Raw genomic sequence first — 60,948 nt, forward strand, 5'->3', positions numbered from 1 at the left:
TCAATCTGATCCAGTTCCTCTTTCATTGCCTTCATCCAGTTTTGATCATTACAAGCTTCTTCTACTATCTTTGGCTCAGTTTCAGATAGTAAACACAATAAGAATTGTTCTTGTGTTTCTTTCCTTCTTGTGATAACACCCTTGCTTTTGTCTCTGATTATCTATTCTTCTAAGTGATTCTTCTAGACATACCTTGGAGTCTTAGATGTAGATGTCAAAGCATCTTGATCATTCTTTGTTTCATTCCTTTCTTCTTTCTTTTCCTTTTCTCCAAACTCATCTGATTCATATCCCGTTGCTATTTCTGAATCCTTTGAAGTACTCTCTTCAAGTTTTACGCTTGCACTTTCAATAATTTTATTCAACCTTTTTGTTGTAACATCTATATGTTTTTCTCTTTGTTGAATAACCCAAGAATATGCCTTCATTTGCTCTACTGTCAAAAATTCCAAGATTATCCTCATCTCTCTGGATATAGCACTTGCTTCCAAATACTTTGAAATATTTCAATGTCGGAGTTTTGTCAACCAAAGTTCATAAGATGTCTTACCATACTTCCTCCGATACAAAATTTTGTTAAGAGTGTATGTTGTTGTGTGAATTGCTTCTTTGCAGTAAACTTCTCGTAACTCTGCTCCTTTTATCATGGTTCTAGTTGCCTCTTGTATATTTCAGTCTTTCAACTACACCATTCTATTGTAGTGTCCGGGGGGCAGATAACTGTCTTTTGATGCCATGTTACTCATAGAAGTCATTGAACTCATTCAAGATAAATTATCCTCCTTTATCAAACCTTCAACACTTGATTTTCTTTTCAACCTCATTCTCTAATTTTGCCTTGAATATCTTGAACTTCTCTAATGCTCCAGATTTCTCTCGGAAATGCAACCCAAGTCATTCTAGAATAATCATCTATCAGTAACATGAAATACCTCTCACCTTCCAGGCTCCTTGTCCAAGTCGGACCACAACGATCTTTGTGAACCAAATCCAGTAATTCGGTGGACAAGTACTCCTTTCCTCTGAATGTGCTTCTAGTCTGCTTTTCAAGTTGATATTCCCTACAGATGTTGTTCTCCAGTTTAGTCAATCCGAGCAAATCTCTTACTGCACTCCTTGAACTAATCTGCACCAAGTTGTCAAAATTGATATGACATATCCTCTGATGCCATAGCCAGTTATCATTGAGTTGTGATATCAGGAAATGTTTTGTAGCTCCTTCCAATTGGTACATATTTCCATTTGTCCTTCCAGTCGCAATGACCATTCCAGACTCCTTCCGGATTTCACATCCATTGTCCTGAAAAACAACATTTTATCCATTTTCGCACATCTATCCAACACTTAAGAGATTATGATGCAAACCCTTCACATAATAAACATTGTCAGTGTTATGTTTTCCATTAAAAGTAGTTGACCCAATACCAACAATTTGTGCTATCTGATCATCTCCAAACCTAACTAAACCTCCATCATATTTTTCAAGTTTTATGAACTTATTTTTATCATCGGTCATATGATTTGAACATCCACTGTCAATCAACCATTCACTCTTATCTCTTCTAACATGAAATGCATTAGCAACACTATTAGAGATATCAAACTTAGGAACATCCTTTTCTACCATAAACAAGCAATCATCATCCTCATAGTCTAATTCATGATCTGAGATGCCAGAATCATCTTTAACATAATAAGCTTTCTTATTGAATTTCCCTTGTTTTCCTTAAACTTTTGTCTAGCTCCCTTTTCTGAACATCTAGTTGCAATATGACCAATCTTTCCACATCTAAAACATTTAAAGGGCAACATACCTTTGTACTTGTTGATGCCTTTCTTCAATTTTCTTACAAAGTTTGCTTCCACCTCATCTAGGCTTTCTTCATCATATAGATTGTCTTCAGATGCCTTGAATGAGATATTTGACTTGTCTTTGTCCTTTCCAGACTTTCTTACTTCGAATGCAGTCAGGGTACCGAAAAGCTGCTATCTAGTGAACTTCTTTGGATCATAAGTTTCTTCAATCACAAAGATCTTATCATTGGAGCTTACTGGTAATGTCATTAGGATTTTTTCAATCACATCTTCATCACTCAAGGTACCTCCGAGTTTTCAAATTCCATTCATTGCAGTGTCAACGTTCTCAAAATAGCTTACAATGTCTTCTCCTTCCATTTTCAGGTTTTTGTATCTTCTCTTAGCCGTTAACCTCTTTGTCAACTTGATTCTCTCATTTCCTTCATAAATGTCTTTTAGCTTCTACCAAACCTCATAAGCAGTATTCAAAGAGATAACCTTAATCAATTTAGTTTTTGATAATGCACTAAAAATAACATACCTTGCTTTTTCATTTTCTTCATAGGCTTGAATCTCATTCGGGGTGTTAAGACCATTCGTTGGTAGAACATACTTAGTATCCACAACCTTCCAAGTGTTGTAATCTAGAGAAACCAAATAACCTCTCATCTTCACTTCCCAGAAGCTATAATCTGATCCTTCAAAGATAGGAATGGATAATTTGTGTGCCATCAGACCAAGATCTACCTTAAGCAGTTAAGCTCTATATCAAGGAACCAAAGATCTAGACCAATTGTTGAATATCCAGACAACTTAGAGAGGGGGGTGAATCAGTTGACAATAAAATTTTCTTTTAACCTTAATTCATAGTTTCACAATAATAAACAGAATTAACAAAATATGAAAGCACACACACGAAACAAACTAGACACAAGAAACACCAGAAACCCAAGGGAAAAACCACGGAGAATGCTAATTTTCAATATATAAACACCAATTAAGGTGATTTTTTACAAAGAATGGCTCATTGCAAGTGGGCTCACTGTCCTGAAAGGCTCCCTGCTAGAGAAGCAATAAAGATAAAGAGAATCCACTACAAAAACACAGTCTGAACTTCCTGAACTACTTCTAGTAATAATCCGCAACACTATCTCCACACAATGACTGGATTCCTTCAATATTGCATGTCTTCAACACAAAAAGCCACATGTAATCTCATCAAACCATACCCCTACATATATTGTCTCCAAGAAACATGATTTTCTATGTCGGTTAGGACAAAGATCTAAAATAGGTCTCCACTAATCATTCCGGTGGTGGGAGGGAATGAGAAGTAGACCATATTACATTGTTCCTCATCAAACATATCATCATGTTACATACATTACCAAAGTTGGACCCAAATACACATCTGCACGCTATGTTACACAACTTCAATATCTGGTTCAAAACCTCGAGCTCTGGACCAGTTTGGACCTAAATATAGCACTGAATAACATTTTCCGAAACACCAAAATCATCTGGTAAAATAAGGAATTTACCTCTAAATGCACAACATGCCTTAATCAAACACTTCTACTCAACATATCACATCCAAACTTAATCTAGACCATAGGATTTGACATCAATGACAACACATAATGTAATGTTAACTGAATAACCAATTGTCGTTTCATTGTTGTCACAAACCTCAAATCAATAGCATGTTGTTTAAATCTATTGAGTTAATTGGGAGAGGCACAAATTTGAAACATATCTTACAAACCATGAACTGAACTTGTGCAATTTGAACAACATAATGTGTAGTTCAACGTGCAACTTCATAATTAGTTTGAATTCTTATCACAACCTACAAATACATAAAATGAGGAATACACTTTAATTGGAGTGCACATACCTCTGTTACTTGAAGATAAAGGTTGTGAGATATAATCCTTCCTTTAAGATAGCATTAGATATACCCCAAAACACATTTTACAAACCACGAACTAAATTGGTGCAATTTGAACAACACAATGTTTAGTTGAACTCGCAACTTCATACATATAATGGAAGAAAAATCACAACTCTACAACAACATAAAATTAGGATTACACTTTTGTTGAAATTCACATACCTTTGTTACATAAAGAGAAAAGTTGTGAAATCCAATCATTTGTTTGAGATAACCTAAAATGAGAAAAAAAAACACATCTATGAACCATGAATTAGACATGTGTAGGTTGAACAATTGAATATGTTGTTAGGATTGATGATAGTCCCAAATATACTAAGAGTGGGGGTGAATCAGTATCTAACCGGTTAACAAAATTTCTGACCTTATTAAGTATTTTGCATTCCAAAACAATGTACCGGTAAACAAGAATTAATGTAGTAAATATAAATAGTAAAGACAACATAGAAAGCACACCATAACACAATATGTTTAACGAGGAAACCCAGTGTGGGAAAAACCTCGATGGGATTTGTGACCCACAATATTCACTCACTCGCTAATGAATGGATATTACTTACAAGAGAGGCCTGCACATGTAGGAATGCCAACTGCCTAGAGGTCACTGCTCAAATACAAAAAGGAAGTCTCACTGACTTACAAAATGGATTATGAGAATCCAATATAATGTACTACTACAAAACAGCATTTGCTATGCCAAATTCAGTACCAGTGTAAGCTCATGCAATAACCATAAACCCTTCTACAAAATCTGCCTTAATATTCGCTCTACATATCCATCATATCTATCCTCTATCATGTATATCAAAATGATCTACAAGATCTCATGCTTATATATGAGTCTTATTACAATATGTCATGTTGGCTTACAAAAGATATTACAATTAAATACAAAATACAATAATCAAAATCCTGTTGGCTGAGATGTCGGTAAACATTATTGTTGTTGCCGATGAAGTGCCTGTCGGTGCTGGTGCCGGAAGATATCCACAAGGTTGTCGGTAAGTTTCCATCAATGACAACACCTTCAATCACCTTCAATTCTCATTTGAGTGTGCAATGCCAACATATGTAGTTCAACTAGGAACTTTACACATAAAGTCAATTTCTAACTTTCAAAATAAAATATAATTATTTGTACAGAAGCATTAAACAACACAAAACTTAGAAGAAAAATTGTTTGGGATGATCATATATATATATATATATATATATATATATATATATATATATTATGTGAAGAGAATGGTTGTGAAATCCACTAATATCTTAGGGATAACCCCAAATGACCAATTATACCATTCCATTGTTGTCACCAACTTGAAATCAATAACACGTTTAAATCTTGTTGAAAATATATTGAATCAGTATTTGAGTAAACTAGGAGAGGCATAAATTTGAAACATATTTTATGAAACATGAACTAAACTTATGCAACTTGAACTAGAACTTCATATATATAGTGAAATCTTATCATAACATTACAAGAACATAAAATGAAGCATGCACTATTTTGGGGTGCACATACCTTTGTTACCTTGAAAGAGAGGTTGTGAAATCCAATCAATCCTTTGAGATAACATCAAATGTGCATAAAAACACATCATATGAACCATGAACTAAACTTATAAAAGTTGAAAAACACAATGTGTAGTTAAACTTGAAGGGAGTTGATTTGGCCATTTTTTTCAAGAGATGAACCTATTTAGAAAACTACTACAACCTCAGTTAAGGATCTCATAGAAGACTATTAAACCATGTCACAAATGTCGAGGTGAGATGTTGAACACATTCCAATAATCTTCCCCTCAATGATATCGAAGAGGATTCAAACACATAACCCTGCTCTGATACCACTTGAAGGGAGTTGAGATGGTCCTTTAGCCCGAAAGATGCACCTATTTAGGAAATCACTAACACCCTAGTTAATGATTTCATAGGAGGATGTTAAACCATGTCACAAATCCCAAGGGGAGACATTGGACACATTCTAACAAAACTTGTAACTTCATATATACAATAAAATCATATTGCAACCCTACAACAACATAAAATTAGGACAACCATTCCTTTGAAATAACCTAAAATGAGCATAAAAACACATTTGACTAACCATGAACTAAATTTGTATAGTTTGAGAAACACAATGCATAGTTCAACCTACAACTTTATATATGTAATGAAGGCAAAATGACAACCCTACAACAACATCAAATTAGGAATAGACTTTTGTTGGGTTGCAAATATCTATGTTATCACGAACTAAACTTGTGCAGATTGAACAACACAATTTGTAGTTCAATCAAGAATTTTATATATAAATTCAAATCCTAACATGCAAAATGAAATATAATTATTTGTACACAATCATGAACAACACAAAAATGGGAAGAGACATTGATTATGGTGAATATATCTCTATTACGTAAAGAAAAAGGTTGTGAAATCCACTATACCTTAGGGATAACCTTGAATAGCCAATTATGTCATTATATTCCTATCAACAACTTCAAATTAAACATTTTGAATCAATATTTAAATCAACTAAAATAGACACAAATTTGAAACAGATTTTACAAACCATGAACTAAATTTGTGCGAGTTAAACAACACAATGCATAGTTCAACCTACAACTTCATATATAAAATGAAAACAAAATCACAATCCTACAACATAAAATCATAAACACACTTTTGTTGGAGTGCACATACCTGTATCACCTAAAGTGAAAGGTTCTGAAATCCAACAATTCCTTTGAAATAATGTCAAATGTGCATAAAAATGCATCTTACAACCATGAACTAAGCTTGTATAGACTTAAAAACGCAATGTGTAGTTCAACCTGTAGCTTCATGTATACAATGAAATCATGTCACAAGTCTACAATAGCATAAAATAAATAAATAAACTTTTGTCGAGGTGCACATACCTTTGTTACATAAATATAAAGGTTCTAAAATTCAACTATTCTCTTAAGATAACCTCAAATGAAAAAAAGAAAAAAAAAACACATCTTATAGATCATGAACTAAACTTATGCAAGTTGAACAACATAATGTGTAGTTCAACCTACAATTTCATATATACAATGAAAAAAAATCAAAACCCTTCAACATAAAATCAAGACTACACTTTTGTTGAGGTTCACATACTTTGCTACATGAAAAGAAATGCAAAATTTAACCATTCATTTGAAATAGCCTCAAATGAGCAAAAAAAAAAAAACACATCTTATAAACTATCAACTAAACTTTTATAAGTTCAATAACATAATATGCAGTTCAACCAAGAACTTTATATATAGAAGAGGCATAAGTTTGAAACACATTTTACAATCTATGAACTAAACTTCTACTGGCTGAAAAACATAATGTGTCATTCAAGCTACACTTTAATTTAAAACTCATAATGTTATGTTAATTGCGAAGTGGCTTCTTAATTCAACCAAAATTATTTTAAAACTCAGAATGCTCTGTTATTTGGTAAGTGACCTATTAATTGAACCAAATTATTTTAGAAATTAGAACCCTTTTTTACTTGGGAAGCAACCTTTAATTGAACCAAATTTATTTTAAGTGTCCTAGTAATTGAACCAAATTTATTTTAACACCCTGAACAACAATGAGAAAAAAAAAACATGTGGAACTTGTTCACCGTGTTACTCACCCATCAACTAAATATCATTTGTTTATTGTAGCCTCAGTTGCAACTCATTGCTCGACTTTTGTTGACTCCACCCTTCCATTTGAAAAACAAAATTGAAAATATGACAAAAAAAATGAGAAAATAAAAAATTATGCTAGAGAAAGTGAAGTGTTGAAATTCCCAATGAAGTTGACTAATTGATGTGAAATTCACCATTTTCTAAGCACCATTTGCATGAAAAGAGCAAATGATTGTTGTTAAACCCAACGAGATTGGTAGGTCTCATCGTTCCTTTTTTTATGGTGTTGGTGTGTCCCATTGTTCATTTTTGAATGGTGATTTGTATATTATGATGTCTTAGACATGTCGTTTTATAGGGAGAATAGCTGCCTCCAACCTATAGTGTAGTAAATTGCAACTAGTCTAATTTACACCTCATATTTGTGCTCCTGCTTTAGTGTGTCCTATCTTCATCCTCTTTCTAGATCCAATTTGACCCTTTTTTATGTAGTACAAGGGTTAGACTCACAATAACACCCTCAACACATAGGGTTTCTACCTTACAAGATTCAACACAACCCTTTTAGGCATATTGGCTAAACTCCATCATTGGTCCCTACAAAACTTGAACCCTTGTGTCAACTTGGGATTGGGCATTTCATTGGGCCTTGGACATCAACTTGGATAGAATGAACATACTATTTAAGGACTGGGATATTGCAGTACAACCAAATTTGTGGTCTCCAAGTTTCTACCTACACTTCTTTTTTGAAACAAAACAGTCCTTACAAGTAGGACTGTCTATGTGATGGACTAAGAGCACCATTTTATGTTCTTATCACCTAAACTCCTTTAGGCCAGGTTAGGGGGGAACCCTACAAAAGTCTTGCACACTTCCTATGGCCTCACAACCAAGAGTGTCTTCTAATATGTCATTGTTTGCAGCATGTCTAAGTCTGATTTTATGACTGTGACATACTAGATGTTTGGGACAGTCACCTTAACTTGGATTAATTTCTCTTCTTAAAAATTTCAAACACTTCTAAGGCTTGTTTGGGGCCCTCCTCTCTCCTTTCTCTAACACCATACATTCACCAACCACTTACTCAACCTTGCAAGTCAAATTATCCATGTCACTGGCTAATTTGTGACAGTCGGTCCTTTAAGACAATCGACTCTATATGATGTAATTCCTTTTGGTAAATCTCCCAAACCCTTCAATAGGGCGTGCAAGGTCCCCACACATCACTTTCAACACCTTACTCAAGATAAATCACCCTTTTATGTGTCTTATGTAATACTTTTCTCTTATTGTTGTCTTAGAGGTCTGATACATGATGATATCAAACTGCCTTCATGCCCAAACACGTTCCATCTTCAATTTGGAGTCCTGCAATCAACAAGAAATGAAAGGAAACATCAAAATACACCTTCCCATCCTTTGGGATGATTTCTCACCAATGGGAAGAAGAAATATACATTTATTCTTTGTGATTGGACACCCTTACTAGGTTTTATAACAATTTTTAAAAAATGATTATATCTCAATCAAAACTCAATGAATTTTGATGAAATAAAAGGTGAAATAAAGTAGAATCATTGATCTTTCATTCCCAATGGACTTCAAATTCCAATATGAAATATTTCAATGAAAACAAAAGTGAAAGACAATTTGCAATGTTTTGTATGCACAAAAATCTCCAATTTCATTAGTAAAAACTTCCCAAATTCAACAAGCAACCCTTAGATGGTGTGCCAAAGGCCTATTTATGCCCATCCAAGTGAGTTTCAACCTCCAACCACCCAAAACCAACTTCCCAACCATATTTTTAAAAAGTTGTTACAAAGTTGAAAAAGTTGTCATAGCAACAATGACAACATTTTACAACTTTTACATTTTATGCCATAAAAACCCCATATTTTCCCAATTAGGTTCAAATATATCATAATGGCCTCAAATGGCTTTATTTACATGAAAAAACACAAAACAAATTTAAAAAACTCAAATTTTGACCCTTTTGGCCAAACCTAGGTCCCTAGGGTGTTCCTGCACCACTTTTCTCCAACTTTGATGTCATGAACAACATTTGGTGAGTCCCATCTTGGAGATCACTCTCCCATTTCTCTTTGTATTGGTCCTCTTTGTTGGAGCACCAAGGCACCCCAAAACGCCTTGGTCCCCCTTAAACAAGCCCCAATTTGAAATGGGACAAGCCCTTTATCTCTCTAATGGATTCTGATCCCCGAAGCTACACATGACTGTTGGAGGTTGACCTAATTTGTAAATTACCTAGGGAACCTTATATAAAGACATCCTATCAAAATCCTTTGGTCATCAAGATCATACCTAAATTATTTATGCATCCGTGAAGCATTCATCATCAAGCATCTTTAGAGATTCAAGGTTGCATTTCATCCTTCAAGCATTGTGGAGCAAATTTACATCAATTTTCATGCAAGAATGTGTGTGTGATTAGGGTTTTTGATGTTCATGTGTTTATCATGCCATTATATTCAACATTTGTGATTGCATTCAAAGAGCATTGCATCATCATCAATAATTGTAGATCTGAGGTATATCTCCTTATCATTTATTTCAATATTTGCATTATTTTATTCAAGGTTAATTCCTAAATTGGGGTTTGACTTAGGCAAACCCCTATCCACAATATATCTCCATTTTTTGTGTGCAGGGAACAAAATTAGGAGTTGTATTAAAAAATATGACAATGTCAATAGTGACAAACAAGTTTAGCTTTCGAAGAAGAAAAATTTAGAGGACCAGGGCAGATCTGTACCACCTGGTTTCGAAAAATCAGGCCGAACTTCTAGAACAGGTTCCAAATCTATTATTTTGCCTAAATTCCAATATGTGGCTTTGTGGGACATCTATAGCGTTTCGTATTCATCAATTTATTTCAATTATCCCTCATTTTGCCCTAACTTCACAATTTCAAATTAAAAAAGAGGCAAACAAACCAATGAATCTAATCAAAATTTCAGCCCTTTCCTTATTTGGATTGTGGCTAGATCAAATGAATTCACCCTTCTTTCAATGTATGGTTAATTTGACTATTTAATGGTTTCATTATCTTAATTGATGAAACCTTAATTCCAAATTACACCAATTACACAACCAATACTTCATATAAGTTACATGTTAATGATGATGAGTGGGAGGTTGGCAAAGTATCATGGTTTGATGGCTACAAGTCGAGATTTCGGTAAGATCGCACGTAGGAATATGAATTCATTGCATTCCTTCGAATCCGACAAGATTGTGGTAATATGTCTGCACGAGGTATGAGTAACGTGGAAGTAGATTGTGGTTTTCCAGACTCCTAGTGGTTTGGAGGACAGTTTGATGTCTCCACAAAACAAGGGCTTCGGAAGCTCACAGATTGAACCTTATCAGGTTGAATGGATATGCAATTTGCAAATAAGTTTTTAAACCACAACAGATAAACTTCACAAAACACAAAATAGCAAGCTATCCAATATTTATAACATTCTATTGAGAACAAAATTCCTACTGATTGCCCAAATATTCTATTCAAATTCAACAAAACCAATCCTTTGTTCCTTTTTACCAACGCACAAGTTCAGTTCACAACGTCTCTTCCCTGTCTGATTACACAACATGCCTCTGTAATCTTGTTTCTAACATTACTCAACCTCCTTTCCGACTTCGCATTGGCTCCTCATTTTTCCACTCGAGTATGTCGCACCCTTATCTCCTCATTTCAAACGCATTGCCCAAAGTCTTATTTTTGCATGCCTTTTTAAATTTGCTTTCACCCCTGGTTATATCCATATGCTCCTTATCCACGCTTCCTTTTCTTGGCTATTTCAATCGATGCCTGTGGTTTTTTTGTCTTTTTGTTAACCTGCAATGAAATTTCTATCATTTCATTCCCTCTTTCGATGCCTATTCAGTTGGAATGGAAATTGAGAAGTCTTATCATCTCATCAACGCCTTTCTTTCACCATTTCATATGGTTTCTCAACGTCTGAAAATTAAATTTGTTTGGAAGTTTCTAAAGTCCCTTCCATTATGTGTTGATGGATATCCTTACGCCTGCCAATGACATATCTATTTTGTGCATACTCTGTTTTAAAGCTCCCATTTTTGGCACGGACACGAAGGATGTTGGCGGGGTTGTGGAATTTGGTTCTACACCTGCCTTATCAACAAATCCAATTTGCGCACCGGCTGCAAATGGTTTCTCAACTTCTGAAAATTAAATTTGTTTGGAAGTTTCTGAAGTCCCTTCCATTATGTGTTGATGGATATCCTTACGCCTGCCAATGATATATCTATTTTGTGCATACTCTGTTTTAAAGCTCCCATTTTTGGCACGGACACGAAGGATGTTGGCGGGGTTGTGGAATTTGGTTCTACACCTGCCTTATCAACAAATCCAATTTGCGCACCGGCTGCAATCATTGCATTCCATGAGTGGATATGCCTTGTGCTTCCACATTCTGACATTAATCCCATTTGAAACACGTTTTAATGGTTCTAAAAATTCATTTTTTTGCATATCCGATGGAATTCCACATTTGACATACAAATCTGCCAGGAGAGTTGCAACTGAAAACGAAATTTTGGAAAGCTGAGGGAGAGATGCTAAAATCAAAACAAACCAAAATTTAGAAGAACAATCTAGAAACATGTTTTTGGTTGGCGCTGATTGCAGATACACCTGGGTGCTCCTGCACCACTGTATTTTTTACCTCCTTGAGCAATGGGAAAGGTAAAAGGAGGAATATGGGCAAGCAAGGGAAGGCCAACGTAGGTGGTAGGAGAAGACATGATTGACAACTTCACAGAATATCTTGAGAAAGAGATTTTGAATCCAAACTTGTGCTACTGACTGGAGAGTATTTGAACACTGGCCAAGAGCATGGACAAGAAGTTGTGTAGGTACTCGGGGCATTGTCAAAACTTTTGTTGGACCCTTAGCTAGTCTATAGGGAGGAGGAATGTATTTGACGCGGCACAATCCTTGAGATGTGTCTTGACGCTTTCCAAGACAGAAAGAACATACCTGTTACACAATGATATTGAAGGGGTGGAGAATCAAACAAAGGTTTTTTAATAACTACCACATATAGCACTATCACAACCTACATCCGGAGTGGAGGACATTGCTAAGAGCCTAATGATTAATTTCTCGACCAAGGCAAAGAATTGATATTCATGAATGTTGTAAAGGGAAGGAATGTAAAATGTAATTGTGTCTAAGGTCTCAAGGGAGCCTGATAATTTGCCCTTTGACCCCTACTTCTAAGTTTTTTTTGGAGGCTTTAGCAAAGGGTAGGCCAATGTAATTTACCCCTCTTCTGCATGAAATACTTTTTGATTCAAAGATTAGCTGATTGAAGGCATAGCAAATAGTTGTTTGAAATTTTCCCTTTTTGGGTTTGTCAAATCATCTAAAGATATTATCAATACAACTAGAGATAACATATAAGCTTACTTGTTAATTTTATTTTATTTTAGTATAGGCAATTTCGTTTAATGTTTTTGTTGCTCGAACTAGAAAATGTTTTTGAGCGACAATTGGAGATTTGATCAATTTTGGGGGGGTTGAATGATAGGTGTATGCGATGACTGGCATTCTCAGTTGTTAAAGCTTTCGTGATGGCTTGATTCACGGTAATATTTTGTATTGGATAATTTAAAGAGATATGGACTTTCATTGAGAAATCTGGTGAACCCAATAGTTACCCGAATCTGAACTTCAATGCTATTTTTTTCCGGCCTCTAAGTGCCTAACCCAAGTATATTAGGAAAATATACATATAATACAAATTAATTAGTATATAATATAATTAGGTCCCTGTTTTATAGCAAGGATTTAAAGATTTAGCTGTCTTCCAAGACTGGGGTCTTGCAACATCCAATCATGATTTTGATTCAAGGTTGAGAGAGACTTATCATGGCCATGCTCGAAGGTACAGGGAGACTCTAAATTAGTTGTTATGCCATAAACTAGAAAAAATAACAGAATTTGAAGTTTAATAGAATATCTCTGCAAATAACTTTCTCCAACTAGTTCAATTCAATCTGTTTCGAGTGTTCACAAAGAAATAAGAACAAAGTGAGGATTCAAATGTTTATTATGAAATAAAACAACTTTAAGAGGTTGGAAAACATAAACTTCACAACCAAAGAGACAAAGCATCTTCAATTTCTTCTATTTGCAAATGTTCTTTTTCACCATTTTTAAATTGCTTGAAATAGTGCCATATAAAGACTTCTATAAATCAAACTCATGAATGATATTCTGGATATTATGGCTTGTATTCTTCAAATCATCTCTCTGGAGAACATTCTTTTTAAAGAGAGTCCAAGGCAAACAAGATATGATATTTCCATTTAGATTTGGAATCATATCTTCTTGAGAAGCGCTTTGAGATGAGGTTGCAGATTATTTGCTGTGGTAGCCATCTGAACAACATAACTTAATTCATTGCCAATCAACTCAAAGACTCGTGTGATTTCCTTCACCTACAACAAATCCTCAAATGTTAGTTTTTACGTAGATAAAAATACTCTTCCAATACAAAATTGATAATTATCTTATAAATAAATCTAAAAAATGACAGCAAGAATCATAAATCCAATGTAATGAAATGCACAAAGAATGGATCCCCTAATTGAGTCCACTCATCCAGTTTGCTATCAATGAAATTATCTGGAAATCTGATGTCTTTCCATGCTTCCAGTGGTAGGGAAAGGAGAAAGTGCCCCGAAGAAATAATGACTAGCATTGAATGCTACAGAGTCAATGTCCCTCTATACACGTAAAACCCCATGCAGGCATGCATCCCAGGTTATTTAGGTCCCGTTGTATCCATGTCCAATACCATACCAACATCCATGTCCATGCAAATCAAATTAAAGTTTCACTACATTAAACAAAGAAAAAGATAGATCTCTACTGTGCTTTGGAATTAGAGGTCTTGAGGTAGGAATTGTTATATTAGTCATCCAGTGACTTCTATTGGCAACATCAATTGCTCTGCTATTGGTATGCTATGGTATTCTTGCCACAATTGCATTAAAAAGATAGATCTCTAAAATTTTCATGTCCAGGACATGATTTATAATTATTTCCAACATCACAAGACAAATTCGACAATTATAAATTATGAGACAAGAACTAAGTTACTTTCATAGATTTAACAGATTTGTGGCCTCTATGTCCTTACCACACAAATAAATTCTTCCATTATTAAGATCTTTCAACAAGACCATAAAGTGCAATTATAAATCCTAAAATACCGTGAATTGTGGCAAGAATGTATTTTGTATCATTATGAATTCCAGTTTTGGTGAAGTTGGGATGAAAATGAGGTTTGAAATTATCAATCATGTGTTCCCATCAATAGCTTCAAAAACTATACGTAAATAGGGCATTGAGTTGTTGACGACTGTTTCATATGTCCACTGATTAGTGGTCATTATTGAGACTTTTGCCTGAGGCATTGAGCACCCGATGTAATGGGAGCACTGACCGTGGAAGCTATTCAATTCAATAATAAAATATAATGGAAGAATTTGCTTCAATTCAAGATCAACAGTCAAACCAAGAATATGATACTGTAGCCACTTCTATATGGTGATTTTTGAGACATCACCAAATTTACAGCAGACATCAACACATCGAAGCAGCATTCTATTATTTTCAAAGAACATCATCCCACTGCTAATTTAAATCATCGGCATAGTAATCAGTTTCCAACCCTCATAGCTAACAAATAAGGTACAAATGGTTTAGAATAATACCTTAGATGCGTTTCCAACAAGTTCACTTTGAAGTTTCACAATTTTCTTCTCAGCATCATATGTCCCTTTCTGCAAAATTTTACAAATTATTGCAGTCATGATTTTTTCAGCAACATCTCAGATTGTCTCTTGGGCATCAAAAGACAGCAATATCCTTACAAATTAAAAGTGACATGAAAATCTTCGGTTGACAATTTGATTTTCAGGCAGTTAAATACTTGCTATCCCAAATTTTCCTCCAATCTACACAAAATTTATGATCTGAATCTTAAGATGTTATATATTGAAAAAGCACATTTTCCAGATAAATATCCAAATACAGTCCACAATGTTGCAAATACTCCAAAAATAGATATAAATAGACAAAATCTTAACATACAAGAGCAGACGGGAGAATACAAAAGGCCAAAAGTATAGATAGGTATATCAGCTTTGCCCTCAAAACAATTCCATTTTCTTAGCTCTTCCACCATTTCCCTTCCCAGATGATATAAAGAAACTCTGACACATGAGCCACACAGAAGGTTTCCACCCATCTCAATTGTTCTGGACAGTTTTTTTAATGGTTCAAACACTGTTGACAACGGACATGATTTTTCTTTGGAAACATTATATAAAATTCTTTCTATAGGCAGAGATGACTGAATGCAAGAATATTTATTTTAAGTAATTTTTCGAAAAGAACATAAGTTCAAAAAAACATCTGTGGAAATGATCTAAATTATGCCAGGAATTCAGAGGACAATACACTAGTGAGGGACTTGTTGCGACGTTTTCACAATTCGCCCCATTGCAAATGTGGACCCCCTACTTTTTAGGCCCTCCCGGTCTTTTGGCTTTCGTTTTTGGGGTCTTTTCGCAGCAGTCTCGTCAGTCTCTCTAAGCTTGTAAGTGAGTGGGGTCAATTTGATCAAGTTTGTTTTTCGTTTGAGCTAATTTGGCTAAGTCTAGGGCTTGTTTTGTCAATTTTAGGGTTTTTGCCTTTAGTCCTAGATTTCAGGGGTTTCCTTTTAGGATTTTTGAAAACTAAATGTAGAATTGGCATCAGGGCTCTTTAAGGAACCGGAACGTGAAATTTGAGTAAATTATGAGCAACTTTCTATTTTTAGAAAGTTCCTATCTATTAGGGATTTCATTGCCTCCTGGAATGTTTTCATTTCACCGAAAATCAAAATTACTATTTTTAGCAGTTTCTATTTTTAGTAAGTGTCATTGTGTCTTGTTTTTCTCTAACGCTAACAGTTTGAAAAAGTTCCTATTTTTGGAAAGTCTATTTGTGGCAGGGCCTTGCAGGCAGACACTGAAGACCAGATATACACGATCATTTCTAAATCCAGAAAAGTCAAAGAGCAGGCAGAGTGATCAAAATTTGGCTAACTATGGATATTCAATCCAAGAATAGAAAGCTTGAAAATCATCTAAGTCCGGAAAATTCACCCTGATTCCTAAAGGGGCATCCTGAATTTTGAAGCATGACTAAGTCTGGAAATCATGAAAATTGTGAAAAATCCATCACCAAGTGAAATCAACGCCCACGACTAGAAAAGGGCGCCAAAATGCTCATGTCTTGGAATTCATGAAAAAGTCAAAATTCCTTCCTGAGGTCCAAATTCTGCCCAAGGAATCAAGAGGGCACCAAAATCCATGTGCCATGGAATTCATGAAATTACGTAAAATCCAAGACCAAGTCAAAATTCCGCCCAAGGATGGAGTCTGGTGCTAAATCCATAATGGCATGGAAAATTCCAAAATCATGAAAATCCATCTCCAAGTCAATTCAGGGCCCAAGATAGTCAGGTGGGCACCAAATTGGAGGTGTCATGGAAAATGCCAAAATCATGAAATTCCTTGCCTTAGTGGAAAATCCACCCCAGACAGTCAAGTGGGCACTAAAATGAGGTGTCCATGGAAAACAAGAAAACACGAAATTCCATGAGGGAGTCAAAATTCTGCCCAAGGAAGAGATAGGGTGCCAAAATGCCCAGGTCATGGAAAAGTCAACAATTTTGAGATTCCATGACCAAGTCAAAATTCTGCCCAAGTTAGCTCAAGGACGCCAAAATCAAATGAGCATGGAAAATGGATGAAATGAAGAATTCCATCACAAAGTGGAATTAGAGCCTAAGTAAAGGAATTCAAAATTTTCCAAGGCAAAGGGGAAATTGAGGGTCAGGGATAAAATGAAAAAGCAGAAAATCCCCTCGGGAAATTTTTAGAAAAATCCATTTCAGACACCAAATCTCATCAGAATTTCAAAATTTTTGTAGATTTGGACTCCTGAGAGAATTCTCTCTCCTGGACCTAGGTCCTAAATTTTAGGAAAATTCCTAAAAAATAGGAATTGTGGAAAATTGGTCAAAAAGCTCCCTACGGACGTGATGAATTCAAAGAGCACAAAAAAATCCTTCCTCACAGAACAAATTTCCAAAATGTGCCCTAGGTTGGAAGCAAGACGTAAAAATCAAGGTTCAAGAAGAAAGGTTCAAAATTCAAAAAATTCCTTCCTGAGGGAAGAATTGCACCCAAGAAGAAGAAATTCCAGGAAGGTGAGAATTTGGCTAAGTGTTGGAAATTCCTTCCTTCATGACAAAATTCCAAGAAAGCTGAAAAATTGACAAGTGTTGGAAATTCCTTCCTTCAAGACTAAATTCTTGGAAAAGGTGAAAATTTGGCTAAGTGATGGAAATTCCTTCCTTCGGCAAAATTCTTTGAAACGTGATAAATTGACCAAGTGTTGGAAATTCCTTCCTTCAGGACAGTTCTTGGAAATCATGAAAATTGGCTAAGGCATGAAGAATTTCCTTCCCCAGGGGTAAGGAACAAATTTCTTTCCAAAGGAGAATTCCTTCACAACATGAATTCCACGCCGGGATGAATTGAAGGTGAAAAAAAAAATTTGAAGGCAAGGAAGAAATCAAGGATGAACTGAACAAGAAATTTCCCCTTGGGAAAAATTTGAAAAATCCATTTTCGAGCATCAAAAATCATCCAAATTTCAAAACGATGATAGATTTGGAGTCATGAGAGAACTTTCTCTCTTCTGGAGCATGGAACTCTAATTTGAAATTTTTCCTAAAAAATAGAAAATGTGCAGAATTGATTAAAAAATCCTCTCCAATGCAAAGAAAAATTCAAAATCTCAAGAAAATTCTTCCCAGATAAAGTTTTCTCTCTCCAAGTGTTTCTCGCCAAGTGGTAGCCGGGTCAATGCATGAAGAATTAATGGAGCATCTTTTGCATGTAGCCGTCACATTTAAGGCATTATGGTAGATTCTTTTCACATGCAGCCGTCACGTTTAGGAGATGATGGTGCATTTATGGCATCATGGGGCGATTTTGCATGGGGGCATATTTATTGCATTTATGATTTATTGGGCGAGCTTGATGGATGATGGTGCATTCAATGCATAATGGACGCCATTTTTGGCAGGAATGTAATTAATTGTAATGGGATGGAATTAATTGTGTGTGGGCATAATGGGCATTTATTGTTGATTCCCACTTTGTTGCATCATGTGTGGGGAATCCTTTAGGGAGAAACCCTAATTAGGGTTTTGCATGTAGCCAAGGCTTGAAGCCTATATAAAGGGGTGACCCCCCTCATTTGTAAAAGAGAGGGAGATTTGCATGAAATTGGTGCGATAAGTTTTGAGATAATAACACTGAAACATTGTTCTCTGATGGTGTCCACTTAAGTTACTTTTTCAAGACTTGCATGGTTTCACCTTCCTCACTTAGAGTAGAATTTTATTTTCTTAGTTGTTAGATAAAGTGTTTTGATTTCAATGGAGAATGTAATGGTATTTGATGAATTCCCATGGTTCATAACTTTTGCATCTTGCTGATTATACATTGCAGTGTAAAGTTAGCCTGAACCCCCAAATTTATGCTAAGTTCGATTGTGAATAGTCGTTTGGATTGCGACGTGTTGGGTATTCAAATGCACTTTCTCAATGTGAAACTCCTTCAACATCCTCAGAAGATTGTACCAGTTCTTGCAGAGTTGTTAAACTTGGCGAAGCAGAGCTTGGTTTATTTGGAGTTTGTCCACTAGAGCACTATCTATTGATATCACTGCCCTTAGGAGTAGATTTAGATCCTCGAACCCTTTCCCCTTTATTTTCAATTTATTTTAGTTCGTTCGAAGCAGAAGCATCGCAGAATTGCCATATCTGATGATGGAGTTTCAGCCACAGCAAAGAAGTGAAAAACGATCCAGACGTAAGGCCCCTTGGATTACCAGCAATCACATCCGCTAACTGAGTCACATCCATAGCATAAAGGAACCTTGGAGTCGATTGTTTGAACTTCCTACAATCTTAGCATGCAATTGCACTTTGATCAAGAGAGAGTAAGGTGACCGTTGGTAACTTTAATCTATGTTCGACGTAGTCATAAAAAACATGTCAATAGGACTAAGTGAATTCTACCTAGTAATTTCCACACAAGTACCATACAAAAAGAACAATTGCTAAAGCTAAACAAAAAATGGATTCTATTCAAAATTAAGAGTTTATACAATATATGGCAAACTCTGTGGAAGAGATGCCTGCCATCCACTCTGTCTCATTGATTCAAATTCAACCAATATGTACAGATTTTGCGAAAAAAATGAAACTTAAAACTTAGTAACACAAGAGGCACCTATGTCATCCATGGAAGTTGAAATGGATAGCCAACTGAAGACAAGCTACGAAATCAAAGAAAAACCAAAAAAATATTTTTCTGGTACCCCAACTTGGTGGGCCATAACTCCTAACCCTGCTCATCAAAAGTCAAAGTTGTTGGTTGTGTCAGAAAGATTTCCAAAAGACCTAAGGAGAGTTGCAACAAGGATTAGTCAAAAGACTTTAAAGGCCTCTGAAGATGCAAATTACTAAAAAATTAGATCTTCTACATTCTCTAGATTTGACCATACAAATGCCATCCACATGCTCCAAAGTATTTGTAGCATCATCAATTCCCACTTGAGAAGCGATAGGCCCCATTGCATTAAGATTCTGCAGCAAATGAGGAAATTTTTCCCTAGCATGCTCTCTAGTGACCATTGACCCTGATGAGGAAATGTTTTGCTTGTAAGATTTCTTAAATAAAAAATTTATTTTTGCCAAAAAAAGAAGAAAGAAGGATCCACCATATATTCCAAAAGATTTTCCAAATTCCCCTTAAAATTATAATGAACTAGCATTTAATGATTATTCATCACCTGAATCAAAAGACGCTAAGTTTCCTTTACTCTCTTCATTAGCTTGATTATTTTGCTCACCCTCCATGGCCTTGCTACCAAAAGATCTCAGGTTCTTGTTTCTAGTTGTTTACTTCTTGAGTTTGATAAAACCCTCTATATCTTTATTGTCTTCATCTTCCTTTTTATAACTCTAGGTATTTTTTTGAAAGAGAGGATATTCACAAATGAAATGACCATATTCATGGCATCCCCTGCATCTAAAGAGAATACTTTCATAATCTAGGGCTTAATACCATTTGAAATGTCCAACTTATAAAATTATACTTCTTGGAAGTGGGGAGGTTTGATCAAGTTCCACATAAATCCAAGATAAACCCGAGAGGCCTTTTCCATGATTAGGTCAAGAGATATCAATGGCCACCCCAAAACGTTTGGTAGCCATCTCAGAACCATAAGGGGACCATTATTCTTGGGGGAGGGCATACATACATATCCATACAAGGGCTGAAACAGGGATTTCCTCTAAAGAACTGAATCCCATGTGTCAATGCTTCATAATTAGACCTGCATTTCTAAAGAACTAAAACCCAACCATAAAAAACCAATTCCTATTATAGATTCATAATTCTTTCGTAAAAATAGTTATAATTAGCCCTTTGCACAAGATTGAAGCTCAAATTCTCTATTAGTCTTCCAATTTTTCCTAGTCCACAGATAGAGCTCTGCTTGAGAAAGTTGGGAGCCCTAGAAACAGTAGATCAAAGTGACCAAACTCCTACCTTGTATGGTAGAGACATTTTTCCCAAATTCATCCACATCCAGATTAAGTGGAGAACCCTCCAGGCCATCATGCAAGAACTTAATCCATTGTCTGTTAAAGCCATCTCCCTTTTGCCTACTAGTCCCATCATAGCATCAATTTCCTTCTCCCAAATCAAAGATTTAGATCTAGCTACTATGTGCCTCCCCACCTGCCAGGAGCCATTGTAGGTGAAACCGGAGATCAAAATCTTGGGAAACTGTGAAAAACAGACAATGAAAGCTAAACAAAAACGGAAAATTACGAAACTCTTGTCTTCAAAGATTCTGACTTTAACTTCTCTTGAAATTTATTTACAACCTTTTGACATTTGAAAGGACTTCTATTAGAAAGTCCTTGTTTTACTGCATTAATAGAATATCCCTGCCATTTCAACTTTCATTCAAATTTACCTTTCTCCATCAAATAATCATCCCTCTTAATTGATAGTGCTTCTATATTCCACTATGTAAGTTGTATTAACCAAAGTTTTAAAACTCGGACTCGCCACGGACTCGGCAAACCAAAAAATTGGACTCGGACTCGGACTCGTGAAAGACTCGCGAAAGACTCGGCAAGGACTCGGCATAAAAAAAACCGTAGTTTTACAAAAAAAAAACATAAAGAAATTAATGCATTTAGAGAACATAAGAGCCATAATTGAAACATTATACATGTCATATGATCTCCAAACACTCAATATTTGAAATTTCATCATTCATACCTGTTGACGTGTATTTTATACACAATCATACACAGAATAAAATACCAATAGGCATCTTATCCTCTCTTGAGAAAATAGTCTCTAACTGCTGAAGATTCGCGTAAAGGATCAGTTAGGTAGACTCCAAGGTTCTTTTAGTAGGGTCTCTACGTGTGGACAAGCTTCCAGCGGTATGATGTGATTTGTTGTTTCCTCCAAGGGGCCTTACGTATTCCGAAAGCTCAAGATTTTACTAAACTAAGAAACTTTTCAAAAATAACAAAAGAGTAGGGTTTGAAAGAGGTCTAATCTAATCTAACCCTATGAATGACTTAGTATGGACAAGACTTGGCAAGATTCAACCAACTTCAATTTTGCCATAAGATAACAACTCAATTGAAATTAGTGCGATCTTCTAAGGTAATAAAATGATATTCAATGCATCAAAGATCAAAGACACTACCACGAAGGTACATATCCAAGATACAATAATGATTGAAGATTAAGGTGTTCAAGGTATTCTCCAGTCGACCACGCAAGGCGTTCCTACAATCAGCAAGAGGCTAGTGGTTTGGATTACGAATCCTACCAAAAAATCAAGTCTCACACTATGTCCTTCAAATTAACAAACTACTTTGATTGAGCATGATTCAAGTAAAGTAAACAACCATGAAGATAACCAAGAAAGTTGCAACAAAACACCATAACTTCAATATTTTATTGATTTCCAAGTCATCATATACAACAATTGCTTGAATTTCTCTCTTCAAACTCAATCTTGCTACAAAATAAAATTGCTTCTAACTCTAATCTCTCTTCTCTATTACATCAATTATTGACTATTACACCATTAACTATTACCAAATGAAATGAAAAATGGGGGTATAAATAGCATCCCCAGTTACAATGAAAGGTCCAGATCGAAAGTAGATCAACGGTCAAGAACATGACACCTAAACCCTAATTAGGGTTTGTTACAAATGGCCTCCTTTTTACTGAACAATATTAAATGCATAGCCAAATATTAAATTTGGCACAAAAACCTAGGAGACATAAACCAATGAGAAATAAGATGTCATGTCATCTGTAACAACCTTTCATCTAGAATCTTATTCCCTTTCCAATTCTCTTTCTTGGCATATGCAATGAATCTTGAAACGATTCCTTTGATTTCTGCGATTGGAATCTCGGGAAGATTCTTCATACTCTCTTCTAAGTGGATGACCTGATCGAATGCATCTAGAAGAGCTGCGTCCCAAGTAGATTCAAGTTCCTTTGTTCTTTCAATCAAGAGCATGGTGGCAAACATCTGATCATACTGCTCATCTGTAACATTTGTGTCCTTGCAAAAGATGATCTTGATTCTATCCTCTAGTTCCTGCATATCCACATCTGTCTCGACCTCGATCCTTCTGCCAAGAATGGTACGAAGTACCTCAAATACTCTGTCCTGGATCGGATTGATCACCTCCTCAACTTGGCCACATCTAGTACTGATGTCTTCGAAGAAAACATTCTTCATATGGAGTAAGGTTGACCAATGAAACAAACTGTGAGGTTCTCCATCCAAGATCTTCTCCTGCGCTAAAATCTTCCTTGATGTGTGTCTAATAACTTTCAAGACAGGAATGATAACGTCCTTGGTATGGGCAAATGCAGCTACTGTTATCATCAAATTGTGGATCATCTCAAGAACCTGGATAGCTTAATGAATAATCTTCATCATCCTTGTTACAAACTCTATAGCCACTGTATGAGATCTATCCATCCAATTACTTGTACGTTGGACCATGTTCCTGAATCTTTCTGCTTCATTGATTGATTGAAGCGGCAATGCTTGCACTGGTGATCTAACTGGATCCTGACGTCCCAAAGGTTCATTGATGTGACTGAAATATGTCCTCCATGCACCGACCTCTCTCTCAAGCTTTCTATTCTTCTCCATTTCTTCTCTAAGCTTGTCTTTCAATGCTTCAAATGAATCGGTAGCATCATCTAAAGTCTGCTCTGTTGTGGATGGTCCTAACTCAAAAGTCTGTATATCATATTCCTCTGCTAGGATCTCACCTTCATATTTGTCTGCTGCCGGTGTAGCTATCTGCAGTTTTTTGGATCCAGTCTCATCTCGAATCATCTTGGACATCTTGGTAGCCTTCTTCTTTTCTGTTACTTCATGTGAGCGTCCAACAAGGCTCTCTAAATCAATTGCATTGTCCTCGTCCTCTACTACGATCACCTTGGTTAATCTTTCCTTCAACCAATCTGGGATAATCGATCTGGTTTCTTGAACTTGAATCTCTTTATGCACTATTTCTTCTTGTCTGGGAGGAGATGTTATTTCATTGTCTTCTTTGTCTTCATCTAACTCATAGTCTTGGAGAGATCCATCTGGTGAACCATGCTGTGCCTGTCCTTCCTCCTGCCTATCGTTTTGTACCATCGACTCCATGGATTCTTCCACTTGAATTGTTCTCTTCTCAGGTCTAGAAGAAGTACCGGATGATCGATCTCTGTTAGCCTCTTGTTTCTTCTTGGAAGACTCTCTCTTTCCAGGTCTCTCTTTCCTCTTCAAACCTCTTGGATGGAGATTGCCCTCACTGGCACATCGAAGGTTACCTTCACCTGAATTTCTAGGATTAGGATTGCCTTCACTCACACTAGCTCCACCTTCGGCTGGTTTCTCTTCCAAAGTGAAAGACATAGATATGCCTTGTTCTCTCAACTTCTGATGCTGAATGTCAACCCATCTGCGAGTACAAGACAAGACTGGTGCCATCAAAGTATCTAAATCCATGACCTCGGGCTCATTCCAATCCAACCTTATTGATTTGCTTTCTCGATCATAGGAAGACTGGATATGTCTGCCACTGTCCTGAGCTTGGTCGGCCACTCTGTAAATCCTGCATTTCCTGATGAAATCCAAAGGCAATCTAGAATGCATTTTCCGTTTCACTTCAAGATCATCTAAGAGATTCATCATAAAATCTTCAATCTGGTACTCATGTCTAAACTTCCTGCCGACTGTCTCCTCTAAATGTCCATGTGGATCAAAGCTTTCTCTCAAAGCAAAAGATGAAAAAGAATACAAGGCTAACTCCTTCTCTGCGTCATCCATGGCTAAAGCATTAGGACATACCTCAACTGAATTACCCAAAATGATAGGTACTGGAACTCCATTCTGATGTCTGTGTCTGAATGCCTTCACATATGCTGCCAACTGTCTTGTTACTTCAAGTAACACAATTCTGTCTGTCGGATATCTCGGCAACATGTATGGAGGTAAAGGACATCCATGCACTCTAATATAAGTGAACTTGGGAAACTGAATGAACCAAGCACCGTACCTCTTTATGAATTCCTGGGCATCCTGAGATAATCTGTTGTGAATTCCACCTTGCAACGTCCTGGTGATGTTCATCGTGAAAGTATCGTTAACCAACTTATAGTTGCTCCCTGGCGGATGATGCAAGTAGGCGTAGGAATCACAAGCTCTGACCTCGCCGGGTCCTCTTCCAATCACTCCTCTGTGAGGTAGTCCTGCGTATTCAACACTCCTGATCAAGGCATAGATGACATATGAACTCATGTGGAAGGACTTAGTAGCCTTGAGTCTCCTCAACTGTACGTCTAAGCAATGGCTAATCATCCTAGCCCAATGTATCGTACCTTTCCCTTGAACAATCACCTGGATGAAGTAAAACATCCACTTCTCAAAATAGAAGGCATGAGGGGCTCCTGTAACTCGGTTGAGCATGGTAATTAAATCTCTGTACTCCTCCTGGAAATCAATCCTATGCGGTGTGTTCGGGACCTTGCTCAGACGGGGACGGCTCTTAAGTAGCCAGTTCTTATTGATAAGGCTTAGACAAGCATCTGGATCATCTTCGTACATTGATCTGGCTCCTTCTATGCTCTTGTATATCATGTCCCTGTGCTCTGGAAGATGGAAAGCTTCACTTATAGCTTCCTCTGAAAGGTACGCCAAAGTGTTTCCCTCTTTGGACACGATCGTCCTGGACTGTGGATCATAGTGACGAGCACATTCGATCATCAACTCGTGGCACTGAATAGCTGGAGGAAAGCCGGCCGCCTTAATGATGCCACTCTCGATTATTCTCCGGGCAACAGGTGATGGCTTGCCAATGTAAGGGACCTCTCGAAACTTCTTCGTGCTGAAGTTCCCCAAGTTGGTATCTCCAATGTTGTTCCACTTCGACACGATCTTGGTCTCCACTTCTTCGGTCTTCTGATCTTCTTTCATGAGAGCTGAGCGACTGGTGGATGCTCCCGCCTTCGGGGTCGCCATACCTACACAACATTTCATAATGAGAAGCTAGATTTTGCAATAAATAACATAGATTAGAGGATAAATTTTAGGAAACTTCATGATAAGTCTTTGAGTTATCATTTCCTAAAATAAAACGATTGAGCTAGGAATTCAAAATTCAAAATAATTCAAAATTTAAAATATGACGATGAATAAATAAAACAATAAAATCAAATCGCCATACCTCAATAGAGAGCTAACTCTAGAATGCAAAAAGAACAAAATTCGCCTAGGCAAAATTGAGGTATAGATAGTCTTCAACGTGATCTCCTCAAGATAATAATTTAGCCACCTTTTGTGTCCTTGACGTGATCTTCAAATTCCCCTTTTAACGTGATCTTCAAGTTCGCACAAATAAATCTCCAAGTCTCACACCACCTTTGGATGATGTTAGCGTCACCTTGGATGATAGTTCGCACTACCTCTCTTGGAATGAAATTCGCACTTCTCCAAACACAATTCGCACTTCCTTGGATACAAATTCGCACTTCTCCCTTTGATCGCATATGAGATAGGTAAAATGATGATGTGAAAATGAAGATTTCACTCTCCCTTTATAGCGCTCACCTCACCATTCACCCCCAAGGCCGACTTTTATAAAAAATATGGCAATTAAAACGATTTTTTAATAAAATAACAAGGCCGACTTACTTAACCAAGCGCTCCATTCGATTTTTAATTGATTAATTAATTAATTATTAAATGCCTTTTATTTTTAATTAATAAATTTCGATTTTTAACAAGGCAAAATAATTAATAAATGCCAAACGCAATATTTAAATGCCATTAAATATCGATTTTGCTAGCATTTAAATAAATTCAAAAATGTTTATTTAGCGCCAAAATTTTGAAAATAGAAGATACTAACCTTATCGCCCTGGTCCCTTGGAGAGGGACAGGAGCGATCCACTATTTTGGTCATGATTCTTGCATTTTTGACGTTCAACCTCTGCATTTCTACGTTCAAATCATCATTTTTGTCGGGTCCTTCAAGTTTGATCAACTTGCATGTGTGAAGGGATGCCCTTGAATGTAATATCGCCCTGGTCCCTTGGAGAGGGACAGGAGCGATCCTAATGTTTTCACTTGAAATTCTCCATTTTGACATCAACTTTTCCTTGTATGGTGAATAATAACTTTGCTTGTTCATTCCATGCTCGTCCCACTTGCTTTTCACAAGACGTTTTGATGTTTAAAGGATCATCGCCCTTGTCCCTTGGAGAGGGACAGGAGCAATCCTTGTCTTTTCTCCATTTTAAGCTCAAATCGGTGATATTTAACGTCCATTTCCCTTTGCATCGCCTTCCAAATGATGTTTAAAACCATGTGCGACTTTATCCCAACGTGATCTTCAAAGGATATCATGTGTTTTGGCAAATATCGCCCTGGTCCTTTGGAGAGGGACAGGAGCGATCTCCATGTCCTGGCTCAAATTCGTAAACATTTAACCTTTGTTCTTCGTTCATTGTCTTCCAAAGGACGTCCTTAACTTCGCCAATCCTTGCATTGTCTTGATTTTGAAGGAGCATGAGTGTTTTTGATGAAATCGCTTTGGTCCTTGTCCAAAGGACAGGAGCGATATAGACTCCTTAGCTTAATTGATAACATTTGGACGTTCCAAACTTTGATATATCACTTTCAAAAGACGCCTTGAACCTTGTATGACCTTGTGAAGCCTTGTCTTAACGTAATTTTTGCATGAATCGGTCAATACCCTCAACATCGCTCTGGTCCCTTCCTGAGGGACAGGAGTGATCTCCAACATTTTGAGCTTGTTCTTGTTTTGATCAACTTGCAATTGTCTTCATCGTGTAGAATGAAGCCTTTTCGATTCCCTTGGATACTTGGGACGTGATCAAATTTCAAATTTCATGTCCTTATACAAATTTCGCTCTGGTCCCTTCCTGAGGGACAGGAGCGAACTGGGGATTTGAGTGCAAATTCCTTCAACGTGACGACCTTTGTAACTTCGTGCTTGATTGAAATGCCTTGAAATGCCCTCGCCACCTCGTTCCTTGTCTTGGAGTGTTTTGAATTTTGAAGGGACGATAATATAACCATTATATCGCCCTGGTCCCTTGGAGAGGGACAGGAGCGATTCTAGCTCTGTAGGCCTTATTTCACTTCGTCACCTTCAAAGTTTATATTCAACGGATTCGCAATGTTCCATTCCATTCATCCATGCCTTGAGATCGGTTGCAATTTAGCAAGAAAATCATCTATAACAAAAATCGCTCTGGTCCCTTGGAGAGGGACAGGAGCGAACTAGGCATTTTGGGACCCTTGTTGACGTTTCAAAATCTTCAATTTGTATTCAATGAATTCATTTCACCGTCTTTCTTGCCTTCAAACACAAACTTGACCTGATCTTTGCCTGAATCTCGCCTTATGAAAAATATCGCTCTGGTCCCTTGGAGAGGGACGGGAGCTACAATGTATTTCGCCCTGGTCCCTTCCTGAGGGACAGGAGCGATTTTGGCATTCTGGACCATTTTTCTTCATGTTTGCTCTTCAAGTTATATTCATTTGATAAAACATCTTCCCTTGGACCTCTTCAAATTGTCAAGTCGTCAAAATCTTGCAAGGACAAAGCAAAATTTGATTTGTAGCTCCGGTCCTTCACTAAGGGACAGGAGCGAACTTGACCCCTGGAGGCATTTCCGTGCTCATGAAAATCTTCAATTTATATTCAACGGAAAGATCACGCCTTCCTTGATCACTTCCAATTCGTAACTCATCTTGACCCTGCAGGAATAGTAAGATATTCGAAAACGAGCTCCGGTCCTTCACTGAGGGACAGGAGCGATTTTGCTCCTACAGGCCAAAATAACATGATTTTACAAGTTTAATCAATTCACGAGGCGAAAACAAATCATTCTCAATGCCCGGGATCAAAAATCAAAAAGCTCAAAATTTGGTCAAAAATATTCAATTGGACAAAAATTCACATTTCATCGTCAACACTTAGACAAATTTAAGCTCTGTACTCAAAATTCCAATTGAAAATAGACCATTTTGGCGAAATCATTGCATTCAAAATTTGCATCCTTCGAAAAGAAGCTCAAAAGCTCTCAAAATTGACTGGATTCTGGCTTGAAAAGACGTTAATTAAAACCCTAAGGGTTAACCCTAAATCCAGACAACTGACAGTCTAACAAAACCCTAAAAGCGAAACGAAAAGCGAGCGAAAAAAACGAGCAAAAAGAGGGGGTCCCCATTTGCAATGGGGCGATGTGTGAAATGGTCACAACAATACCATAGAATCATACTCATTACTCATAGTTTCAAACTCTAAAATGTATAATAGCAGCATAAGTTTATAAATGTTTACAAAATTACATATAATGATATGTCCAACTCCAAATGTGAAAAACAACAATAAACAAACTAAAGAGAAGACTACATCTTCCTCTTTGCACTTCTCCTAATATAGATCGATTTTTCACCAAGAAAGAAAGGCAAATGAATGAAAAAATGCAAAAAAAACACTTTTTAACGTTGCTGGGCATCATAACTGGGTCGCGCGAGTCCCTGCAAAAGACTCACGAGTCCGTGTAATTGACTCGTGCAAGCCCATGAGAAAGACTCACGAATCTTTCAAAAAGACTCGCCAAGACTCGCCTCACGAGTCCTTGGTGAATCGACTCATGGAGCCACTGGACTTGCAAGTCTGTGGTGAGTCCACAAGTCTTCAAACTATGGTTTTAACATCAAGATTTCAGATCACACTTCGTGATCCTTCTTCAAAAGGATGAAATTATTTTGGGAAAGCAGGAAATTTACAATGTAAAATACCTGGTCAGTGATCGAAGTGCTTTCCTTAAGATCTTTCCACTCTCAGAGTAGATCTTAAATTTCTAACTTGCGTGGTAATTTCAGTGTTTCACTCCTTGGAAATCCAAAGTCAGCAAACTGAGAATAGTTCGATCAATGATCGATCCATCTGGTAATAGATGCATTTTCAGCATTTATTTGCGTTTGCATGTACACATGTATAAGTGTGTATGCATTAGAATCACTTAACAATAGTATCAAGGTATCTAGTAATTTTAATACACACCTGTTGTCCTATATAACTCGTATATAGCAGAAATCAATGAAAGAGAAATAGTGAGTTCTTTCCCATATTTCATAGAATAGCATGCACATGACAAGATGGGCTTGGTTCACTGGTAGAATATAATATTTAGCCAGAGCAACCTAATTAAATTCCAGCAAAATTATGCAAGGACAGGAATCCACTGAGATTGTATCAAGTTGTGGTAGAGGTCTTCTATCAATGGATAAAATGAAAATGGGGTTTCTTTTAAACTTCAAGTCCCCCAAAAATATGAACTAAACTAACATGTCAATGAAAAATATGTCCAAGCACAAAAACCATCCAAACCATTTTAATAACATGCATTTGCAAGATTCAAACTCTGAGAATTTAACATACGTGAATCTCAGCATTCTGATATACCAATGAATACATGAAAGCTCACCTTTAGCTACTGATCAAACATGGGCATGTTTCCAACTTAACTCATTAACCTCACTAGATGATCATAGACAGGAATTAGGAATGAGCAGTTAAGAGATAAACATTGCTTGGCACGTACCTGAACTTCTGCAAGGCCAGTGCTTTGAGCGATAATAACTTCTACGGATCCATCCAATTTGGGTCTCCAATAACCACTCTCTGCATGCATTGGTTCTCCAGAAGCCAGTTTCCATGTCTTTTGAGTATAGGCAATCACTGGCTATTCAAATACAGTATATTTACCACCACGGGAACATATAAGAACTTGAAATAAAAGTATATTTACAAGAGCAAACTTATTATGAACATGTGAGGACAATCGTAATGAATAAAAATACATAAAATATGTTAAAATAGCTAGTAAGGATCTTCTACGTCAGTTAAATTATTCCAGAATCTTCATTATATTTTCAGCTATACACAAAATTATAACCTAAAAGTGCAGCTACCTGAAAGTAAATTTAACGTGTGATTCATAAGATTTTGTGGATAACAAGATATGTTCAATATGAGAACCCTATATATAGTTCAAGCACATTTCCAAACCAACAAAACTGTGACCTTGTCTTCTATAACAATATCCATGCCCAAATATATCACTAATATATTTGTTAACTACTACACGAAGAACTGAGGAAAACAAGAAAGTTTCAACATATGAATTCCTGTTGTCATGTTGCAACTCCTGCAACTCCATGAAGAAAGTGCACAACTAATGTATCAAAGAATTTACAGATGAAAATGTGGATGTTCAAATCTTATTTTCCTTCAAGAACATCAATTTTTTTTTCTGATTTTCCTTTTCTTTAACATCTAAAGTTTTAAATTATGAAATATCCACAAATGAATTTATATTTCAGATATATTTATCAAAACCTAAGAAGTCATTGTCACATGGCATAAGTTTAAATATTACCATAGATCCATTGACAAATAACATTGTTTTTTGAAAATGACCAGGAAACTTGATAACCCTTGTTGGTCCTCTCCATGATACACTTCCCATGCTGAGTTTCACTCCCCTGTGCCAAGACTATGCCATAGCAAAGACAAAAGATAAGGAAGTATGGCAAACGATGAATAGATTTTCTCCTACAATAGTTCCTCTTGGTCTCTTTGACGGATATTTGTAAGGATATGTAATATAGGAGACCAATGGGATTCACTCCAGTATCACAAGAGTTTTAATATACCCCTCTATGTTTTCACATCCATTCTCATTGACTTCTATATTGAACTCTCTGATTATACAGTTTTTATTAACAGTTCTAAACCTTGTGTATTTGTGTGGATTTATATGGTACTCTTTGTTTCTGAATTCATTTCCAGTCCCACTCTCTTTGCCTATATACACTACTCCATATTCAAAAGTAATAAAACAAATTGCTTCCATCTTTATTTAACACAACAGGTTTTCACAATCATGTGTGATCACAAGGAATTGGTACTGATCCAGATTCATGACTGATCTAAACAAAGCGGGCTAGCCAATCAATCCATAAGCTTGCAAATGCAAGGCCACATGATTACCATACCTCCCTTAAATAAACTGCTAAGGCCTGAGGGGTACAACCATAGTGAGGCTGGTAAATGGATATTTATAGGTACGTATAATGCCTACCCATTTTTACCTTGAGATGTCTTGGTCTCAGCATTGTTTTTTGACTATGTATCAGGGAATGCATAGCTAATGCTTGTGTTTGTTGCTTCAAGTGTTGTATGGTGTGTTTGGACCACCAGCATGCTTTGAGATGTCATTCCTCAGCATGTTGATTGTTGGTGTTTTGTATGCATTGAGATGCAAGTATGGAAGTGTGCCAAGTTCCTTGTGAAGATTTGATGTATTTAATTATTGTTGTACCCCTTGAGATGTATATGTTATGGGTTATATGTATGGATTATCATAGTGATTCAATATCAGTAAGTGTGCTTGACATGTACATTGAGTGGATACAGATACAAGGTTATTGCTCCATCTGATGTGCAGGTCTGCGTTATTCTCCAACGATTGTTAAATGATTGTTAATCGGAGATGTCACTTTGGGCTTATGTGTTTGGTAGCCACTATTGCACTCAATTGAGTGCGAGATAAGCCTATTTTCGCTTATGATTTCAGATCCGAATCAATGGTGATTCAGGTATCTGTGTTGTGGAAAACCCATAAACGTGTCATTTTATTATGGTTGTTTATTTCCCGACTATATGCAATTGTATTTTTAAATGATAAAATTTTGCATGTGAATAGTGCTTGATGCATTGGGAATCGAGAAATTGGGGAAAAATATGAAGGGGGAAAATGTTATTTAAATGTATTAGAAATAATATTTGATTTTTGCAATTAGTTAAAATGTTATTTGGAAAGTTTTCCTTTGGCTTTGAAAAATTAATTGTCATTTAAATTTACTAAAAAAAAATGGATTAAATCATCTTATTTTAATTACCTTCAAAAATGAATGAAATAGGCATTTTAATTAAATTATCCTTTGTATTTTATGAAAATGGAAAAATAGAAAAGGAAATAAGAATAAAAGAGAAAATAAGACAAAAAGAAAACAGAAAAAAAAATGTGAAAATGAATTGAAGTGGAAAAGTGATAAAAAGGAAAAAACCTTGTCATTTCATTTCAGTCTCTCATTTGGCATTTTTGCTCTCAAAACCCTCTCTCTCCCTCAAAATGGAAAATGATTGGAAATGCTTGGGAATGGATTTGCATGGCTGGGAATTGAATTGTCAGGGAAGATTGAAGGTGTGTATGCATTTCATTTTGGATTTGCCTCTTAACTTGGAGAAATTCGAAAGGAAATTGTTGTTTTCATGAGCCTCAAACTTGAGGTAATTCTCCTCCCCTATCCATTCTTTTGAATGCTTTCAATTATGTTTGCCATGCCCACCTTAGTGGTTGCATATGGCATTTCATGCATTTAAATTGAATTTAAGTTGTTTTAAAGTTTTGAAAAGAAAAAGTCCATTTTATGTCCTATACCAAAAAAAATCCAAAATCCCTAAAATGTGAATTTTATGTGAAAAGTGTGGTGTTGGGCAGTTTTAGAACCTAAGGGTGCCTGTAGAATTTTGAAATTTGAAATTTGAATTTTTAAGCATTCATCAATGTAGTTTGGGAAAAAAAAATTGAATTGCATATCGATTACAAATGTCATGCTCATATAAGCATCAACATTAGACCAATACAAGCTCCTTACAAGCAAACACATTAGAAATCACCTATGGAAGACCAAGAGTCACTACTTGGAAATCCACTTTTATTTAGAAACCACCTATTGTGAGGTATTCACACATCGCCCCATTGCAAATGGGGACCCCTACTTTTTGAATTCTAGGGTTGGTTTTCTTAGCATAGTGTCTTTGCTATTAATCCTTGCATTGAGGAGTTTCCAGGAGGCTCATTAGGATAGGATGGTCCCCTTGTGTTTTGAGTAAGTCGGTGAGTGGCCCAGATCAAGGTCTCTTTTGAAAGCTTCCTCTAGGTCAGGCCTAGGACTAGTATCAAGGTTAAGTCTTGATTAGGGAATGAAGGAGTCATTATGCCAGGGGTCTTGGTGTAAGTCTTAGTGTGGCTTTGTCTGTGAGACCTATGCCATCGAGTCAGAGACAGTCAAAGATTTGAATGAAGATGTGAGAGCAAGTGTTGTCAAGGATTTCCTTTAGAGTTTGAGTTGATAAGATAAAGCAAAGATTGAGTACATTCACGAAGGATGAAGGCAAATGAAGGCAATTGGATTGAAAAAGTCCAATCCGCTCCCGACCCTTCCAAAGGTACAGGAGCGAAATCCTTAGGATCCTCTCTATTGCCCTTAAATCAAGTCAAACTCTTGTTTTGAACCCTCATCCAAGGTGAAGTTGACTTAAGTGATGACTTGGAGATGAATTTAAATGAACTTTTGATCATGAACAATGAGGAATTTGAGTGAGAACACCACACCAAATTCGCTCCTGACCCTTCCAAAGGTACAGGAGCGAATTCCTCTAAGGCTCCCTCTTGGCTCTTATTTTGGACAAAAACCTCACTCTAAGGCATGGATTGGAAGGAAATTAACTTGAACTTGCCCTTAAAGATGAATTTGAACAAGATTGGACTTAGAAATTTGGAAGAAAAGTTGAGAATTTGAGCTTAAGAGCCAAATTCGCTCCTGTCCCTTCCAAGGGTACAGGAGCGAATTTCCCTAGAACCCTCTCTTCTTTCTAACATGGATCAAAATCCTTGATTCCACACCTTGATTGAACGAAAATTGATCTATCCACGCCTTTGAAGTAAGTTGCAACAAGATTGGATGATGAAATTGAGCCATGAAGCCAAATTTGCTCTTGACCCTTCCAAAGGTACAGGAGCAAATTTCCTTGAAGCCTCCTTTGTGCCTCTAATTTGGATCAAACTTATGCTCCAAAGCGTTGATTAAGGTGGAAATAACTTAGACACAACATTTGAATGAACCTTTGATCACAAAAGTGAGGAATTTAACTCAAAAGCCAAATTCGCTCCTGACCCTTCCAAAGGGACAGGAGCAAATTTCCCTAAGAGCACCTTCTTGCCCTTTACTTGGATCCAAATTCACGCTTTCAGGGCTCGAGTGAAACGGACTTGATTCATACAAGCCCTTGAAGTGAATTCAAACAAAGTTGAGTGATGAAATAAGAAGAATTTGTGCAAACTTGACAAATTCGCTCCTGACCCTTCCAAAGGTATAGGAGCGAATTTACTTAGGAGGTCATGTACCTCTCTAAGGTACACAAGCGAAAAAGATAAGACATGTTTTTTGATACAACATTTTGAGCAAGTAAGCCTTAAAGGTACTTTTTAGAATGCCTCAAGACCATAGCAACGTGGATAAAACAAAACAATGAGCATTTGGTAGACATCTAAGCTTCATATTCCAAATTTGCTCCAGACCCTTCCAAAGGTACAGGAGTGAAATTCTTAAGAAGACCTAATTCCTCACCAAAGGGCATTGAATGGATATCATTTTGAACAATAGTGAAGGCAAATTAGCAAGATCATGGTGAGAAATGAATGGGAAAGTCAAGTTTAAGGTGATTTGAAAGGAAATGATGATTGAATTGAGCCAAGGAAGAAATTCGTTGCTAATGAAGATGATCTAAAGGCCTCCTTGAGGGTGGTCTAAGCTTTGCCACATTCTAAGCTTCGTGCAAATCACAAGCATTAAGCACACATTCATCAAAGAGGTGAAGAAACTACAAGCAACCCCTAGTTCACTCATGCACCTTCCAAAGGTACAGGAGTGACTTTGGTGATAAGGGCATGTACCTTCCAAAGGTACCAAAGTGAACTTCTTCAAGAGACCTTGTACCTTGCTTAAACCCTTGAACGAACCCATTCCTAAGCAGTTTTAAAGGCAAATGACTTGATTTTGATGAAGAAAAGTTGAGATATGAAGTTCTATGAAGGAAGAATTAAGCAAAAAGCCAAATTCACTCCTCAACCTTCCAAAGGTACAGGAGCAAATTTCTCTGAACCACATAAGCAACACCTAAGTAGATGAATTCTTCCTCCCAAGCTCTTTTCTAGGGTTGAAATGACTTATCTATACCTCGACGAAGCACAATTATGAAGTTTGAAGCCTTGAAGAGTGAGTGATCATGAGAAATTGAGTGGAAATTGAGTAAAATGCTGAATTCGCTCCTGACCCTTCCAAAGGTACAGGAGCGAATTCTTTCAAAGTCTACATCTCACCTCTAGTTTGGCTAGAATCCTTAATCCAAGAACTTTGCATAGGGAAGAATGACCTCATCCAAGCCTTAAGGACCTACAATCATGTTTTGAGCTAGTAGAAATGAGTAAGTTTGAAGAATTTAAACACAAGTGTCAAATTCACTCATGTCCCTTCCAAGGGTATAGGAGCGAATTTCTCCTAAAGTGTACCCCTTTCCTCTCAATTTCAAGCAAAATGGAATTAAGTGTATTCTTATTTATGATATGAAATGAGAAATATCATGTTAAGATGAATATATCATATGTACTTAATCATCTTTTGTTTTCAATGTAGATCAAGAGGACCAGAATAGAGGAAGAATGGACAAAGACAGGAAGGACTTCTTCAAGCTTCATCAGAATCAAGGACGCCTTGAATGCATGAAAGAGGACTCAAGGTGCTACGAAGTTGAAAGACTTCAAGTGTTCAAATAGTTACAAACAATAAAGCAAGCTATCCTCAAAGTCCTCATTCTATCACATTGAGAGATCATGAGATGTCAAAAGGAGATCATACAAACACTTCAAGGCGAGATAAGCTACTAGAGAAGAAGGATGACTTGATCGTGAAGAAGTTTCATCAAACACAAGAGAGTCAAGGAAAGGTACATCATTCATCAAGTACATCAAGGACAAAGGAGGATCAACCAAAGTCAGTACAGCGATACGTCGAAGAAGCAGATAGTTTCAGAAGAGTTCATCAAAGTCCTCTTCTCATCATCATCACATTGAGTATCAAGAGATATTGCTCAACGTTCCTTGACCAAGCACAAACACAAGACAAGGTGGCTCCCAGTCACTGTTCCTCCAGTCAGAAAGGTCCACATCAACATGTCCAGATTCAGTGAACAATGCTTATACATGAAGGCACGAACTCCGATGTACCTACCCTCAACATTCATTGGTCAACATAAACTGAATGTAATTTTCTCATTGGCTAAGAGAGTTTGTTGTAACAAACCCTAATAAGGGTTTTCATCTTGAAATCCTAGCCATTCATTGTAAATTAATCAAAACCATTGAAATGTAATGAGCTCTATATAAAGCTCAGGCTCTTCATTTGTAAGGGGTTAATAGTTAATAGTCAGTAAAGTAGTCAATATCAGAAGAATAATGAATAAAATAGCAATTAGAGTAGAGTAGGAGAAGGCAAGAGATTGTTGCCCAAAATTGTAAATAAACTTCATTTTTCATTGAAGTTATGGTGAAATGTGTTGTTTCTTGCAATATGCATGGTTTCTTGTTGGATCTTCATATTTAGATAGTAGATAATTAGATTGAATGGAGAAAATTGTTGAATGCACTCGTGTGGAATCCGCCTAGTCCATACCACTAGCCTCTTATTGATTGTAAGTGCGCCCTGCGTGGTCAACTGGCATTGAATGAGCTTAACTTCAAATTGTTATGCATCCATTGTTTATGCAATAACTTGAATGGTGATCAATGTTTGATGGTGATGATTTGAACATCTTCAAAATTTCCCTAGAAGATTGCACTGAGCTGGTGTCGAATTGTTCAGTTTGATGGTGAGACCTAGCCCAGTAGGACTCCACCTAGTCGTTCATCTATATTCTTACATTCTAGGTCCTAGAATAGATTCTCTAAACCCTATGCTTTTGATATTTCTTTATCTCCCAGTGAGTAGCTAGGACTCAAGTTCCAGCTAATCGAGCATTCAGGCATTCGAATGTAAGTCCCCTTGTGATTCCAACATAATCACATCAAATGTATTGTCCCCATTTTAGCAAACGTGGTTTTTTGGGTGATTTTCGAGGCTTGTATCATCTCCAGAGTTCAGTGTGTTTCGATCTGGCTTTCATTTGGTATCATTTGGACTTCATTTGCTATACTTACTATTTATAGTAAGTTTCAGATGTTAGAGATGGACCCCTTCTATTTTTAGTAAAGGGGTATGGTCATATGCAGCTTCATCATGTCAGCTCCCAGTTTAGACATCGTTCAAAAATGTTGAGTATTAATGGACATATTAATGTTTATTTAGTTTAAATAAACATTAATGTTTTGAGCTTATATTATTAAGTTATAATATAATTTTATATTATAACTTAAGGGAGGGTCCAAGTATCATTAAAGGGGACCATTTAATTAATTAATTGTGGCTCTTTTATGAAGGTGAAATATTAAATGACAAAGTGAAAATATTATATCATTAAATGTCATTTAATATCATTAATTGATTTAATGCCTTATTGGAGAAAATAGAAACCTTCATGGGAAATATATATAAGGCTTTTGAAAAGAAGAGAAGCCAGATTGATCATTGTTATTTTTTATGAGAAGACTTGTCTCTTGGCTTTGGAGAAGAAGCTAGGGTTTCTGCAGCTTGTCCAAAGTATCGGCATTGGAGAACGTGAAGACTTCATTGCATCAGCAATCTGAGGGTGTGAGATATTCATCTGAAGTTGCTCCTAGGGTTGGCTTCATCCAGAAGTTGACATTGTGCTGATTGGAGATTTATTTTCAGATTTTTTGGCATAGCTGAGGGCATATGTATATGGCAGACTGAGAACATCATACAGAAGGTTTATTTGCTGCTACAGTGTCGTGCTACAGTAAACGCTACAATACCTTGCCAATTTTGTGGTCTTTGTGGAGACCAAATTGGAGATGTTTGTTCATATTTATGATAAAGATTGAATAAGGAGTCTTTGGCTGCTTCTTCTACATTCTGCAAACCCCTGTAGCCGCCTTCATCACCTACAGATTGGGGTCGATTGATATTCTAGGTGACATTCAACATTGATCAGCCACTTAGCTTTCATGCCAACTATTTGCTTAAATGCCTAATGGCTGTAGGTGTACTTTGGGATGCATGACAAGTGTTTGTCTTAATGTCTACTAGTTGTACTAGTTAATTTCAGTCATTACATGTGTGTGTAAGCTTTAAAACAGCTAGCATATCATTTCTATAACAACTTTGCATTGTTAGAAGCTTTCCATAACTTCATTTGCAGCCTACAAACCCAAAGAAGACAAGTAAAGAATTCACTGCAGCGGCTTCAAACATAGTATGGCAAGTGTTTGACAATATTCCTTGGGGTTCAACAAGCAAAACAAGGTCAGATTAGCCAAGGGATACTACAGTGGTATCAGAGCGGTTTCCTGCCAACTTGTTGGGTAAATTGATTCAGCTAGTTAATCATGGTTACTTCAAGTACCCAAAATCAGTTGTTGGCGGCATTATTGTACACGGGAATAACATTAGTTAATTATGTGTAATTGTTTCGGTTAGTTGGCAACCGAGGGGTGGAAGTTGCAGTGCGACGATTGGCGCTCGCACCCCCTTAGTACCCTTTTATACTCTGGAATGTAACTTGTAAAACACACTTATTATGAAGAGAACATATGATACACTTTGTCTGATATTTACGGCATTATTCTGCGTTATGTCCTTTATGTCTTAAGTTATTCACCCGAGAGGGCAAACATTTGGCGTCGTTGCCTAGACGAACTCGGGAACGGAAGACACGGATGGCGCACAGACACAATGGGCCTACCCGTTGGTGAAGTAAACCCGGAGGCCGACGACGCGCGGACAGAACTTTACACAGGAGAAGACAGGGCAACGCAAGAATTTTCAATTTTGCTCCAAGTAGCCATTCAGACATATGTTCGACGAGAAGCGGCGGAGGCAGAAATCCCACCAAGTGCCGTGTGGACAGCACTGGAGGTTAGCCCGGCAATAAACCGGTTAATGAACCACCTCCCCCGGTTGCTTGCACAGGCATCGCTGGCACAACAGGCCCGCCTAGAGGAGATTGCCCAGGAAGAGCGACGACAACAAATCCTGCAATGCTACGAAGAGAACAGCCGACAGGAAACAGAAAGAGATGGCGCCAGGCCAGGAGTGAATTGACCTGTGAACTTCTTATTTTCAAATAAAAGTGTCATTGACACGAGTTGTACTTGAGCAGATGAATTAATAAAGATATGTTTTGATTTAAGAATTGAGAGTTATGGAGATGTGTGACAATTAATGCCAAACCTATTGAATAAAGATAGGAATAGAAAACCGGAAACGAACGAGTGGGAGGCCGCGCAGAGGGCTTTGATTCTGGAGCAGCAAGTAGAACGTAGACGGAGGCTGAGGCAACTTGCCGAAGGATGACCTGCCGAAGGGGGGCCCGAGGGGAACCAAGGAGGTGTCACGGAAGGTGCAGAGGCCGACGAAAATTTCTACGCGTCGCCAGATCATTGTAGGACGCGGAGTCACGAAGAATTTCTAGAAGAAACAAGGTTACGGCGAAATCTAGTCGAGGAAACTCAGGATCAGTTTAGGAACTTATCCCTTATGCCACGGAGTGAAGATCACCAACGGGAAGCGGGAGTAGGAGCGTGTCAGAACAAAGGGGAGGGCAACAGTACGGGTGTAAGTGCCACAAGCGACAGGCAAAACACCGTACCTCCAAGACACACCACCAACACTACCAGAGGTAGCAACGCAGGGCCGCAGACACAGACACAACCGCCTCCAGGAAGACAACCAGGGATGGCGAGCAAACAAAAGTTACCAAAGTTCACAGGGGACGGTAAGGAAGACCCCTTACGGCATTGCTGTACATGTGAGACCACTTGGTCCACCAACGGAGTAACAGACCACGATGATTGGGTACAGCAGTTCCCAGCCACGTTACGTGGAGTCACCATAGATTGGTACTCCGATATAGATAAGCAAAAATTGGCCACATGGGCTAACTTACAGAAGGAATTCACGAAGGGGTTTCGGTTGCTCCGTGACAACAACGAAATTGTAACAAAGATATATAGTACCAAGCAAGGTACTAAGGAGACAGTACGGGCATACAGCAGGAGACTGAAAGAACTCTTGGGTAAAATGGAGAGCCAGCCTGCTGAGGGCTTAAAAAAACGATGGTTTGTGGAAGGATTGAAATCCTCCCTACGGAAAAAAATGAAGATTGTACCCCCGACATCATACGACGACACCTATAACAGGGCGATGGATCTAGAAAGCGAATACAAAACATCAAGGAAGAAGAAAAGTAATAGATATTCATCTGACGATGATGAAAATTCTGACGGAGAGAGCAGTAGCAGTAACGGATCGGGTAAAAAGGTACACGCGCTCCAGAAGGACATGGAACGAATGCTGAGAGAATTCAAGGCCATGAAAGGGAGTACAAGTAAGACGGAAGAAACTTAAGTATGGTGTACAGACTGCAGGAGTGATGGACACACAAAGGGTACTTGCCCGAAGAAGGCATTCTATGAGATTTGCCAAACGATGGGACACTCCACCAAGGAGTGCCCATACAATATGAAAACCCGAAGCCCGAACCAGGTGTTGTTCACAGAGCAGGCCACAACATCCGCACCAACGGGTACGGGCCAGCAGACTAACACAACGGCATCATCTAGAGGATACCGGGATAATAGACGCGGCGGCGGAAGAAATAATAACAATAACAACAACAAAAACCGGATCTAGTACGATGCCAAGGGCCGGCCGATGATTCAATGTAGGGCCTGCAATCAGTGGGGACACTTCGCCTGCGATTGTACGAAGGAAGCCAACACTCAGCACCTCTGCCGATGGTGCGGGCCAGGCGACCACGAGGACGCAAATTGCCCGAAGCCTGGTGTACACCTTCTAAACATAGAACCTACGAAGGCAGAAGTATTGGCAATCACAAGGGCACAGGCTAAAAAGATTGCCTACCCAAATCCCCACACAGAGACCGAGAGAGTACGGGAGGCCAGAGACGAGATCACAAAAGAAATGGCCGCACAAGGACAAAACAGTCACCAGACAGCAAGTCCACCACGGACGAAGGGAGAAGAGGAAATCTTACGGCAAATCTTGTAGGTAGAGGTACCGGTGAAAATTCAAGACCTCCTGGAGAGTATGCCGCAGCTAAAAACGGCTATTTTAAACTCTGTACCCCCACAAGTAAAAACGAAGGAGGTCGTGCGCCCCACAACCAACCCCGCGTTTAGGGAGGTCGCGAGCCCCGCGGTCGACCCCATGTTGTTAGTAGTCAACAGCGGACGCCACCCGGCGGTGGTAGAAATGGGTATACTAGGGACCACCTTAACAGACACTATTGTGGACGGAGGGTCAGGAGTAAATGTACTCCCAGAAGCGACATGGAAAAAATTGGGAAAGCCTACGTTGTGGCCCCCTACATTCAACCTGCTAGGGGCAGACCAACATGGGACTAAACCCCTTGGTACCCTCATGGGCCAGCAGGTGATGGTCGGCACGCAGCCATTCGTGCTGGATTTTGTGGTAATCCCCTTAAAGCAGAAAGGATATGACGCCATCCTGGGGCGGGGGTGGCTCATTGCCGCAAAAGCGAACCATAACTGGAAGCGGAATACCCTTTCTCTGGAAAACGTCGGGAGGAAGTACGTAATCGACCTCCGTACGCAGATGGTGAGTGAGGAGTTGGCCTCTTCCTCTGACTCGGAATCGGAGGGACACCACTTAACGGAGGGGGGAAATAGATGCCGCATGGAGCCCAGTGATGAAGGGGTGTTAGAACTGGAGGCATGCTCAAGGGGCGATGGGGACTCCTTGAATGGCCTCTTCCATTGGCAAATGGGAGATTATGAACTATTTACACCATCGTGCAACGTATTGAGCATCGAAGAAGAACCAGATATATTTCCCCCAGAATATGGCGAGTATAAGGAAGGGGAGGCAGCAGTGAATGAGGCGCTGGCACACCAATTCCTGAAGGGGGAGCCTATTAAGTATCAGGAAGCCACGTTAAAGGAAATGAATCTTGGGGAGACAAGTGACCCCGAGATCATCCTGGTCGGAGATGATTGGAATCCAGTGTTGAAGGCCGCAGCCTTCAAAATTTTCCTGGAATACAAGGATGTCTTTGCATGGACATACAAGGACTTGAAGGGCGTGCCCCCAGAGCTATGTGTGCACCGAATAACGTTGGTACCAGGAGCCCAACCAGTGAGGAAGCGGCCGTACCGAATGAACAAAAATTATGCTGTACGAGTAAACGACGAAATTGAGCGGATGTTGGAAGCGGGCATAATCTTCAAAGTACAGACAAGCGAATGGGTGTCCCCCATTGTGATTTCCCTCAAGAAAGAGGCCAATCAGATCCGGATCTGTGTAGACTTCCGGTGCCTAAACGCTGTCACTGTTAAAGACCCGTTTCCCATACCCTTCACAGACAACATCCTGGAGGAAGTAGCTGGACATGAAATCTATTCCTTCATGGATGGATTCTCTGGTTACAACCAGATATCCATCGCGGAGGAAGATAAGCTGAAAACAACTTTCGTGGTGGAGGACGATGTGTACGCATACAACCGAATGCCCTTCGGTCTATGCAATGCGCCTGCCACCTTTCAACGCATTATCTTGCACATCTTCGACAAGATGTCAGTGGGGAACTTCAAAGCATTCCTGGATGATTGGTCTATTTACAGCGAACAGGACATCCACTTAAAAACTCTCGGAGAATGCCTGGAGAGGTGTCGAAGGGCACGGTTGGCCCTCAACCCGAAGAAATGTAGATTCATGGTACCACAGGGAAGATTGCTGGGACACATTGTGTGTAAAGAAGGATTGAAAACGGACCCGGACAAGATTCGGGTAATATTAGAAATGGAACCTCCGACGGACGTCACGGGGGTAAAGTCCTTCCTTGGTCATGTGGGGTACTACAGGAGGTTCATCAAGAACTTCGTTGAGGTGTCCCACCCGTTGGATAAGTTGACAAGGAAAGGGGAACCATACATTTGGGCAGAGCCACAGAGCAAGGCCTTCGAAGAGCTGAAGACAAGGTTGATGGGAGCGCCCATACTGGCATACCCGAACTGGGATAAGGAATTCCACGTTCACGTAGATGCCTCAAACTATGCCATCGGGGCTACATTAGCCCAAGTAGGAGGACACGGGCTGGACCACCCCGTTTATTTTGCCAGCAAATTGCTCTCGAAGGCGGAGAAAAACTATAGTACCACAGAACGTGAAGCACTCGGTATGGTCTATGCCGTACAGAAATTCCGTCATTACCTCCTGGCCACACCATTCACATTTTACGTAGACCACCAGGCACTAATGTATTTAGTAAACAAGCCCATTATCCAGGGGAGGATAAGTCGTTGGCTATTGCTACTACAGGAGTTCACATTTTTAATTGTGGTAAGACCAGGGCGAAGCCATGTCATAGCCGACCAGCTATCCCGGATTAAGTCGGGGGAACCTCCAGAGGGAGTAAATGACGATTTCCCGGATGCACACTTGTTCCAAATAGTCGTACTCCCTTCGTGGTACAAGAAGATTGGAGAGTACCAATCGACGTCCCAATTTCCGGAGGGTATGCCTCCAGGGGAACGAAGAAAGCTCGCATTAAGGAGCAGGACTTTTTCGCTCATCAACGAGTTACTTTACAAGATGGGGCCGGACCAGATATTAAGGCGTTGTGTCATGGAGGAAGAAGTCTCGAGTGTATTAAGGGAGGCACATGAAGGGCCCGCAGGTGGACACATGGGTCCAGACACCACAACCCGAAAGGTGCTTCTCGCAGGACTATGGTGGCCAACGGTATATCACGACGCCAGGGAGTGGGTCATGAGGTGCGACACTTGCCAACGGGCGGGCAAACCTCTAAAGCGGGACTTCATGCCCCTCAACCCGTTGCATGCACAAGAACTCTTTGAGCGATGGGGACTCGACTTTGTGGGTCCTCTTAAGGCCAGTCGCACACGACGGTGCCGATACATTATAGTTGCGACAAAATACTTGACCAAGTGGGTGGAGGCAAGGGCCCTCCAGGATAATTCGGCAGTAAGCACAGCGAAGTTTATTTATGAACAAATCATTACGCGATATGGTATACCTATTCAGTTGACCAGTGACCGGGGAGGCCACTTCGTGAACCATGTCATACACCGGTTGACATCAGACTTCAAGATTTTTCACTCATTCTCAAGTCCGTACTACCCACGTGCCAATGGCCAGGCAGAGGCCACAAATAAAATAATAATGTCGGTGATATATAAGTCTTGCGGAGTGGAGAGGGATGACTAGGAGGAGCGCCTACCGTCAGTACTTTGGGCATACCGAACGACCTACAAAGTAACTACTGGACAGACTCCTTTCCAGCTAATGTATGGACAAGAAGCCGTGGTGCCAGTTGAATTCATGGTACCGAGTCTGCGGATTGCCATCGATAATCGCCTTGGCGACATGGAAAGCCTGAGGGAGAGGCTGTACGCGTTGAACAAATTGGACGAGCGAAGAATGATGGCTCAGTGGGCGACAGAAACAGCCCAGCAAAGACGGAAGGTGTGGCACGACAAGCATCTCCGGCGAATGAATTTTACTCCCGGACAGTTGGTGTTAAAATTCAACGGGAGGAACGAAATTAAACCGGGGAAATTCAAAGTCTGATGGTTAGGGCCCTTCCGGATACGTGAGGTCAATACGAACGGGGTGATAAAGTTGTGGATGCTGGACGGGAAGGAGATACCAGACGCAGTCAACGGGTCTAAATTAAATATCTATCACGAACGGAGGGAACCGGGGCCCCCCAGTCAGTTAGCCCGTTAGAAAAAATTGGAAAAAAATATATATATATATAATAATAAAATTTAAAAAAAAAAAAAAAGTGGCCACCGTACGGTGGGACCACCGAAGGTGGCACCACCGTGCGGTGGAACCATCGTGCGGTGGAACCACCGACGATGGGACCACCGTGCGGTGGAACCATCGTGCGGTGGTCACACCGTGCGGTGGGAGCCACCGAAGGCGGTTACCAAGCAGCCCGCGGGAATATAAAACGCCGCACGACAGGACCAAGCAGCCGATGAAGAACAAAACACCACACGACGCCAAGGAAAGAAAGAAGACGCACATCGCCGAAGGCACAGCACGCAACGCCAAGGGTAAAGGGAAAGGCGCCACGTACCACACGGCCACCACGCACAGCAAGGGTTTTTCACAGCAACGCACAGTAGTCGCACCACCAAGCACCGCACGGGCCGACCACCAAGTAGCGCACAGCCAGACCAAGTCCGCACAACCCCACGCAGCCACACCGCAAGTAGACCAAATAGCAAGGGTTACACGCAGTAGCCAAGGGAAGAATAAGAGCCACAAGTAGACCAAGCAACCGCACGGCGGCAGCCAAAAAGAGAGGGCCGTTACGAAGGGTAGATTTTTTCCTAAACAAATCAGTTACAGGGAGATCGATGGATTCAGCAGGGAAGAGGAGTTGGAAGAAACAGCTGCACGCTTCTTCCAGTAGCAGCCAGAAGGATAGGGGTAGCAATATCAGGATTTTAGCTTCAGGAGTACGTGTTGCAGGCGGTACTATGGATGCCAGCGCCTAACAAAAACAAAAACAGAAAGCACCACAGGCTGCCGCGAATGCGAAAAACACAGTGACGCCACAGAATGTTACTTTCGAGGGCCTGAATGGATTAGAATGCCGAAAATGGTGGCAGGACACCCCCGATAATGACCTGGTAAAGCAAAACCTCCGGAAGGCACAAGTAGAGTGGGCTATCCGGATGCCCGTGTTCCCTATCCGGGAGTACGAGGGTGCCCTACGCTTCATGGTGGACACCTTCGACAGGCATACATGCACTAGCACGTTTGAATACCTCCGGAGGGATGTCACTATATCCTTCAAAGCAAGGGATTTCACGAGGGTATTCGGCATTCCGGGCAGCCAAGGCAAGAAAATAGACTTGAAGGCCAAGAAGATGACACAGGAAGAGAAGGAGCGGTGGATTAAATTAGTCTCCCGGAATTTGACCACAACGGAGTTGGACAGCGTGGCTAGAGCCACGAAGAGTCGCGGAATCCGCAAGACTTTTGTTGCGGAGGGCCACTGGAGGTGCATCATGGATGTTATCAAGAGCAAATTGACGGGGTCGGGTAGGGCGTCGGACATTGCCCTCCCTCAGATTATGCTGATGAATGGGCTGATGAATGGCATCGTATATGACTGGGTAGCGTTACTGGCAGAGCGTATGTATGAATTTCTGACGCTCCAGCATCGCACGTTCTATATGCCTCATTACGCTATAGGGTTATTCCTGGAGGCCACGCGGGAAGTAGTGCCGGAGGACGAGTTGGAGGTACGGCCACAGGGACCGTTGACAGCGGGAGAGCCTCCAATAATATATTGGAGGCACTTGGACATTGGCCACTCTTCCGCGAAGCGGAAACGGGCGGTGGATAGGGCCTCGGCCTCAGGGGAGCCTGACAGCGGGAGGGAATCCAGTAGCATGGAGGAGTCGGAGGAGGATGATGAGGAGGACGATAGCAGTCAGGCAACGGAGGAGCCTGTACGAGTCCGGTTTGCCCCACCTCTGTTACCGATGGGCACGACTGTGCCAGCATCTGGAGTAGGCGGCACTTGTATTCCGGCCTTCGGGCAGAGCCATACGCCTGTTACACTTGGTCCCCTCCAGCACGAGCACCAGGGAGCACCGTCGGGCCCAACCACAGCGGCACTTACCGAGGACATGGCAAAGTCAGGGACGGAGGAGTCACCGCATCGGGTAGTGGTCGGGCAGGGGTCGACGGAGGTGGAGGATACCGAGCCTCACGTGCGGTTGGAGGTCGTGGGTAGTGACGCTATGGTGACTGTTTCGGCTTCATTGCTGGAGGAGCCGATGACAGCGAACCATCCACCGGTCACGGAGATGCGTGCTGACCTCGAGGCTATGCAGAGCTGGCTCACACTGCGGTTTCAGATGACACTGGCACAGCCGGAGGGAGCTGTTGTATTCTCACCATGTCGAGAGACTGGAGCGGAGGTAGTCCACTTGGATGACTCGTCAGGGGAGGCACATGGACTCACAGTTGGGCACGAGGTAGGGGAGGTCGCCTCTGGGCAGGCACCAGGAGATGGTGCACCTTCGGTGGCGGAGGCGGTACCTTCACAGCAGGATACAGTAGTGACCGTTCCACCAGGGATTTCCCAGTCTTCGGCACAGACGGGGGAGGATGTTGAGACTTATGTCGCTGACATGGCTGATATGGTAACGAGGGGTAGGTGGGTGGTGGCCGCCGCCCAGACGCAAGCATTGCAGCAGGTGGTGGTGGAGCTAGAGCAGGTCCTACAGTTTATGCAGGTGGGCTGCCCGACAGCCTTTGCTACCTGCTTTGAGTCTCAGGGGTGGCCGACTACAGAGACAGAGGAGATGCTCCAGGCTTGGAGGCTGCGTCAACCCGTTGTGGAGAGTCGGGTGACGGCAATTGTCCGCGAGATCGAGCAGGTCTACCGAGATGCCTATTATACATTGAGGCGTACACAGCAGGAGTCTGCAGTCAGAGAGGCTTCCCGAGTAGCGTTGGAGAGAGAGGTGGCCAGTCAGCAGGCCTCATGGGCAGCCGAGAGGGCGTAGTTGTTGGCACAGCTAGAGGTGGCCCGCACAGAAACGGCTGAGATCCGGACAGCGAAGGCCGAGGTAGAGACCCGCCTGGCAGCCGAGCAGACACGGTTGGCCTGCGCGACGGAGGCAGTGGATACAAAAGAGAAGGAGTTACTGGAGGCAGCACACATGGTGAAGACAGCTTTAGAGAAGGTCCTCGTAGCGGAACGGGATGTGGCTGCACGCACTCAGCAGGTGTATGAGCTTCGTGCCCGCTTGGCGACCCAGACACCGCCATCTCACACTTCTACTTCAGGGACGCTTTCTCAGCCCCCTCCCTAGTCTTTCAGATATCTTGTATAGGTTGCATTATCTCCATTTTTGTAAGTCGCCTGGAGACGACTTTTCTTTTTGGGGGGATGATGTTGGCAGCATTATTGTACACGGGAATAACATTAGTTAATTATGTGTAATTGTTTTGGTTAGTTGGCAATCGAGGGGTGGAAGTTGCGGTGCGACGGTTGGCGCTCGCACCCCCTCGGTACCCTTTTATACTCCGGAATGTAACTTGTAAAACACACTTATTATGAAGAGAACATCTGATACACTTTGTCTGATATTTACGGCATTATTCTGCGTTATGTCCTTTATGTCTTAAGTTATTCACCCGAGAGGGCAAACATCAGTTAGACCAGAATAGGAAGCAAGTGTATTCCTCATTGGAAAAGTTAAAACAAAACCAGAAGAAGCTGGATGAATTGATTTCACACCTTGCAAAACTTGATAGAATTGCTCGGTATATGACATCTATTTTTAAGGATAAAAAGGTGAAACTTGAAGAGAATGTGGTGATTATTGTCACTCAAGAAGTTGTTAACAGTCATGATAACAAGTCTGATTTTCATGACAGCAGCCTTGCACTTGAGCGTAATGATGATTTGAAAGTCATGGAAAGTTCAGAAAGTGTTGTGGGAGTGACCTTGAGTATTGGCACTCGTGATACAAGTGTCAAGAATGAGGATTGCATGGGAATTTTGGCTCATAAGAGTTCTGATCTACATGACAGAAGTGATGAAATTTTGCATCAGCATGAGAGAGCAGTGACTACACATGTGCAAGATGCTTCTATTAAGTTGCCGCATGAAGGTACCCGAGATTTGGGTACTAATGGGGTAATGTGTGATGTGGATTCATGTCATTTAGAGTCTGATTTTTCAGATCAGACCTTAGAAAACAAGTTTGAAGATTCAAGATTTGGCATAGGATCCCAGAATCATGAGTTGGATGGCCATGTAGTTGCATTGGAAGTGGAAGTGTGTGAAGATATTGTCATAACAACAACTTCTACCTTGCCAGTTGAGCCATCCTACGAGGTACATAGCAGCAGTACCTTAGATATTGATGTGTGCACAATTGATTGCACACATGATCTTGTTGATCACGAGGTGAGTGATGTTGATTCGGTTTCATACCATAGTGCAGATTTGGGTGGAAAGAATGAGTCACGGGGGTATCATCATTTGGCTGGGCAGTTGAAGGTTAATGATGATATGATTGCTACAGCTTTGGAGCATTTTGATGTCGCTCGACAAATGTTGGCGACCTTTGGTTGGAGTACTCCTGAGACATATGAGCACAGTGATAGTAGCCTTTCCCTGGCAGAGTTCCATGCACTCTGAGCAGCTATTGGGATAATGAAACAGAATTACTTGCAGTTACTTGCTGATAGGGATTATCTTCTTGAGTGGGATTGCACTTGCTACGATGCACTGAAGGGAAAAGAGGAGGAGGTTGATGAGCTCACCCTTGAGCTTGAGGTGACTATGGACTCGTTAGAGAGCGCTCAGTCAACCCTTCGTGAGTCACAGTCGCAGGTTGAGGAACTTACCGTGGCGTTGAGTTTAGCACAGTCTTCACCATTTGTGGATACAGTTGAGTTTCCTATAGCATCACTTGGTGATGAGTTTACACCCACGGGTTGTAGTGATGGGTGTGTTGAGGATGTGGTTACATCTGTCACTGATGCAGGTACAGGTGACTTAGCTGGGATGAGAATTTGGGTTGAGAGCAGCAGAGAACCACTTGTTGCATCAGGTTCTCCCGAGGTTAGTGCTATGACAGATGATACAGGTCAGATTGTTGATAGCTCTTGTGTGGCAGTGGTGGACTCTCCAGAGAGTTATGTGTTAGTACGCGACGTTACTCCATCCACTTCACATGGAACTCACATAGTGTTATGTGGTTGGGAGTGTGGCTCTCATGTAGATTTGTTTCCCTCTCTTGGAAACAAATCTGTTACTTCATCCCATACAGCTGATTTTGGACGCCATCTTGTTGTTTCTCAGAGTCAGAGTGATCAACTGCAGGTCTTTGAGGATAAGGTTGACTCAGCCTTATATTGTTTTTACTGCATAGATTCATTTATTGAGTACCTTCTCGAGAGTCCTAAGTTTCGAGAGGGTCCGTTTGGAGCCACCAAGGATACTCTCATCCGAGGTTCTCTCGCAATCGGGCGTGGTGTGGGATTAATTATTGATACTCTGACTACAATGCTTCCTAATAGAGATTTTGTGATTGGGTTTGCAGAGAGGGTTACCAGAGCCCCTACCCAATCAACAGTTCGGGGTCAGAGATTGAAGCCTTCCAGTATTGTTAGAGATGAGCCCTTGATCGAGGTTGGAGCGTTTTATTGCAACTACACAGTGAGGAGTGCTCATCACTTTTCTTTTGATCCACACGTGGAGGACTTGATGATGCATCCGTGTGGATTGGCTTCAGGATTATACCATCCAATGTGGGATGGAGAGTTACCATCTTCAGTAGATGGAACTAGCAGTTCCAAGTACCCGACTCAGTTGATTGTTGGTGGCTACTTGCTCGAGCAGTGTTCAGTTTCCCATCATGCTGATGTGTATCCGGTGGAGATTGTTACTCCTATGACACGGAGGCTATCTTTGGATACATGGCTTCAGAGAGACTATGGTGACAATGGGCATGATGGTTTAGTTGGATATCACATCCATGAGGGTTTAGCAGAGGTTGTGGAGAGATGTTGCATAGCAGATGTTTCCAGGTACTCCTATCTTCACAGTACAGATGGATGTGTGTATAGATTGCATTGGGATCCAAGTGATGACAGAGTTAGTGTTGCAGTTTGGATAGGTCCCATGGGTTGGCTTCACCATATCTCGCATGGTGAAGTGGTGATCAATGTTGAGCAGCGAAAGTCTGAGGGAGGTTTACATGGCAGATTTCTACCCTGGATTTGGAATCCAGGTATACTATGTGGGACACTAGCGAGTATGTTGAGGGATCCTTTGTGTGCATCCGAGTTTTGGTTGGTGTTCCCTAGTAGGTTTCATTGCATGTACATGGTGTGCATCGTTGGTAGCCTCATTTTAGGTTCTCATGTACATGATTTGTCTCAGATGCATAGTTCAGTTGCGCATGTGTTAGATAATATGTTTGGCAGCTTATCTTGCGCAGTTTTGGGAAGCAAACATTGTCAGTTTTCAGAGTTGCTTCCCCTTGATGTTAATGTTCCTGTGACACCTGCTGTTGAGGTTGATTTAGTTTGGCAGGTCTTGTTAGTTGTGCCCTTTGGTGTGTGCATTACAGGAGTTGGTTGGTAATACCAGGGACATTACACAGGTCTTCATTTGGGATCCAGGTGGAGGAGTTTATTTGCAGTCGATATTGCTTGGGGACAAGCAATTTCAGGAGGGGCGGACTGTAATGTCCCCATTTTAGCAGACATGGTTTTTTGGGTGATTAGCCTATCATTCTGACTCTCGTAGGCTAATGAGTATGGATAGAGGGTCTTTTGAGGCTTGTATCGTCTCCAGAGTTCAGTGTGTTTCAATCTGGCTTTCATTTGGTATCATTTGGACTTCATTTGCTATACTTACTATTTATAGTAAGTTTGAGATGTTAGAGATGGACCCCTTCTATTTTCAATAAAGGGGTATGATCATATGCAGCTTCATCATGTTAGCTCCCAGTTTAGACGGCATTCAAAAATGTTGAGTATTAATGGAGATATTAATGTTTATTTAAACTAAATAAACATTAATGTTTTGAGCTTATATTATTAAGTTATAATATAATCTTATATTATAACTTAAGTAAGGGTCCAAGTATCATTAAAGGGGACCATTTAATTAATTAATTGTGGCTCTTTTACGAAGGTGAAATATTAAATGACAAAGTGAAAATATTATATCATTAAATGTCATTTAATATCATTAATTGATTTAATGCCTTATTGGAGAAAATCGAACCTTCATGGGAAATATATATAAGGCTTTTGAAAAGAAGAGAAGGGAGATTGATCATTGTTATTTTTTATGAGAAGACTTGTCTCTTGGCTTTGGAGAAGAAGCTGGGGTTTCTGCAGCTTGTCCAGAGTATCGGCATTAGAGAACGTGAAGACTTCATTGCATCAGCAATCTGAGGGTGTGAGATATTCATCTGAAGTTGCTCCTAGGGTTGGCTTCATCCAGAAGTTGACATTGTGCTGATTGGAGATTTATTTTCAAATTTATTGGCATAGCTGAGGGCATATGTATATGGCAGACTGAGAACATCATACAGAGGGTTTATTTGCTGCTACAGTGTCATGCTACAGTAAACGCTACAGTACCTTGCCAATTTTGTGGTCTTGGTGGAGACCAAATTGGAGATGTTTGTTCAGATTTATGATGAAGATTGAATAAGGAGTCTTTGGCTACTTCTTCTACATTCTGCAAGCCGCCTTCATCACCTACAGATTGGGGTCGATTGATATTCCAGGTGACATTCAACATTGATCAGCCACTTAGCTTTCATGCCAACTGTTTGCTTAAATGCCTAATGGCTGTAGGTGTACTTTGGGATGCATGACAAGTGTTTGTCTTAATGTCTACTAGCTGTACTAGTTAATTTCAGTCATTACATGTGTGTGTAAGCTTTAAAACAGCTAGCATATCATTTCTATAACAACTTTGCATTGTTAGAAGCTTTCCATAACTTCATTTGCAGCCTACAAACCCAAAGAAGACAAGTAAAGAATTCACTACAGCGGCTTCAAACATTGTATGCCAAGTGTTTGACAATATTCCTTGGGGTTCAATAAGCGAAACAGGGTCAGATTAGCCAAGGGATACTACATCAAACCAATGAGCTTATCCACACGTAGAGACCCTACATATCAGAACCTTGGAGTCGTCTCAAATGATCCTTAAGACAATCTTCAGCATCCGAGAGATTTTGTTCAAGAGAGGATAAGATACCTTGGTACTTTATTCTGTGTTCGCATGTGCATAAAAAACACATCAACACCACCTCCTATGGAAGACCAAGAGTAACAACTTAGAATACCACTTTAGATGTCCCTATGGGGAATTGAACTTAAGTCTCCACAATGAGAACCCAATGCTTTAACCAATTAAGCTTAGCCCCTTGGACATTTGGGAAATTTTTATAATTTTGTCAATGTAAGTTATTTTAGAAAATTTGAAAATAGGAGTGATTTTAAATGAATTTTAATGCACGAAAAGGAATCACCTTATTTGTTTTTGATTTAGAATCTTTTGAGATTGTGTTTATTTCATTACCTGAAATTTTTGCTTTGAAATCCATGTCACACCCAAATAGTGAATTGGTATGATGAGCCTAGGATTTGAGGTGTAGAGTGTGTGAAAGGGGTGGCTCTTGAGGTCAGCCAAAGCGCAAAGGGGCTCAAGGATATGGAGAATGAAGATTTTGTAAATTAAGTGATAACTAATGACATTGGGTTATAAAAAATAACCAAGACAAATGATTGCTCTGGCATAGCCAGAGTGCTTGTATAGGCCTAGTATGAGCATAGAAGGTGCACGCTGGTCCTTGCTTGTTAGGTTCCTCACATGGGTGAGTAACTGAGTTGATGCATACATGACCACACTTAGCCATCCCTTCAATCTTTGTGATGACACTCGTTCCCTAGATCCTAGGTTCCTCCTCCTTGATGTTGTTGGACTTGGTGTCCAACGAGAAACCCATCTCTAACAATGTTGTGATTGGAAGAGACTTGATTGCATGTGTTTATGCCCATGCTATATGAGACCATGGTTGCACATGATTATGTTTGTGTTGTATGTTATGTGATGTGGATTATCCTTTGTTCTTATTGTTAATGATGTTGTCCCCTTAAGCATGTGTTTTGTTAATTGATGATCCTTTTGTGGGCCTATATGTATTTGATGTGATCATGTTTATGCCATGAATATGCTATGATGATGTTGTATTTCATTTGATGCCCTCTGTCTATGATGTTGTTTATATTGATTGGCATGTTTGCAAGCCATGCTCCTTGTTTTGTGTAAGTGATTGTGCTCAAGTGGCTATCTCTTAGCATGGTGGGGTGGACCTAAGAGTACCACATGGTTGGGTGACATGGATACCACCGTTGGGGATCAAAGTTCTTCGAGGGCCTCACTTTGGAGAAGCTTTGGATAGCATGCAAGTGGAGGTCTCCATGCCTTTGGTTCTTATTTTCATATTATTGTGTATTAGTATAATTCAAGACCTCAATTGAATACTTTTTTGTAAATGTAATATTAAATTATGGAACATCCTTTGGATGGAATGTAAACCTCCCACATAAGTGGCGAGGGATGTACCTTTTTATGCATGTTTTGGTGTCAAATGATATTGCTATATCTCATGCAATTTATCTTATGGAAATTTTGGTAAAATGAATTAGAGCACACTTCAAACTGGGTTTCGATGAATTCAAAGGTTAGAAAACAAAAAATATGATAATTAAAAGCTCTAAGTTTCCTTTTATGTCTTTGAGCATGTTTAGTTGTGAGGACCCACCTCATTAAGGAGCCGTTTGGGGTTCTCTAAATGGTCTTGGCAGGGTTGGGAGGGTGTAGGACACCTTTCCCCTTCACCCCTTGTGTATTTGGTCTCATGTTGGATCCTCTTGTGGTCTCCCCAACCCTTGGGAGTTATCTATCGGCTTGTGTGATGTGAGATCAAGCGTCTAGGACTACTTCAATAATTTGAACGTTTTCGTCGTCTCAGAATCCATTTTGCATTGTGTTGCTTTTCTTGTGGTTTTTGAGTGTTGTGCTAAGCTAGGAGGTCCGCATGAAGGCCTTGATTGGCTCACTGGCTAGGATGTCAATACTGGAATAGGACACCAATGCAAGGAAGGACCACAATGTGTTCCTCAACCCTAGCACCAATTCAAGACTATAGCACTAGACCAAGACATCAATGTTGATGCAAGAAACTTGTGTACTTGTGCTAGTGTCCCTCGTGTGCGCTAGTGTTCGGTGGATTGTTTTGTATTGTTTTGTCATTCGTAAGATCATTCGATTGTTTATCAAGGATATTTTGAATATGAAAGTTGTTCCCCTTGGCCTATTGAGTCTTCCCATGGTGTTGTTTCATCAACAAGTGTCGTACCTTAAGCTTTATACCACCCATTTGTATTGGGAAGCATGCCATTGCTTGGAGGCAACCTATCGTCGTTCCAATTAATGGAGGACTTGTATCTCTTGGTGAGGCAACCTCTTTAGAAGTTTTTCTCTTGTTTTTAGGTGTTGTTAAGGGTGTCATTGAGTGGATTGGAGGTGAATGTTACCCTCATCCTACTCTTCGTTTCAAAAACCAATGGTTGAGTCATCTAGTCAAGGGTTGTTAGCTCCTAGTCATTTTACCATCTATGTGGCTTTTTGTGGTGTTTGTTGAGTTTGTAAGAGTGTCTTGGTGTGGATTTGAATTCGATGATTCCCTCATCCTTCCCTTGTGTTGTGTTGTGAGAGGACACGATCATGGGTTAGTTCTTGGTTGTCATTTGGACATCGTTTTTTTCCCTCTCGTGGGTTCATTGTGGTGGTTTCTTCCCACAATTGGTAAGTCTTCCATTGGTGCTACCTTGCTTATAGCAATGGTGAGGTTCTTTGTGTTGTTGTTGTTGTCTTGTGTCATTGTGTTTCACAGGACACTTGTGGGCACCTAGTTTTGTAATGCAACATGTTGCATCTTAGTTATTGTGGTGGTTTCAAAAAAAAATATTGTTCAGTCAGTTAATGTCTTAGGTGTGAGGTTTGAAATGAATCCATCTAGTACCAATTATTCAATTGCATCTAAAAATTAAATTCCAAGTTGCAAGGCTCTATAATCTTAGAAAGTTCAAATAAATTCAAATAACCTAATAAGTATTTAACATTGCACACTGTCCATAAATTCTACTTTTGAAAATAATTTTAAGTTTTGACTATCTGTCTACTCATATGGTTCCACACAAATACATATACATGTATTTATAACCCACAAAGTGGCTCTTAACTAAGGGGCCTAATTTCTGGAACAATCTGGTTTTAACCTCATTGATATAGTTGCAGAAATTATTTGACAATAAAACAACATCTCATTAGTACGAAGTTAACAACCTCAGTTTTTTGGTTAAGGACGTATCAACGAATGTGAAGTTATGAGTTCCACTATTACAAAGTACAGACGCACCTGCCAAGTGAAACACAGTTTTGAGGAGTTGAGCTAGAACTAATCTTTTGTTAAATGAATTTGATTCAGTTTTTGGTACAACAATGATAATGAGCGACCCAACTTCAAATCCCCTCACTATAATAGGCAATCCATAATTGTAGCAAACTTGGAGTGAGGTTGTGATTTAATGATTAAAGGTACGCTAAAGTATAACCTATATATACAAATGTTGAGAATCTAGCTTAATGATTCCAACGATTATGATTGCAGGTGACATTCCAAACAGAAAGACTAGGGTTCAAATTCTTCCAGTACGACAAGGTGATCCATAACTTAGTTGAAAATGTGGCGAGCAGAGACTAAATTTGGTGGTCGATCTGTCTGCCAGACAACTTTTTAATGGTTGTTATCTATGGAACATTTCACTTCAAATGAGAGGACGGTTCATAGTTGAAGATGGAAACATTAATGACCAATTATAAATTTCCCAGAAACCTTTCTCATTTTCTTAAAGTCCGCCCAAAATTTACCTTTCATCTGATATTGTATTTTGTAATTAGATTCATACAATCTCAAATTTAAACTCTGGACTTGTGAGGTTGTGGTTTGATGAAACTGTTGTGCATTCAAGCATGCTGCATTATCCTAATACAGGCCTTACAACTATGATAATCCGAGCTCAAATCTGCCCAACTATGACTCTAGCAGACACGTGACGAGTTTGTGCTATGCTAATATTGAAAATCACCCATATCTAAGGGTCCAATGATTTGGTAACAGAGATACTTCAACGAGAGACTGAACAAGGTTCAAATCCTCCCAGTTGAATAACATGACCCATAACTCTAGAGGACATGTGTATGCTTGTTGGGTACGTTTCAGTGTAACCCATACTTAGAAATCTTAAGAATGTAGTCCAGGCGTGCTGCTAAAAACGTAGCCTAAAATTACTGGATTAAGAAACATGGTGAGTTATTCCGTGCGTTTGAGCGAAACCAGTCCTACTTCTAGCTTCAATTAAGATTTAAAATAATGTTAACGTGATAAAAATGCCCAAAACAATAAATAACAACCATGCTGCAATATTTCGACACTTAAATTTCAAGTTACAGCAAATTGAAAATAGGATGAAATTGGAAGGCATGAGAAATAGAGACCTTCCCAGAGTGAGTAAACTTGATCTCTTCTCCGTATTTGAAAGAATTAATTGTTGGGAATCCTCCCTCACCTTCTCCTCGCCATGTACCCAACAAAAATGAAATGGGGGCCATAAATGGGTGAATTGGTGCTCCTCCTCCCTCCATTAAAACACTTAAGCAACTATACAACCAGTTCTTTTTTTTACCACGTCTTTTACAAATGAATTAGTTCTTGGAATCTCAGAAGGTTCCGAGTTTTTAAAATTCAAGTAGCGGAGCGATTGAGAATGGTCAGCATTAACAATTGATTGGAGGTAATCAGGTTTGCTTTAATTTCAGATATGTCCACACAAATACAGATTATATCTCTTCGTATTTCAAGGCTAGATTGAGGTCGTTGATCGCAAGAGTTCAATTAGTCAATACATTTCTGTTTTCTTGGCTTTTGTGAATACAAGATAGTAGTAGAGAGAATTTTTAACGTCTAGGAGGTTAACATTGAAAGTTTATGGGCAGTCATTCATGCTATCATTGATTTCTGTATTTCGGTTTTTTTTTATACTAACTGGTGATGAGCTCCTTCAATTTTTCAATGGATTTTTTGTTCAAAAGATTGAACCAAGAGTCGGTTGTCAAAACATTATCATATTTGCTCATCATGTCTCTATAAGCATCAAACGCCAAAATGAAGTGTCTTTCAGATTCAACTGTCCCGGAAGTGCAAAAGATACAAACTCTTTCTTGCCCAATTTCTTTTGGCCTTTTCCACTAACCTATTTCAAATCAAAGTTGATGAGAGTTAGTTCTCAATTGAGCAATAAGGATCTTGGCCCTCCGAGGGATACAAGACTTTATGTACGCTTTTTGAAAAGGATCATATGTGGGATTGAACTCCTCAATATAATAACTCTCTTTTCTCTGTAATGTCCCTTTCTCGATGATGTGCTTTCAATGGTCCATTGGCCTATTCCTGAGACCTGTAGGCTATGTGGAATGAAGATTTAAGGTTCCAAACGTTGGTTGTTTGAATGATGTTGTCTTATTGAGTTTTCCATGCTCTGTCACTGGGTGCGAAGATCATGTTTTTCGGAGTAGTAATTCATGACTTATTATTTTTAGTAAGTGGTAGTATGGAGAATTTCTATTTTTGGCAGTGGACAGGATCCTAGTCCTGCAGCAGTTCTATGGTCTTCTTTACTCCGCTTCATCCTGGTTTTTGTTAATGATCATTATGGGAGTCATAAGTAATTTAATTAAATTTTATTTCATTTTCAAAGGTTTAATATTTAAATATTTGCATTTACTGATTAAATGTTGAGGATGACTTAGGGAAAAATAATTAATTGATATCCATGTGTTATTTTCCTAAGTCAAAAGTTAAATTTGTTGGTGGCAATTTAGGAGGATTAAACATCTCTTGTTTAATGTTTCTTATATTGCAAAAAACGGCACCATAAGGCAAAGTTCAAACTTGCCTAGGAAGAGGAAAGTGGGCGCCATGTTGGTGGAGACATGAAGCGAAATGAAAGGGAATTTGAGTGGAGTTTCGGCGCCATTTGCATTTGCATTTGGGGAGGCATGAAGTTATAAATATGAGCCTTGGGCTCTCATTTTGGTATCTTGAAAATTTGCATCGTTATGCTGTCAGATTGGCATATGAAATTTGAAGCTTCGGAGTGCAGCTCCCTAGTGTTTCCAATTTCGTACTTGAGATATAGTACCTAGTTGTGTGCTATAATCTATGATGTTTCCATTGCATATTTTAGTGTTTTTGGAGTTTGGAGTGATTTCTGGAGTTGTTGGTTTCCCTGTGGCTGAAGCACATTTTTTTATCATACCTCTCTGCCTGAGCGACTGATCATTCTAGGTACTGGTTCAATCTTCCTTCTTGTTGTTGGTGATACATTTTGTAAGTTTGTAGCACTTTTCTCTAAGTTTTGAATTTAATAATGCAAATTGAAATAGCCTAGCTAGGCGTGGGTTTAAGAGAGTGCATTGGGATGCATGCAAGGTATTTTGAAGTGTTTTTGTAGCTCCCTTTTGGTTTGTCTTAGTCGTTGCTTGTCTAGTATTGGTTTGGGAGTGATTTGGAGTGAATTGAGAGAGTTTTGAGTGAGATATGAGTAATTTAGTGAGTTTATGGGTTGTTGGTTATGCATTTCCAGCCTACTGTTTTTGGTGTTGAATTAGTTTGATGATCAATATCTCTTGTGTTCAGCAATATACTTCTACTCTCACTTTCCTCTTTATTGTAAGGTTAAGTAGTACTACTACTAACCCATTCTGAATTGTAATCTTCAAATCCCGCTAAAAAGTGGAAGAGGTTGGATTGCCGCCTATATCTGATAAATTGTAATTCAATCCTCTTGCTGCATAAGCAGTTGAATGACAATGGTTGTAATGATTCTCCCATTGCATAAGCGGCTGAGTTGAGTAATTTATAATTCAGTCCTCCTGCTGAAATATTGTGGTAGAGTGATTTGTGTCTGCAGTATTGTTCTCTTGGTTGGTTCACCGCCAAGTTCCT

At 39.5% G+C, this 60,948-nt stretch overlaps 1 protein-coding gene across 1 annotated transcript; it reads right to left on the reverse strand.

Annotated features, from left to right (window-relative positions):
* Window positions 1-13,434: 13,434 nt before the first annotated feature.
* LOC131046369 (peroxynitrite isomerase Rv2717c) lies at window positions 13,435-58,849 on the reverse strand. Its single transcript, XM_057980109.2, has 4 exons — window positions 58,440-58,849; window positions 30,814-30,954; window positions 15,196-15,264; window positions 13,435-13,914 (listed from the first exon to the last, which is right to left on the reverse strand). Exons 1-4 carry the CDS (start codon window positions 58,584-58,586, stop codon window positions 13,795-13,797), a joined length of 477 nt encoding a protein of 158 aa, XP_057836092.1. The 5' UTR covers window positions 58,587-58,849; the 3' UTR covers window positions 13,435-13,794.
* Between the last annotated feature and the right edge of the window lie 2,099 nt (window positions 58,850-60,948).

This window comes from Cryptomeria japonica, chromosome 8 (assembly GCF_030272615.1).
Source record: "Cryptomeria japonica chromosome 8, Sugi_1.0, whole genome shotgun sequence".
Lineage (NCBI taxonomy): Eukaryota > Viridiplantae > Streptophyta > Pinopsida > Cupressales > Cupressaceae > Cryptomeria > Cryptomeria japonica.

Coding starts and splice junctions, on each gene's coding strand:
- LOC131046369 (XM_057980109.2), bottom strand. CDS start 58,586: ATGGAGGGAGGAGGAGCACCAATTCACCCATTTATGGCCCCCATTTCA. Junction 30,955..58,439: donor AGTTTACTCACTCTGGGAAG/GTCTCTATTTCT, acceptor GTATTTGAATAG/CCAGTGATTGCCTATACTCA. Junction 13,915..15,195: donor TTGTTGGAAACGCATCTAAG/GTATTATTCTAA, acceptor GATTTGTTGTAG/GTGAAGGAAATCACACGAGT.